The 69,584-nt window shown below is 45.1% G+C and overlaps 18 protein-coding genes across 18 annotated transcripts in view; 9 read left to right on the top strand and 9 right to left on the bottom strand.

The window, feature by feature from the left end:
- The window catches only part of PpBr36_02548 (uncharacterized protein), a gene marked incomplete at both ends in the record, with an annotated part of 2,535 nt that extends 652 nt beyond the window's left edge, over nt 1-1,883 (top strand). The window contains one exon of the mRNA XM_029889729.1: nt 1-1,883. This exon is cut by the window's left edge and continues 291 nt beyond it. Coding sequence (XP_029753615.1) covers nt 1-1,883 — 1,883 coding nt within the window.
- A 796-nt stretch (nt 1,884-2,679) lies between these two features.
- On the top strand, nt 2,680-6,414 carry PpBr36_02545 (uncharacterized protein; the record flags this gene model as incomplete). The annotated part of the gene is made up of 4 exons (XM_029889726.1): nt 2,680-2,830; nt 2,943-3,267; nt 3,583-4,468; nt 5,416-6,414. 4 exons carry the CDS (start codon nt 2,680-2,682, stop codon nt 6,412-6,414), a joined length of 2,361 nt encoding a protein of 786 aa, XP_029752776.1.
- PpBr36_02547 (uncharacterized protein) lies at nt 3,554-4,483 on the bottom strand (the record flags this gene model as incomplete). The annotated part of the gene is made up of 1 exon (XM_029889728.1): nt 3,554-4,483. One exon carries the CDS (start codon nt 4,481-4,483, stop codon nt 3,554-3,556), a length of 930 nt encoding a protein of 309 aa, XP_029753624.1.
- Nucleotides 5,401-6,387, bottom strand: PpBr36_02546 (uncharacterized protein; the record flags this gene model as incomplete). Its single annotated transcript, XM_029889727.1, has 1 exon — nt 5,401-6,387. One exon carries the CDS (start codon nt 6,385-6,387, stop codon nt 5,401-5,403), a length of 987 nt encoding a protein of 328 aa, XP_029753625.1.
- A 2,624-nt stretch (nt 6,415-9,038) lies between the features above and the next one.
- On the top strand, nt 9,039-9,474 carry PpBr36_02544 (uncharacterized protein; the record flags this gene model as incomplete). The annotated part of the gene is made up of 2 exons (XM_029889725.1): nt 9,039-9,237; nt 9,320-9,474. The coding sequence occupies 2 exons, from the start codon at nt 9,039-9,041 to the stop codon at nt 9,472-9,474; spliced, it is 354 nt and encodes a 117-aa protein (XP_029753623.1).
- Nucleotides 9,475-11,294: 1,820 nt separating this feature from the next.
- Nucleotides 11,295-13,270, top strand: PpBr36_02543 (uncharacterized protein; the record flags this gene model as incomplete). Its single annotated transcript, XM_029889724.1, has 2 exons — nt 11,295-11,967; nt 12,048-13,270. 2 exons carry the CDS (start codon nt 11,295-11,297, stop codon nt 13,268-13,270), a joined length of 1,896 nt encoding a protein of 631 aa, XP_029752774.1.
- A 2,005-nt stretch (nt 13,271-15,275) lies between these two features.
- PpBr36_02542 (uncharacterized protein) lies at nt 15,276-17,186 on the top strand (the record flags this gene model as incomplete). Its single annotated transcript, XM_029889723.1, has 3 exons — nt 15,276-15,440; nt 15,524-16,844; nt 16,927-17,186. The coding sequence occupies 3 exons, from the start codon at nt 15,276-15,278 to the stop codon at nt 17,184-17,186; spliced, it is 1,746 nt and encodes a 581-aa protein (XP_029753621.1).
- Nucleotides 17,187-19,034: 1,848 nt separating this feature from the next.
- Nucleotides 19,035-22,684, top strand: PpBr36_02541 (uncharacterized protein; the record flags this gene model as incomplete). Its single annotated transcript, XM_029889722.1, has 4 exons — nt 19,035-20,219; nt 21,326-22,339; nt 22,415-22,521; nt 22,585-22,684. 4 exons carry the CDS (start codon nt 19,035-19,037, stop codon nt 22,682-22,684), a joined length of 2,406 nt encoding a protein of 801 aa, XP_029753618.1.
- A 508-nt stretch (nt 22,685-23,192) lies between these two features.
- PpBr36_02540 (uncharacterized protein) lies at nt 23,193-24,463 on the bottom strand (the record flags this gene model as incomplete). The annotated part of the gene is made up of 2 exons (XM_029889721.1): nt 23,193-23,578; nt 23,710-24,463. The coding sequence occupies 2 exons, from the start codon at nt 24,461-24,463 to the stop codon at nt 23,193-23,195; spliced, it is 1,140 nt and encodes a 379-aa protein (XP_029753619.1).
- An 807-nt stretch (nt 24,464-25,270) lies between these two features.
- PpBr36_02539 (uncharacterized protein) lies at nt 25,271-27,168 on the bottom strand (the record flags this gene model as incomplete). Its single annotated transcript, XM_029889720.1, has 4 exons — nt 25,271-25,387; nt 25,494-25,814; nt 25,935-26,235; nt 26,354-27,168. 4 exons carry the CDS (start codon nt 27,166-27,168, stop codon nt 25,271-25,273), a joined length of 1,554 nt encoding a protein of 517 aa, XP_029753245.1.
- Nucleotides 27,169-27,851: 683 nt separating this feature from the next.
- Nucleotides 27,852-28,593, bottom strand: PpBr36_02538 (uncharacterized protein; the record flags this gene model as incomplete). The annotated part of the gene is made up of 3 exons (XM_029889719.1): nt 27,852-27,990; nt 28,092-28,364; nt 28,472-28,593. 3 exons carry the CDS (start codon nt 28,591-28,593, stop codon nt 27,852-27,854), a joined length of 534 nt encoding a protein of 177 aa, XP_029754291.1.
- An 816-nt stretch (nt 28,594-29,409) lies between these two features.
- On the top strand, nt 29,410-30,035 carry PpBr36_02537 (uncharacterized protein; the record flags this gene model as incomplete). Its single annotated transcript, XM_029889718.1, has 2 exons — nt 29,410-29,525; nt 29,597-30,035. The coding sequence occupies 2 exons, from the start codon at nt 29,410-29,412 to the stop codon at nt 30,033-30,035; spliced, it is 555 nt and encodes a 184-aa protein (XP_029753246.1).
- Nucleotides 30,036-30,545: 510 nt separating this feature from the next.
- On the bottom strand, nt 30,546-30,855 carry PpBr36_02536 (uncharacterized protein; the record flags this gene model as incomplete). Its single annotated transcript, XM_029889717.1, has 2 exons — nt 30,546-30,791; nt 30,820-30,855. 2 exons carry the CDS (start codon nt 30,853-30,855, stop codon nt 30,546-30,548), a joined length of 282 nt encoding a protein of 93 aa, XP_029754294.1.
- A 983-nt stretch (nt 30,856-31,838) lies between these two features.
- PpBr36_02535 (uncharacterized protein) lies at nt 31,839-32,312 on the top strand (the record flags this gene model as incomplete). Its single annotated transcript, XM_029889716.1, has 2 exons — nt 31,839-32,086; nt 32,198-32,312. 2 exons carry the CDS (start codon nt 31,839-31,841, stop codon nt 32,310-32,312), a joined length of 363 nt encoding a protein of 120 aa, XP_029754293.1.
- A 1,513-nt stretch (nt 32,313-33,825) lies between these two features.
- On the bottom strand, nt 33,826-34,425 carry PpBr36_02534 (uncharacterized protein; the record flags this gene model as incomplete). Its single annotated transcript, XM_029889715.1, has 3 exons — nt 33,826-34,059; nt 34,149-34,240; nt 34,308-34,425. The coding sequence occupies 3 exons, from the start codon at nt 34,423-34,425 to the stop codon at nt 33,826-33,828; spliced, it is 444 nt and encodes a 147-aa protein (XP_029754292.1).
- A 1,448-nt stretch (nt 34,426-35,873) lies between these two features.
- PpBr36_02533 (uncharacterized protein) lies at nt 35,874-37,931 on the top strand (the record flags this gene model as incomplete). The annotated part of the gene is made up of 1 exon (XM_029889714.1): nt 35,874-37,931. One exon carries the CDS (start codon nt 35,874-35,876, stop codon nt 37,929-37,931), a length of 2,058 nt encoding a protein of 685 aa, XP_029754298.1.
- A 396-nt stretch (nt 37,932-38,327) lies between these two features.
- PpBr36_02532 (uncharacterized protein) lies at nt 38,328-38,814 on the bottom strand (the record flags this gene model as incomplete). Its single annotated transcript, XM_029889713.1, has 4 exons — nt 38,680-38,814; nt 38,535-38,593; nt 38,434-38,467; nt 38,328-38,336 (listed from the first exon to the last, which is right to left on the bottom strand). The coding sequence occupies exons 1-4, from the start codon at nt 38,788-38,790 to the stop codon at nt 38,328-38,330; spliced, it is 213 nt and encodes a 70-aa protein (XP_029754297.1). The 5' UTR covers nt 38,791-38,814.
- A 1,474-nt stretch (nt 38,815-40,288) lies between these two features.
- PpBr36_02531 (uncharacterized protein) lies at nt 40,289-40,792 on the bottom strand (the record flags this gene model as incomplete). The annotated part of the gene is made up of 1 exon (XM_029889712.1): nt 40,289-40,792. The coding sequence occupies one exon, from the start codon at nt 40,790-40,792 to the stop codon at nt 40,289-40,291; it is 504 nt and encodes a 167-aa protein (XP_029754296.1).
- Nucleotides 40,793-69,584: the final 28,792 nt, after the last annotated feature.

The raw sequence follows: 69,584 nt of genomic DNA, 5'->3' as shown, positions 1-69,584 counted from the left end.
AGTATCTCTCGGGCGTTCTGGTGGAACAGACGGTCCAGGGAATACAATCGACTGGAGTCCAGGCCTGCACCAAGCACTTCATTGGCAACGAGCAAGAGACTCAACGGTACCCAAGCGACTCGAACGGCGTACGGATAGAAGCCGTTTCGTCCAACATGGACGACCGGACCATGCACGAGACTTACCTCTGGCCTTGGTACAACGCCATCAAGGCCGGCACCGCATCTGTCATGTGCTCCTACCAGCGGCTCAACGGGAGCTACGCCTGCCAGAACAGCAAGGTCCTCAACGGTCTGCTTAAAGGCGAGCTCGGTTTCCAGGGCTATGTGATGTCTGACTGGGGGGCAGTCCACGCCGGAGTCGCGTCGATCGAAGCCGGTCTTGACATGAACATGCCCGGTGGTCTTACCACCAATACGGTTGGGGACGCATCTTTCTTTGGCGGCAATATCACCTCCGCGCTCAAGAATAATACACTTGCTGTAGAGCGCGTCAACGACATGATCGAGAGGCTCATGGCGCCCTACTTCCACCTCAAACAGGATCAGGGCTTTCCCCCTGTGGACGAAACAGGCCCCAAGATTCCCGGCAGCTTTAGCACTGGAGCCTGGTTGCACAACTACACGCTCGGTCCGCTGGTTGATGTACGTGCCGACCACGGAGCCTTCATTCGCGAAGCTGGTGCGGCTGGCACCGTCCTCCTGAAGAACACCAAAAAGGTCCTCCCGCTCAAGAAGCCTAAAAACATCGCCGTCATTGGTAACGATGCTGCAGATTTCACCGTAGGAGGGTACACGGCAGGGCTCAACATGTCAGGTTTCAGCAACTACGACATTGGCACCCTGCCAATCGGCGGTGGCTCCGGAACCGGACGCTTCAGCTATGTCGTGTCGCCCTTGGAGGCGATCAAGGCGCGTGGGAGGGACTACGGTGCCCTGGTGCAGTATTTTACAGACAACAAATTCATCCTCGCCGGCGGGCTTAACAACTTGTATCCGCAGCCGGACGTGTGCCTCGTTTTTGTCAAATCTTGGGCCGAAGAAGGAAAGGACAGATTCTCTCTGCTGCCGGAATGGGACTCGACCAAGGTGGTCGAGATGACCGCCCGGAGGTGTAGCAACACGGTCGTCGTCGCCCACGGAGCCGCACCCAACGTCTTCCCCTGGCGCGACAACGAGAATGTCACCGCCATTCTTGCAGCGCACATGCCCGGCCAGGAGACGGGCAACGCCATCGCGGACGTGCTCTTCGGCGACGTCAACCCGAGCGGCAAGCTCCCCTACACGATCGCAGCGAGCGTCGACGACTACGACAAGAACCTCGTCAACAGCACCGAGCTGCTGCAGTCAAGGGACGCCAACATCTGGCAGGCCGACTTTGTCGAGGGCCAGCTGATCGACTACCACGCGTTCGACGCGCACAACAAGGCGCCCGCCTACGAGTTCGGCTTCGGGCTCAGCTACACGACCTTTTCCCTCTCGGACCTCAAGACCAACGCATCGGCGTCCAACGCCCCACGCACGCCCTCGACCGACGCCAAAGTTCCGCCCGGCGGCAACGTCGAGCTGTGGGACGTGCTGGCGACGCTGACGGCCACGGTCAAGAACACGGGCGACGTCGCGGGCGCCGCGGTGCCGCAGCTGTACATCTCCCTGCCGGCCGGCGAGGCGGGGAACGGAACGCCGGTGCGGGGTCTTCGCGGGTTCGACAAGATCAAGCTCGGCGCCGGCGAGGCCAAGGCCGTGACGTTCCACCTCACCAGGAGGGACTTGAGCTTCTGGGACACCAAGGCGCAGGCTTGGAAGCTGCCCACAGGGGCCATCGGTGTCGATGTTGGGTTTAGTTCCCGAGACTTGATACTGAAGGGAGAGATCAAGGTTTAATTTTGACAAGAAGAAGAAAAGAAACTGTTGATCTAATACCTAGACGGACACAATTGCATGCTCCGTCAAATAGTACAAGACCTTTTCTATTACCGTTGATTGCACGAGCTACGAACCTATTTCATGTTCTGCCTTGGATTGAGACGCAATCAACCAACTTCCTCGGATGTTCACTAGGTAGAGAAGGCAGAGGTAGGTATGTTATGGCTTTTGGCTGCTCGGATTGAATCAAGTCATGGACATAACGCGGGAACGGGGATTCGGGCTATAAGGACAATGAGTTTGATGTTGTGCCAACGGACTCGGGTGCTTCGGAATATCCGTTTGGCAAAATTTGCATGGATGCAACCACTGCAACCTGACTCCTGAGGTCGTTCAAAAAAAAAAAAAAATAAATAAACAGGGTAGTGCCAACAATTTTATGACAAGTGCTTGATTGCAAGTATCGAATTAGCAGTTTTGAAGGGCAGTGTTGCTGACGCAAACAATGGCAGAAATGCGCGATCTCAATAAACCATCGGGCTCAAGGAGAGTTTAGATGATCTGGGCGAATCTGATCAGTGTTGGAGCAGGAGCGGGGAAACGGGTGGCAATATTCTGCTCCATCCTCAACAGCCATTTCGTTGTATCCAGCCAGCCAACCAACCAACAACTGCACCATGCTGTTTAACATACCATAGCTCCCCCGCAATCGACACTCTGCAGGAACGGGAGCTCCCAAGAACCACAAGTTTCACTTATCTGACATGCACGCATTGAGATTTTGACATCTATGGTGCAAATCAGACACATCGCTATGGCAGCCGTACAAAAGCTCAACGTCCAGACTTTCCCCCGTCCGCCAGCGCTGCAAAAGATCTCTCGCCACGTCCAGATCAAATGGGACGGAGACCTCATCGCTGATACCAAGGACGCCTACTGGGTTTTAGAAACGCATCATCCACCGAGTAAGTGTCACCAGAAGAACCTTGTTCACTCCCCCCTGTAGGATTCAATCAAGTCCATCCAGCAGTATGTATGCTAACAATAGAAACAAAAAAAAACCCCCACCAAAATCAGCATACTACCTCCCTCCCTCTTCCGTCCTCGCCCCTTTGGCCAAGACCACCCGCCGCACCTATTGCGAGTGGAAAGGTCACGCCACGTACCATGTCATCACGCACCCGACGACGGGCAAGACCGTTGAGAACAAGGTCTGGTCGTACGAGCAGCCGACCGAGGGTTTCGTCGCCATCAAGGACTACTTGTCGTTCTACGCCAATGCTCCCTGGGAGTGCTACGTCGACGGCGAAAAGGTCAAGCCGCAGCCGGGCGACTTTTACGGCGGCTGGGTGACGAGCGACATTGGTGGCATCGTCAAGGGCCAGAACGGAAATGCGGATCCGTTTGTATAGTTTACTCGGGCCTCTGATATATTGTCACTCGACGTGATCTGAAAACAATAAGTTGGCGAACACGAAGAATTTGCAGAGAAGTTTTGCGAAATCGCTGGCTTTTTTTTTTTTTTTTTTTTTTTTTTTTAAAAAAAAAAAAATCTTCAAGATTTGAGACCCCCAATGCTAAAAACAGCAAAGTGCAAAACAAACATGTTCGCTGAACAAATACAAGCCAAGAAAACAGAAACGCTGTACTCCTCCCAAAGCCAAAATAAGAACCTTTAGCTAGGTAATTCATTTCATTGCGATGTCCGCAACCACAGCCCGGTGGTCGCTCATGAAGAGGTTGTCGACAAAGTTGGCGCGGACCTCGTACTTCTGCACCGTGTAAGGCGAGTCGGAGTTGGGACCGATCCACACAAAGTCGATCCTGCCGCGGCCCTTGCCCTGCTCGAACGCGGTGTAGGTGAGTTCCTCTCCGCTGCGCTGCGCCGCCGTCGCGACGTCGTGCACGTCCTTGAGGTAGTTCATGTCGGCCAGGGCCTTGGGGGCGTCGCCGCCGGCCACGGCGTTGAAGTCTCCGGTCAGCGACACGGGCAGCTTTCCGCCCTGGGCCTTGGACATTTCCTGCATCTGTGCGACGGCGACCTTGATGCCGGCGATGCGGGCCTCGGGCGACACGTTGTCGAGGTGCGTGTTGGCGTGCAGGAAGCGAGTCTTGGTCGCGATGTGCTCGAACACGGCCAGCGTCACGATGCGGCTGCTGCCGGCGCCCGACGCCTTGCTGGGCTTGTCGGGCGTCTCGGTGAGCCACTTGGTCGCGCTCGTCACCACCTTGAGGTCCTTTGTGTTGTAGATGATGGGACTGAACTCGCCCTTGGACTTGCCGTCCTCGCGCGCCACGCCAATGTGGTCCCATCCCGAGCCCAGGCCCTTCTTGATGTCGTTCAGCTGGTTGCTGAGCACCTCCTGCAGCCCAAACACGGAGGCCGAGCCGGCGGTGGCCGGCTTGGCCGCGATGTCGGTCATGGTCTTGATCAACACGGGGCCGCGCTCACTCCAGGCCTTCTCCTGCTTCTCACGCTTGCTGGCGTCGGCGTCGAACCGAATGTTGAAGGACGTGATGCGCAGGGTAAGGTTCTTGGCCTGACGGGGGATCAGCGCCCCGGCATCGACGACCGAGCCGGCGGCCACAAGCAGAGCGATGAGGTTTGTGGGAAGCATTTTGGCGGTTGTTGTTTGTGGATATATGAAAAAGATGAAAAAAGATGAAAAAAGATGAAAAAAAGATGAAAAAAAGATGAAAAAGACAAAAGAAAAAGAACAAGTAAGTACCGAGAGACTGAAATCAAGACAGACAAAGGAAACAAGGAAAAAAAAACAGGAGAAATGAAAAGAAAAGGAAAAAAGGAAAAAAAGAGGGCAAGTTACTGCAAACCTCGACTGGATGACAATGGGTGGTGAGGAACAGAAAAGACCAGGAGAAAGCATCAAAGGCGAATCTTGACCCCTTTATAGTAAGTCATCTACATCTTGCCACAGATGCCCTACAGGGCTACAAACCGGAATGTCTTGCAATGCTTGCTGAGTCGCTTGGCCTGTCGAAGATCAATGCGCAGCACCTAAGCTTAGACTTTCGGTTTGCCTCAATGGTGTTCTTTGACGCTTGCCAAGACGATTGCATACCACCTTGGCTATTTCGGGACGATCAGGCATGATGAACCTTTTACACCTTAATCTGGTAATCATGTGGAGAACCACCCAGGCTTCGTCGATCCACCACGACAGGTTTTTTTTCCCGGGGGTTTTCGTTTTTTTTTAGCAGCAGTCAAAGCAAGAAAGTTCAAAGAGTTCATGACAAGAACACGATATTGCGCAAGTTTATGGTTGGTTTTGTTCTCTCCCCAACGAAAAAATTTATTGGTTTGCATAGATGAGCCTAGCATCATAGATATATATATGTACAACAAAAGGATAAAGGGTTAAGTTACAGGTGGGCTGAGCCCTGGAGTGATTGGGGTGATTATACAGGATCAGCAACAAGGAATTTTAACTTCCAGGTTAGTTCCCGGTGAAGATCCCTTTCAACCCCTATTGAAAAACGAGTCATACGACTGACTACCTAAAATTCAAAAACAAGTTTACTCGAACTGCAGCTCCTCATCGACAAGCTGCTCAGCCGCACGCCTGGGCAGAGAGCGGCGGCGGCGGCCGTTGCACTCGGCAGAATCCTCCTGCGCATTGGACTTGACTTGCTTGATGCTCTTGGTGCCGCTAGTGTTCTTGTTGTTGTTGTTGTTGTTGTTGTTGCCGTTGGAGGCAGCGGCAGAGGCGCCACCGCCAGAGACAGTGGTGGTCTTGTCGCCACCGGCACCGTTGGCCGAGCCACGAATGGTACCGCCGGGGATGACGTCAGGGCCAGGGGAGACGTCGTAGCTGGTCGAGCTGCCCCAGACGCTGAAGTTGACGGCCTTGTCAGTGGACTTGTAGATGCCGGGGATCTTGGCGCTGGTGCCGGGCATGCTGGTGGCCGAGTTGCCAGTCACCTCGATCTGCATGCAGGCGACGTAGAACTCGGCCTGACCGTCGTGGGCGCCGTGCAGACCAATGTGCTCGCCGCGGAGGAGGTACTGGCCGTCGGGGATGGTGGCGGGGATGATGGCGTTGACGTTGTTCTCGCCCCAGCTGCACCAGGCGTCGGTGCGGAGGCTCTCGGCGCTTCCCTGCTTGCAGATCAGGCTCTGGTGGATCTTGTACCAGTCCTCTCCGTTGTCCGTCTTGGCGTTGGCGACCGGCGACACGTAAACCTGGGCCGGGCCGGGGTGCAGCATGCCGTTGGCCCCGAAGCCCTGCCTCATGGCAACCTTGTCGCCGGCCTTGACCTTGAGGACGTCCTTGGCACCAACGGCGCCCTTGTTGCAGGCAAAGTCGGCGACTGTCGGGGTGATGGATCCCTCGGGCGTCTTGTTGAACTTGATGGGCATGAAGCCGTTCTGGTGCTTGCGGATAGAAGCATTGTCTCCGCCGACCTGCTTGCCGTTAAGCTCGGTCTTGTCGAAGGCGTAATGGGCGCTGGTAAGCGAGGCCATGCCGAGCAGGACGGTGGTGATGGTTCCGGTGGTCTTCATCTTGGCGGTAGGTGGGAGAAGAAGTAAAAAAAGGTAAATGATATCTTGGAATGAATATCACGTGTCTTAATCAACAAGCACGAGTATGTTCTTTGGAGCTTTTGGAAAAAAAGGTGGGAAAAAAAGGATTTGGAAGCGAAAAGAATGGACGTCAAGTCTTGTGAACGGTGAGGCAAAATCGATGTCAGTCGAGACACGAATTTAAAGATAGTGATAGGATTCGAAGAGAACGAAGGAATGTAAAGTAAAAGCTGCGAAAGAGATACTCTGGTTGAGCTGATCTACAAAACAAACGAACCAGATCTACGAGAGAGCGAAGTCGATTTATATATCAAGATTCCAAGTTCAAGACGGCACCCCCGCCCGCAAGCGCGCGCTTGCACTCTGGGCAAGTCGGAGCGAGATCGTCATCGCCGTCGTCCCACATGATGGGCCTAACATCATCCTTGATGGGCAGAAAATGGGGTGGTATGTTAATGCGATGCAGCTTGTGAGATTTAGGGGTTAGGCGCTTTAACGCCAAGAAAGCTAGGAGAATTGTTCCTTCAATCAGAAAGTCGTGATAGAAACGTTTAGCATCGTCACCACCAGGTCAACGCCGGCGGTCACATGGATAACAAGCAAGAAATACCGGGGCGAAGAAAGGGGGTATGCAGGGGACGGTATTGACTACGCATTTTGGTGCTGCCGTTTTCCGATTTGGGAGGGTCATAGTGGCCAAAAGCAACCCAGGCCCAGAAAAAAAAAAAAGGAAAGAAAAGAAAGGAAAATTGCCCTTGGACAAGAATACCTTACAAAAACGGGGTCACAAAGGAGGCGACTACAAAGGGCGAATATCAGCGAAAAGCTTGTGAACCAAGGGGTAAATAATCTCACAAATAGCTTTCCTGAGTATTTTGGGGCAAGAAATAAGTTAAAATGTTATATACATGGTAATGAAGCTATTCGCGCCATTCCAATTCCTTGATAATCACAATATGCAGGCAATTTAGGTGGTTCCAACAATCCATGAAGCCATATCAAGTCCCTATTTTTGCGATCTCCGCTTTGCCTACCAACGATTAGGTCGTTGGCACTGGACAAAATGTATGGTAGCAGGGTTACTGAGGATCAAGTGGAGATTGCCGAGGTCGATCAAGGTAAAAAAAAAAAAAAAAAAAAAACATTGGGCGTTTCCTCTTAATGATTCTCCCCTAATTATCAGCTCGTGTATATCCACCCAATTCGAGAATGTTGTCTGGCTTCCCTGTAATTCGGTCGCCGCGCGCGCGAGGTGTTCGTTATCTGCCTTGTGAGGTTCTAACCCAAATAAGCAGAACGATACGAGAGTCAGTCGGCATCGATAGGCCGACCGTCTCGTGTTGAAGCGCTTGCGACAATCTTTCCTACGATGGCCTAATGGCCTATGGGACTGGGTAAAATGAGGGTAAAATGAGCCCCATCTATCTGGAGGCATGAAGCCGTCGTCAAGTTCGCTTCTTGGTTTCGGATTTGCAACATGAGACGGTTAGCATCCATGCAGGAACCGCTGTGCCTGAGTTAGCGCGACCCACGAGTGTGCTGCTGTGGATTTTCAGACCAAAAAGGGAAAGCGCCAGGGGACTAAGCGAATGGTTTACGGCAAGGGTTGTCGCAGGGCAGGGATTTGTCTGGGCCTGAATGTTGCTGACAAAGTGGGGAACCGAAACAAAGTAGGGGATGCGAAAAGACCGAACGAGTTCGCGATCTTGATACCTGTTTTGGCGGCATAACAACCGAATGGTCAATTAGGTTGCGGGCGGAAAATTTTTGAAAACCTAGGTATCTATCTCTATCTCATGATAATTACCGGCTTGAAAATCATTCGATATTTTCGAGGCTAAACTTGCTTGCCTGGGGAAAATAAAGTGGCAAACCGATTGTGCTTTTAATCATGGTCACTCGGCCTTGTTTTTGCGGTCTCTGTTGTTGCGATCCACTTTCTGATCTTTTGTCTGCTGTACATACAGTAATGTTCATAAAATAACAAGGCTCGCCTGTCTTGCGTGCGTGCTTCATGACTATCGAGTGTAGAGTACTCTGGAACTCTTCCACCCCGATGTTACAGCCCTGAACAGGAGTCACACAAGGATGGCATCTTCGGTTGAGATATCCGATCGACCAGTCGAGGGAACAGGCTCTCTCAACAGACCAATCCACACTGCACTTGAGCCGCAACCATGACAATCAACCAAGGGAAATGGCAAATCATCCTCCACATTCAGATTCACACCGTACCCTGCAATAGTGCAAATCATAACACTCCAGCCACCGTTGATTGTCTGGTTCGCGTATCACACATACCCAGGCTTGGTCTCGATGTGCCCAGGGGCAGGGCCGTCTCCATCATGACATGACCGTCGCCAGTGCTACCTCGGCCACTCCATGGTTATCCGCTTGGTCTTGGGAAATCTATATAAAGCCGTTGATCTTTACCACTCAAAATTAACCTTTCATCTCTTCTTTCTCATCAACCTACAGGATCAAGCCTAGTATTCCCACCTTCCTTCCTCGCAACCATCTGCAAATTTCAATTCTTTACCGCCGGTCGGTTTCCTATTTTTACCAACTAAACACTCTTTTATTCTCCACTTTTCGGTCTTTACCAAGAAACCCACCCATAATCCGACAAAATGCAGTTCTCTTTCGCCACCGTCATCTTCGGCCTTGCCGCCCTTGCCGCCGCCACCCCCGCCGCTCCCAGCAGCCAGCTCGCGGCCCGCCAGAACAGCGCCACTGGCACCTGCTGCATTCCCAACAGGAGTCTGAAGCAAGAAATCTGCACCACCGAGACCGGCGAGGCGGCCAAGTGCGTGCCCGGAGGCAACGCCTGTAAGTAGCTCCAAACCGGGTTTTAAAACTCCCCATGGTTCTGCGCCTACGTTACTGACATACAAATTTGCAATCGAAATAGGCGGCAGCGCCCTGAGCTGTGTTGGCAACAGCAGGCTCGCGTGTGACAACACCATTTCCGAGCGCTCTGGCAAGCTTTGCCGCACCAAGGTCAACGGTGGCTTCCTGGACGGTGCCAGGGTTGTCAAGAACCTTCGTGACAGCAAGGTCAACTAAACCATTTTTTTCCGGTCTGGCTGATTTCGACCTTCCTCGGTCTGTCCTGGGGACAACCGATTCGACATGGCACCGAGTTGTGGACGACATAAGTGTTCGTAGTTGGAATAGGGCGAGGAAGGAAGGATTACAAGTTTAATAATACTACCGCTTCGATTCTTCGCCTTTTTTTTCCGTCCATGTTCTTGTCATTTGAGTGATCCGATGTGCCCTCGGCTTCGTCATCGTCTTAATTTTCGTTTTATGATTGTCATGTTTCGACAGTGTGAACGCATGCCAGAACAGGGATTACGTTCTGCCCCTTTCCGCCCCTGTTTGACAATTTGCATGTATATTATAGCATGCGAGGCATTGCATAACCCGCCGTCTTGGCGTCACAGGAGCTTCCTTGGGGGTTTATGAATTTGCCCACGGGGCTTTTTCTCCTGAATGGGATAGATAATGAGCAAGTAGACGCCTAACGTGCATTTTTTTTCTTGTGTCATCGGGGCACCAATTCCACGGTATCAACCAAGTTTACCAGTCTACTAGAGAGGTACTATACATGCGTGCCTCGTGACAAAACCAGAAACACTACAGTAGCTGGAATTGAATCAGGCACTAAACTTGTACAACCTATGCGAACACTTGCTCCCTGGTCAAGACACTACCACAGGGAGCCCCGAACACGCTGCATCCTTACTAATTGGATTGTCAGATTTTGTTTGCAATATATATTATCAAATCCATCAATCCAAGGCTCTGGGCCACTTGGAGATCAATATAGTCGCTACCCATCCCGGAAACAGCATTAAGTTTGCTGTATCAGCATTATATTTGTGGCAGCATCTCATCTACAGTAGAGTCTAGAATATCGATATACTCACAATTCTTCTTCTTTTTTTTTTTTTTTTTTTTTAAGACTAGAATCATTTGTGAAAAAGGTGTCAGAATTGATAATGTCTCGTCAATCGAAATTTTTGCCTCTGACTGCAGCAAGTGCTTCCATACTTTCCTCCCACCCTCCTAAGAGGCAAGCTAAGGTAGCTTGTCAGTTTGTCAGTAGGCCAGCATCGCAACCCGCCTCCGCACGATTTGCTGCACCCCGCACCGTTTCAAGAACCCACCTCTCCCGCGTTGCCGTCGGGTTACCATTCCTGTAAATCCGAGAATGCGGTTGGTCTCTTGGCAGCAACACACTGGTAGAGCAATCGAGCATAGGGACCACATTGAGTATGTGAAGCAAGACTACTACCAGCCCGTAATATTAAGATTGTTTTGCCACCGAGCAATTGACTGATGTCTGCAGCGCTCAACCGTCTAGACAGCTGATTTATTTTATGGTGCGATCCTAACTAATCTTGCGGACTCGTCCGCTTTTCACTGGCCCCGAATGCAACCGACTATTTGCGTGGCAAAGTACGGAATAACTGGTGTTAGTCATTGACGGGAGCTTTCGTCTTTTGGCTGTGTTTTTTTATTATTATTGCAACAACAACCAACCAAACTTAAAATGCCAGGGAAGGCCGAGAGGAGATAAACCCCTCAAAATCCGCGTCGATGCATATCAGGATTTTCTATTTCCCCGCGCCTGTCCGATTCGTTGCTGCAATCCGAATTTCGGAGGGTTTGATGCCCTTTTGTGCAAAGTTTGGCGGGATTGGGGGGGACGGGTAGTCCGCCGCCACAACGGAAAAAGCAAAATATTTCGATCCCGCTACACTTAACCTTGACCGAGTTCTCTCCAATACCAACATCAGGCAGCAGGTTGCGGCTGTCATTCATCCCTTGCTGCACTCACAATCCCGCTCCAAGGGTATAAAAGTTCGTCGTCCCAAGTCATGTCCCCATCCGAAGTCGTAAAATTCCCCGCCGACGACCGCATCGAGCCAGGCTCGACCGACTACCCGGCGGCTCAGTTCCCCACCATCAAGAACACCTCGGTGGACGTCGACGCCGCAGCAGATGAAATCATCGGCGCCCTCAACAAGGCCCTCGACGCCGGAGACGCCAGCGCCGTGGCCGGCCTGTTTCTCCCAGATGGCGCCAGCCACGGCTACTGGCGCGACCACCTGTGTCTGACGTGGGTCATGCGCACCCTCAAGGGTCGCGGGCAGATCGGCAGCTTCCTGGCCAACGAGACACCCCACGATGGTGGCGACGTGAGGTTGCCCAGGAGGATTACGATCGACAGGAGCAGCGACTTTAGGTCGCCCACGCTGTCGGCCTTTGAGGCCTCGGGCAAGCACAGGTGCATAAGCTTCCACGTCGAGGTCCAGGCGCAGCACGGCAAGGGCCGCGGCGTGGCTCGCCTCGCGGAAGGTGAGGATGGCAAGATCTACATCGCGACGCTTTTCACCTCGCTGGTAGAGATCGAGGGTCATCCGGAGCCTGTCAGGGGCCAAAGGGTGAAGGGTGTCGAGCACAAGGGGACGCACGATGAGCCGAACTGGCGCGAGAGGCTGGAGGCCGCTGCGCGGTTTGAAGATCATGAGCCTACAGTCCTCGTTGTTGGTTAGTAAATTTGTAGTTTCGGAAGAGTAGTGTTCAGCATGGGCTGGAAGCAGAGTTGACGCATCTAACAAAGATAATAGGAGCCGGACAAGGTGGCCTCTCCGTCGCAGCCCGACTACAAATGCAAGGAATACCAACCCTCGTCATTGATCGCAACCCCCGCGTGGGTGATTCATGGCGGAACCGCTATCATCACCTAGTCTTACATGACCCGATCTGGTACGACCACATGCCGTACATACCATTTCCCGACCACTGGCCCGTCTTCACACCCAAAGACAAGATTGCGGACTTCTTCGAGTCCTACGTCAGCCTCCTCGAGCTCAAGGTATGGACAGGCACGAACCTGGCCGACTCGACCTGGGACGAGGAGAATAGGGTGTGGACGGTGAAGCTGGAGAGGGCGGGCGAGACCAGGACGGTCAGGCCGAGGCACATCATCCAGGCGACCGGCCACTCGGGCAAGAAGAACTTTCCGCAGATCAAGGGCATGGACGCCTTCAAGGGCGCGCGGCTCTGCCACTCGTCAGAGTTCCCCGGGGCGACGCCCAACTCGGCCGGGAAGCGCGCCGTCGTGGTCGGGTCCTGCAACTCTGGCCACGACATCGCGCAGGACTTTTACAGCAAGGGCTACGACGTGACCATGGTGCAGCGGTCGTCGACGTGCGTCGTCGGGTCCGACGCCATCGTCAACATCGGCCTGGCGGGTCTGTACGAGGAGGGCGGGCCGCCGACCGAGGACGCGGACCTGGTGCTGTACTCGTACCCCTTTGAGCAGTTCAAGACGGCGCAGCGGGCCGTCACGGCGCTGCAGAACGAGGCGGACCGCGAGATCCTCGAGGCGCTGGAGCGGGTCGGGTTCAAGGTCGACATGGGCCCCGAGGCGTGCGGCCTCTTCATCAAGTACTTCCAGCGCGGAGGGGGCTACTACTTGGACGTCGGGGCAAGCCGGCTCATCGCCGACGGCAAGATCAAGATCAAACAGGGCTGCGAGATCAGCGAGGTGCTGGCCGACGGGCTCCTGTTCGCCGACGGACAGAAGCTCGAGGCCGACGAGATCGTCTTTGCCACCGGGTACCTGAACATGAGGGGCGAGGCCAGGGCCATCTTTGGCGACACCCTGGCGGACCGCGTCGACGACGTCTGGGGGTTCGACGACAAGGGCGAGCACAGGACCATTTGGAGCAGGAGTGGGCATCCTGGCTTCTGGTTCATGGGCGGAAATCTAGCTCTCTGCCGGTACTTTTCGAGGCTTCTGGCCCTGCAGATCAAAGCTGCCGAGCTGGGATTGAACAAACTGTAGTTGGTATTAGCTTAAGTTTGCGTGTTCAGTGTTAAAAAGTACACAGCGAATAACACTAGCTTTACTGTAGTAAGAATCATCTAATCAATCTCCCTGCTCATTCAAGTTGGCCCCCAGTAGATGGAAGAAGCAAGCCTTTCAGTGACTGGCAGTCACAATGAAGCTCGGATCGCACATACAAAATAGAATAATAAACTGGCCAGCAGTTGTCTGGTCAAGGTTCCCATTACAATAATCTTTTCAAGACCAGTCCAGTGATGGAACAAATAATCCTGGACGCAGCAACCACGTTTGATAAAGCGCCGTTTTCATGCACTCAATCTTAACGTGATATACCCTTTGGTTTACCGTAAAATGCACTTGATAGGTCAGATATATCCTCGAGAAATTTACCGAAATCACGCCCTGTACACCTACTCTGGGCTTGGGGAGGATACTGGGTACGGTGAATTACTGGCATTTGTTCTGCTGTTGTCAATATTATGCACGAGGGGTGCTATGAGTCTTGTCTTTTCCAGAGAGAGATACAAAATGGGTTGTCACATCAGATGACAGACGTGGATGCAAGTCAGCAGAAATACCGTGGTGCTTGGCGGGAAGCATATTCTTTACGTACCAAAAACTAGCTTTCAAACTAGATTGGCGAGACTGTTGGTCAACTCACTAGCTACCTGGGGTTAAACCAACCAAGTCTTTTCTTGTGACAGAAACTCATTGAAGCTGCCCAAGCCGCGAATAGCCGGCAGCCAGCAGGGTCCATGGGATTCCAACCGACCTCGTGTCATGACAATATTAGTCCCATCCTAGTCAAATACCACCGATAATAGTATGTACTGTTAATAAGTGCGGAGTATATTTCGATCCAGCTTCATACTTTCCGGAAGCAACAATGTCATTGAAAGGGCGTGACAAGATGGAGGGCGTGCAGGCCTGTGGAGACCCGGCTCCATCACGTTTGATGATAATGATCACGAAGTGGAGAAATCGAACCAGTTCCAAAGGACTGATGAACTTTTCGATGTCAAAAAGAGATGGAAATGCCCTCGGAAAAAGTCAATGGTTACAGTCAATTATGCTCTAGTGCAAGCCAGGAAGCTCATAGATCAGTAAATTTGAATAAGTTCCCTTAATGAAAAGAGTAAAAAAAAAAAAAAAAAAAAAAAAAAAACTCATCGTCCACGTCTGAATGTCGAGATCAATCAATCAACGTTTGTGACTGAGCTTCGGACTCTGGTGGGGTGCGGGGATGCATTCCCACTTCTTGCCTGACTAGCTTAGTTAGTACCCTGCGCCCATCGAAGCAGCAGGAGCAGGGGTTGAGTGCCATCATGTGCCCACTGATTACCTCACAGTTGGTTCTTTAAATGGCAACTCCGATACTTATATTGTACCTGGCAACTCGACGGCAGTTGATCCGTTGATTGCCGGCAGCATTTCTCTTATATTTCAGTGGCTCCCAGACAAAGAATTGTCACTGCTGAGTTCTAGAGATAATTCTTTTTTTTTTTTTTTTTCTCTCACTACTTTTGTCTGGAAAACGCCCAGACCTCTCGACACCAATTACCGAGGTCGACCGGCACTCCGATACCGTCTCCAAGCCAAGCCACGTTAGCTTGGACTGGTTTTCGAACCCCAAAAAAAACAAAGGTGTTCCGGTCCTAACTCAAATATCCCACCACATCCAACTCAACCACCCAGAATACAGCTTGGAGCAGAGCTGTGTTGCAGGGAGACTCGCTCACCCTCCCCACTTCAACCTCGCGTTGGTTGTCTGCTCCAGTGACAGCCCGACACTGGAATCTTGTTTTCCCGGCAAGAGACGGAGCTCGGTAGTTCTTTTGCCGATCCACAGCCAACCCTCCCCTCACTTCTCCAAACTTTCGTCTCGGGGCAAGACCCCTCAAAACCCGAGCATATATTTCGGTTGTACAGTTCTACAGAGGCCTTCAGATTTCGAGATCGCCAACGCGTCCGCTGCTTGTTGCAGCTCTTCAAATTGCCCAACATGTATACGACATCATTTGCCTTTTTTGAGGCGCTATGGGAAGCCGGTGTCACGCATTGCTTCGTCAATCTCGGTTCTGACCATCCTAGCATTATTGAGGCTATGGTCAAGGGCACACGCGAAAAGAAGGGCCAATTTCCGAGAATTATAACATGTCCCAATGAGGTAAGTTCACCCTGCAATCACCGATGTCTTCTTTCCCCCGAGAAGCGGAGGACTGACGGACCTGACCTCGTAAAATCATGTAGATGGTCGCCATGTCCATGGCGGATGGCTACGCCCGCCTGACGAACCAACCCCAGTGCGTCATTGTCCACGTCGACGTCGGCACCCAAGGCCTTGGGGCGGCGGTGCACAACGCATCAACGGGACGGGCGCCCGTGCTTGTCTTCGCGGGGCTTTCACCCTTTACGATCGAGGGTGAGATGCGTGGGTCCCGTACCGAGTTCATCCACTGGGTCCAGGACGTGCCGGACCAGAAGCAGATTGTGAGCCAGTACTGCCGCTACAGTGCGGAGCTCAAGACGGGAAAGAACGTGAAACAGATGGTGGCCAGGGCCCTGCAGTTTGCAATCAGCCAGCCTCAGGGCCCCGTGTACCTGTACGGTGCGAGGGAGGTCATGGAGGAGGAAATCAAGCCGTACGAACTGGACAGGAAGCTTGCCGAGCCGGTCGAGCTGGGCGCATTGTCGGCCAAGGCGGTGCAAAACATATCCGAGGCGCTCGGTGGTGCAAAGCAGCCCATCCTCATCGTGGGCTACGCTGCCCGTAACCAGGAGGTCCCTGCTGCCCTCGTCGAGCTCGCCGATACCGTGCCCGCTCTCCAGATCCTCGACGCGGCGGGAAGCGAGATGAGCTTCCCTGCAAACCACCCCGCCTGGCTGGGCCTGCGGTACGGCGCCGCGCCCGAAATCGAGACGGCCGACGTCATCATCCTCCTAGATGTTGACGTCCCCTGGATCCCGACGCAGTGCAAGCCGCACGCCAACGCTCGCGTTTTCCACATCGACTCGGACCCGCTCAAGCAGATGATGCCGGTATTCTACGTCTCTGCCGAGGCGCGATACAGGGCCTGCAGTCTGACGGCCGTGCAGCAGCTCGCCGCGCACCTGAAGGCGAACAAGGCGCTGATCACGAGTAAGACGGAGGCCGCCGCCCGGGAGAGCAGCCACAGCAAGCTGCTGGCCACCATCGAAGCGCGCTGCAAACCGCACGACGACGGGACGTTTGGGGCGGGCTACGTATGCCGCAAGGTGAGGGCTTCGGTGCCCGAGGACACCATTTTCGCTATCGAGGCCGTGACAAACACGCTGTGGACGCACGATGCCCTGCAGCCCATCCTTCCCGGCACGTGGTACAACTGCGGAGGCGGTGGGCTTGGATGGTCGGGTGGCGCCGCTTTGGGCTTAAAGCTCGCCACCGACACCATTCACGGCGGCAAAGGCAAGGGCAAGTTTGTGTGCCAGGTTGTCGCCGACGGAACTTTCCTTTTCAGCGTCCCGTCCAGCGTGCACTGGATCGGAAAGCGATATGGCATCCCGGTGTTGACCATCATCCTGAACAATGCTGGTGAGTAGACTCTGACTTACTTTGAATCTTCAATCACATCTATGCCGATGCGATCGTTACTAACGCGCGTCCGCACTCTCAGGCTGGCATGCACCCAAGAGATCCCTCCTCCTGGTGCACCCGGATGGCGAAGGATCGACGGCGACGCACGAGGAGCTCAACATTTCTTTCGACCCCGTACCAGACTACTCTGGAATTGCCAAGGCCGCAGCGGACGGCGATTTGTTTGCGGCGAGGGTGGACAAAGCGGTTGACTTTGAGGCCAAGCTGGCCGAGGCGATCAAGGTGGTCAATGGTGGCATGTCGGCCGTGTTGGACTGCAAGGTTGTCCCTGGAAGCTAAACATATTAACAGCTTTATCAATAGGCAGTCTTTTTTTTCTTCTTCTTGTTTTTGGTTAGACTGTTCCAGACTTGTGCCTGCTCGTCTGATAATGTATGCATGGCTGCCGGGCAGCAAATTGCAGTCCGTACCGAGGATGGTACGAACAGATTGGATGAAATAGGAGCTCCTCGAGTCGACTTTGTTTTTGATGCAAAACAGTTCCACAAACGTGATGGGTGCACGAGGAAACTAGGTATAAGAGCTCGTTGTGTGGTCTTTTCGGGGATGGTGTGAATAAAGCTTCCAGACTCAAAACGGAAGAATTGGCCAGACTCGGTCCGAAACAACCCTGAGTGCTGAAAAGAAATCAATTTACCGGCAATTGGAATTTTTACCCCGCTGCGCATTCCCTTGACTACCGCCAGTCCGTCGGTAGGACACGTAGTCGCGAAGAGAAAGACCAGATGAACACAATTCTGACATAGAGGCGCCTTTTATTATCCAGTTCAGACCTAGTCTAGTAATACAAGGTTGGGACCAAGCATAAGCTCTTGAATAGTGTCGTTTAAATCAGTCTAGCATTGCAAACTCATCTCAGCAGCACATAGTACTTTTGTGGAGATGCATTCAACGACCCACGACTCTCTTGTTTTCGATGGATAAAGACAAATTGGGGATCTACTCATCATCGTAACGTATGGATACGTGCACACGTCTTGTCTTCTTCTTCTTTACTGGCAACACCATCGCCACCCCAACCTATTCCCAAAGAATATCAACGCTCGAACTTATCGGGTTAAGCGATCATAATCACTCTGAATCAGCTTGGCAATGCACCTTGACCATCTTCACCAAGGCGAAAAAAAAAAAAAAAAAATCGCCACCCTTGGATAGCGAGACAAGCGAGGCCTTTGCCGAAAGACGGCTTGGACGGTTCGCTTGCCTGCGCCGCCCTGTCGTGAACTGCGGAAAAGCCCCGGCTCCGCGGGCCCTGCATTTGCTGTAGATAAATTGGCTTCTGTTGCAATTTTTGCTAGATGCAAATCAAGCAAGCGTCCGATCATAACCAAAAGTGTGATTACAAATTTAGAGTGGCAGCTTCCGTCAGTTCTTTTATACGTCCCATCTGATCTGGCCTGACCTTTCATTGTCATTGACTCCAGAAGAGGAAAGCCCCAGGGCCAACAAAGCCCGCTCTCAGCTGTCGGGATCTTTACCCGACAATAGCGCCAATCCCGGGGCCCTTGTCGATGCCCCGCACCCAGTGTCTGTCTGTCTTGCGCACAGGCATTTTGGATCTGCCAACACAGAATTGAAGGTTTCCCTCACGCAACACGGGACCAAGAATTCTTGTGGTTTGAAAACCCTTTTCGACACTAAAGAAGAAGAAAAGTACACCAAAACAAACAAACAAACTCACATGCAACAGGCCACATCAGTCACAAAAAGCAAACCAGAGCACACCCACCTAGCGTGTCCCCGTCGGTTTGGATCGTTCAAACTCCCAAACCTCGTCCTTTCGGACATTATTCGGCAGTGCTTGAAGCAAGCAAAAAAAAAAAAAAAAAAAAAAAAAAAAAAAAAAAGTCGAGACGACCACGAGACCATGAGTGTGGGGGCCGCCAAATTAGACAGCCTCTCGGAGCCACCTGGGCCCTGAACCGTACGACTGAGCCGGCATTTACACCGACGAGACAGACGCCCCCGTTTGCACCAATCCGTGCCGCATCAGACCAAAGCCGACGAATTGACCTAAGGTTGACTTTAATCGTTTCGTGCCAGCCAATCTACCGAGTACGATACAATTCACTGCCGTCGCACTCGAGAAGCGAGCGGCACGAACGCTAGCGTCAAACTCCAGGGGTTATGTCTCCCCGCCCAGAAGCCGACGGCGGGACAGCGGCCGCCTCAGCATCGCCGCAACCACAATCCTCGACGCCGCCGGGATCCAAATCGCCCTCACCGCCCGACCAACCGCCTCCACCACCGGACCCGGCAACTGACGCTCACTTTTGCGCCGACGAGCACACACAAACCACGTCGCCGCCCCTGTCATCCCCGCGTACCGAACAGCAATTGCTAGACGAGCTCGACGATGACATTTTCAGCATACCGCCTGCCGCAGCCATGCGTCTACTCGGCTCCGGCATCGAGGCGCTTGTCCAATCAACCGGTGACATACCACCCAGTCCCGCCCCCGAAAGACCCGAGGCCCCCCGGATGCGTGGAATGGAGGCGGAGAAGCAGGACATTGTGCGCTCGCACTCGGCCAGGACGCTGGTGCGGTTGCGGCTCGAGGCGGAAGCCAAGGCTCAGCGGGCTGCCGAGGCGAGGGAAAACAGTCGGGCTGCGGCGCAGCAGGAAGGGAGATGTATCGACGGCGTCATGCTGCGGGACGCGCCACCAGGGACCAGCAGCGGCGGCGAAGGCGGCGCACACCCACCCCCGTCGACGCCCGAGCCATATACAGTGGTGGGCGACAACGCGCAGCCGGTGAACGTACAGCACAGCGTAATCACGCGCAAGTTCTACTCCAAAAAGCCGCCGCCCATCGGCATCGCCGACTACCTGGCGCGGCTGCACCGCTTCTGCCCTGCGTCGACGGGCGTGTACCTAGCGACGTCGCTGTACCTGCACCGGCTGGCGGTGGACGAGCGTGCCATCGCCGTGACGCGGCGGAACGCACACCGGCTGCTCCTGGCCGGCCTGCGGGTGGCCAACAAGGCTCTCGAGGACCGGTGCTACTCGCACAGACGATTTGCGCAGGTTGGCGGCGTCACGGCGTCGGAGCTTGCCCGGCTCGAGATTAGCTTCTGCTTCCTCGCCAGCTTCGAGCTGGTCGTCAATCAGGACGAGATGAGGAGTCATTGGAACGTCATGCGGAAGCCGCCGGACCCGCGTATGAGTCCTAGCGGCAGCGGGTTTTTGCTGGGAGGTGGGTACATTGAGGATGGGTCCCAGACGGCTGCAGCGGAGGTGGACGACGGCGGCGGCGGTGGCTTGGAGATGAACCTTTCTAGGAGGCCAAAGGCGGCCTCAGGCGATAGTGAGGTGTGACCCAGTGGCATGGTTTGAGTCCGAGCAGTGCTGAGATTGTCTATGGCCGGCTGGGCACGTGAAAGCTCATTATGAAAATCCGGTGGGTTTTGTTATCCAATTGATGGCATTTATTGAAAATAGCAGCATAGCGGGTCTTCTTGGTCAGGTTTTGCGTTTCAGGGGTCTTCCTTTAAGTCACAAGCATTTCATTCTTTGCCCGTTGGAGACAGACCAAGGGCAGCAATATCGACTACAATTGGAATTATCGCATGTTCCGTAAACTGCCCTTATTTAAGCAGAGTACTGTTTATATAGACGTATGATGCCAGTATTTCAAGAAGTGTTTTTGCGTTCCATGCACCGGTCAGAAAGCGGATGTTCTCTTCAGAACTGTCCCATTATCAGCGTCCATGGTAGAGGAAGGCTGTCGGCAAGCATCGGCAAGCTACCCCGCCGCTCTGACTTCATATCGCTCCACAACCAGGGTTCTAATGCAGCGGGGCAAATTTGCGGGCACAAAGCTACGACTGACTGGTGACAAAGCAGCCCGGCAGCCTACAGTGACCGAGATAAGGCACCTCATACAGCGAGACTCCGGCCCCCAATTGATTTTGGTGCCGCCGCACCAGCGCATAGCTCAGATGCATATACTGCGCTCCATCTCAAGCGTTTATCCACGACGAACTCTGTCCCACACACGACCACAACTACGACTCCTGACAAACTTTAGGCCGTTTGCGTGCTGGACAAACGCCACATATCCAACCGCGTCACTGCGATCGCCCCAAAGTTTCTCCCGACCACACAAAGCCTCGGCTTCACTAGAGCCCCTCCGTACCTCCTGTCGCTACGGCACTCGTGCGCTAACGATGGCGACCAAAAACTACGATGATGTTCTCAAGGGCAAGTATCCCGCCAAGGAACACGCCAGGCGCGTCGTCGAGCTCATCCGGTCTAGCCAGCCCGACGCCAGCGGGGTTCTTTACCTGGAGGGACAGAAGACCAAAATGATTGAGGATAATGACAGCGAGGAGCACTTCCGGTACGACCACAAAAACGCAACTTGAGGCCTTGCCGCCCTTTATGACCAAAACTGAGCAGTCAATGGCAACAGACAGCGCCGCTACTTCTACTACCTGACCGGCTGCGAACTCCCAGACTGCTACTTCACCTACGACATTGCCACCTCCCGCTCAACTCTCTACATCCCGCCTGTTGACCCCGAATCCGTCATCTGGTCGGGCTTGCCTATGTCCGCCTCGGAGGCGCTGCAAAAGTACGACGTCGACGAGGTTCGCTACACCCACGAGGTCAACGCCGCCCTAACCAGCCTTGCCGAAGCGGCCTCCTCGTCCACCGTCTATGCGATCCCGAATCAGGTCTCGGACAGCATAACCTTCCTCGGCTTTGGAGCAAAGAACTTTGACGTCCTCAAGCCGGCCATCGAGCGCGCGCGCGTAGTCAAGACTGACTATGAGGTCGCCCTCATCGCCAAGGCCAACGAAATCTCGAGCGCCGCCCACCTCGCAGTCCTGAAACGCGTCCGGCACGTCAGCAACGAGCGCGAGCTGTACGCCACCTTCCTGGCCGAGTGCATCAGCCGCGGCGCGCCTCACATGGCCTACCACTCGATCGTGGCCGCGGGCCGCGCCGCCGCGACGCTGCACTACGTCAAGAACGACGAGCCGACCGCGGGCAAGCTCAACCTGCTGCTGGACGCCGCGTGCGAGCTCAACTGCTACGCATCCGACATCACCCGCACGTTCCCCATCTCGGGCAGCTTCACGCCCGAGTCGCGCGCCATATACGACACGGTCCTGCGCATGCAGCTCGAGACTCTGGCCATGCTCAAGGAGGGCGTGCGGTGGGACGACGTGCACGTGCACGCGCACCGCGTCGCCATCGAGGGGCTGCTGGCGGCCGGCATCTTCAAGAAGGGGTTTAGCGTCGACGAGATACTCGAGAGCAGGACCAGCGTCGCTTTCTTCCCTCACGGGCTGGGGCACTACCTCGGCATGGACACGCACGACACGGGTGGCAATGCCAACTACCAGGACAAGGACTCCATGTTTAGGTATCTGAGGGTCAGGGGAACGCTGCCGGCTGGTAGCGTGATCACTGTCGAGCCAGGCGTAAGTTTTCCGCTCGAGTGACAATTTTTGGGCGTCGCCTCTTTGCTGACTTGTTTTCTGTTGTCTCTTGGTCAGATCTACTTTTGCAACTTTATCATCGAGCCTTATCTCAAAGACGAGAAGCACTCCAAGTATATCGACGCCGCGGTGTTGGACAAGTACTGGGATGTTGGTGGTGTTAGGTATGTGACAAGGCCCAACTCTAGGTTTTGACACTTGATGTGTGCTGACTTCTTGCTGTGCAGGATCGAGGACAACGTAGTGATCACCAAAGATGGATATGACAACCTGACGACGGCCGTAAAGGACGCGCAGGAGATGGAGAAGATCATCTCCTCAAGCTAGGTGTGATAGTATTTATTGACGGAATATGATGCATGACGCTACCCACTATCGCGCTTCACTTTGCTTACGACTTATGCTTGATTTTCTGCTATACTTTTGGCAATTATCGAACATTGATCATATCCTGGCTGTACAAGGACGCAGAACTTGCATCGTAATGGTTGTGACTAAAACAATGTGTTCGGATGCATACGCCCAGCTCAAGTCTGTGTAGAGCAACACGCAACGTCTGAGGTTGGCCGCTTCGAGTCTGAGGTTAGGCAGTTTACCCGACGCTGTTGATGGATTTCGAGCTAAGCGTCATATGCTGAAGGTGACACGGCCATCGATACTCAAATACGAAACTGTCGGCAATTCTGGAAAAAAGATGGATGCTTTGCAACACGCATTGTAGTTTGTGGATGGAGAAGAAGCATCAAATATTGTCCCTCGGCGCATTATATTATATGTAGGGCATTAAACCCAGCAAGCCACGATGAAGCTTCTCAGGATGACTGAGTCTGAACATTTACGGGAATTCACCAGTTCCCAGGAAAATCTTCAGCTTCTCATCAAGCCACTCCACGTCGACCTTGCTTTGTCCCGGTCCTCCAGCCCTATGCGTAGAAGAAAATGTTAACACGTTCCATTCTCGAAATGCACTCGTGAAAAGGGATACTTGCCAATGGCCCCATATCGATGGGAAAGCGATGCACTTCCCGACGCCCTCTTTCATGCATTGCACCTCATGCTCGCTGTCCTCCGGTGGGAAGTACAGATCAGTCTTTCCAGGCAACACCAAAGTCTTGGCCTTGATGCCCTTCATGGCCGATTCGAAACTCCCGCCGTAGGGCTCTTGATTGGAGACGTCTCCAGCCTGCCATGTGTGGAGCATCACGAGCATGTTCTCCGGATCTGGGGGTCAAATAGTATGTCAGCCGAGTACTGCAACTTTCGTGTGCAGATCTTTGAATATTGCACTTGAGGGGAGGAGACAAGAAAAGAGTGTCATGGCTGAAAAAAAAAAAAAAAAAAAAAAAAAGAACCTTTTGAGCAGGCCCACGCCTCCCAGAACCCGACCATGAAATCCTCCAAGCTCCCGTATCCCATACCCTCGTATAGCCTCTCGCGGTAAAAGGCCTGGCTGAAACCCCAGCCGGCGTAGACCCTCCCGAGCGCCTTGAGACCCGTGACCCTTTCCTGGGCCGTCCAAGTCCGATACCCGCCGGCGGAGCCGTTCTCGCCGGCGCAGCTGCCGGCGGACGAGGCGCCCTTGGCGGCCAGCAGGGCGCTCTTGACGCCCTCGAGGAAGACCTGGTTGTGCAGGCTCGTCCTGGCGCTGCCGCAGAAGGGCACGGCGAGATCCATAAAGTCCGGGTACTGCGTCAGCCACTGGTAGGTCTGGGCGGCGCCCATGCTCCAGCCCAGGACGGCGCGCGCGCGCGAGATGCCGAGGTGCTCGGTCGCCAGGCGGTGCTGCGCCGTGACGTTGTCGCGGAACGTGACGTCGGGGAAGGGCCTGGTCCCCGCGAGGTGCGGCATGTTGCTCGGGCTGGAGGACTGGCCGCCGCCGAACAGCGCCGGGATCACAATGTAGTACCGGGCCGGGTCCAGGGCCCTCCCCGGTCCCACGAGCCAGTGGTTGTCCGAGATGCTCCCCGAGTACCACGTCGGGTAGATGATTGCCGGGCTGCTGGGCTCGCCAAAGGTCTCGTAGGCGATGAAGGCGCCCGGGAGGATCTCGCCCGAGGTCAGCTGGAAGTCGCCGAGGGCGTGGGTTTTGACTCCCGAGCCGCTCATTTTTTTTTTTTTTTTCTTTTTCTGTTGGTTTTATCGAATGGTTCTGGGGATGCGATGTTCAATCCCAGATTTGGAAGTGAGAGAGGGGAGATAGTAGGGGAGATGGGTGGGTGCTACCAGCACTTGGCGCCTGGTCTAGTCTAGATAGTGCTTATCGAGGTTCGTTGGGGCAGCGAGTGCGAGTCGAGTCGTCTCCGCACATCAAGGCCATTATCGCGGGGAATGAGGGGGAATGGACTTATATGTCCAGGTATATGTACTTTGGCTAATGGTCTGATCAACAAGCTAACTTCCCGACAACAAACGGAGGGGTATTGTTCATCCGATACTTTCTGATAGAGGTTGGTAAATTGGAAATGATGAACGCATGGCAGATGTTTATTCCCGAGTTACCAGGTCATTTTTGGCGTATGACAGGGGTTAATGCAGAGCAAGGACTGCTCATGGCCTGATTACCAGCTCAACAGGACCGTTTGCGGCTGAAATCTAATCATGGTTTAGAACCGTATTGAGTCGTTGTTGATCGTTGAGTCGGTCAGAGGCATTGTTTGGAACAAGTTGACGGTCGTTCGGTATTGACTAGAGTTGTTGACTATATCTCCGAAAAACTGATAGGAAATAAGAATAAGCAGCAAATGAACCAGACCAGATACCCATCGTGAAGGCAACTCTCCGTAATCCTTGCGGTAATCCTGCTCCTGTCCAAGAGTCATCAAGTGATTATTTGTCACCAACAAGATCCATAGTCCATTAATCTATGGAGACGCATCTACCGTAATTTCCTGCCGACTTTGATTAACAATTGACCTAAAGCACCCGCCTGGTAACCTTCATAAACATATCCTTGTGAAATACGACATTGAAATTCTCCTCTTTGACTGGGTTTTTAGTGTCGACGACCTGAAAGTCGAAGCGTCGGAGCAACTAAGTTTCCCACGATAAATGGTCAGCAAGCAAGAAAACCAACATTTCGAATGCATATTTCACCCGCTTTCTCATGCCAATGAAGCGAATCGGTTTCTTGACTCACCTCAAAGTAAACCTTGTTGAGCTCCATAAAAGCCACGTTCTTGCCGGCACACATCCACCGCCCGTACCCAAAGACGAGCTCCGTGTTTGCGGCCATGCGCATCCGCGTCTGCTCGTCACACTCGGTCCACCTCTCGGGCCGGAACAAGTCGACGTCGTGGCCGTAGACGTCCTGCCGCATCTGGATGCTTTTGGCGCTGACGCCGATGCGCACACCGGCGGGGATGAAGACGCCGTCCATCTCGTCACCTCCCGGAGGCACCTCCTTCATCAGGACGCCGGTGAAAGGGGGGTTGAGGCGCAGACCTTCGTAGATGACGGCCTGACAGAGAGAATGACATGAAATATGTGAGTATTCAAGCGTTGAATGGAGAGGGAGGGACAAACAAAGAAAAAAGAAAGAGGAAAAAAAAAAAACAAGCGGTTGAGAGAGTCGATTTACCTGAAGGTAGGGCAGCTTTTTGGCCGTTTCGTGGTGGATGACGCCCTCGCCTACCATTCCAGACCGCACCGCCTCGTCGATCTCTTTCTGAAGCTTCAGGTAGACCTTGGGTGTCGAGCAGAGACGCAGCAGGGTGCCACGTAGCGCCGTCGCCGTCGTGTCGGAACCGGCCACGATCTGAAGCATGACCTCCTGCTCGCACTGGTACTGCGAAAGGCCGTTGCGCACAAATGATCCCAGCATGTCGGGTCGGTCTTTGGCTTCGGGTCCGAAGCGTGTGGCCACGACTTCTCTTAGAGTTCTAGATGACGGAAAAGAAAAAAAAAAGAAAATTGTCAAAAAAAGACGAAGTCAGCTTCGCTGGAGCTTTATTAGCTGGATGATAAACAAAAAAAAAAAAAAAAATGGACAAGACAAACCCCATGATCTTTCCAACTCCCGTCTTGTCTGTAGGTGTCGGACCAAACAGCTTGAGAAACCACGAGCTGAAGAATACACTTCCCGCCAGCGGCCACTCGGACGAGACGATGATCAGGGGGACCACGTCCCTGATGGCCTTCATGTAGCCGTGCACGTCCATGTCGCGCTCCAAGAAGCCAAAGGCGTTGCTGTAGGCCAGCTTGGTGATGGCATCGAGGGTAAAGTACTGCATGGTGGTGGCCATGTCGACGGGCCTAAAGGACGAGCCGTCACCGAGGCCGCCGCCGTGATCGCTGCTCAGGTACTTGCGCTCGAGCAATCCGATGAGCGCCCGCACCTGGCCGTCGATGTCGCTCTCGAGGTTCTCGTTGTCGCGGCCGGCGTAGCCCCTGCCGGCCTTGGCCTTGAGGGCGTCGTGGTGGGCCGTGTCGAGCGTGCTCAGCAGCGAGTCGCCGTACGGGTCCAGCTTGGTGGTGCGGTACCAGCTGCTGCGGAGGTAGGTGGAGCGCGCCGACGACATGCGCCGCACCACCTCGGGCGAGTCGGTCATCAGGTCGTTGGGCCCGATGCGGACGAACGAGTGCTCCGGCACGCGGTACTTCTTCATGGTCTCGTAGTAGATGGCTCCCTGACGGCCCCTGACGCCATTGTAGGCTAGCCACAGGTACGAAAAGGAACCAAGGAGCGGGCCGGGGAAGCCGCGGAGGCGGCGGTATTCGATTGTGTAACTCGCTGCCAGGTAAACAGCGGCCAAGGCGAGGATGCTGGGGAGCCAGTGCTTGGCCAGCACGTCGGCGGCTTCTTGCAGCAGCATTTTGGGTTTTGGGTTCTTGAACGATTTGTCACCAAACTTAAAAAGGGTGGGAATCGCCAGATCTTGAAAGACTTTCGGTCTGATTTCAGGCTCGTTTTGCGCTGTTATGGCGCACAGAGCCCGGTATATATAGCCCACCATGCCTCTTAATGGAATGTCACATCCTCCTAAACTTCTTATAGTAAGAATGGCGACCCGAGGAGGGATTCTAAACCCGAAAAGGGATTATTCCGTCGCGTATCCTGACTTCTCCACTCTCGTCAAGGGGTCTGCATGTCGCTGAGTGAAAATCAAAAAGAATAAGGTGTGCTGGAGAGCAGATGTGATTGGTTTGGTTGAGATGTGCATATGCAGAGAATGGCTTGAGAGGCGGGGGGGCTAGTATGCAAGCCATGGAACTAGCAAGCACATATTGAGAACACCACCCTTCCGGTGATCAACAAGAGTCCAGAACTGTCAGCATGGAAGGGATGCAAACCCCGCTTGCTGAGTTCAGCTTGATTGCAACGTGACACTTCTAGCAACAACTCTAGTGTCTCTCCTGAGCGCTGTTTATCCCGCGACGTGATGGTGATGATCGATGAGGATGTCATTTGTTCACATAGATTTGCTTCTGAAAGTTCGTAAGTCTAAATAAAAAAAGAGAAGGAAGAAAAAAAAATACATTTGAAGAAGATTGAATCTTATGCCTTTGAGCAAGGCTCGTCTGTCGGAGATTGGACGGTGTTGACAGCCAGATTATAGACCTTCAGTCCTCCCGTGTGCGGTACCCAGTTCGGCTTTCCAGACGCATCCTTGGCGACGGTAAATGCCGCGTTTCCACTGATAAAATTAACCATGTTAGCCCCGCTCAAAGTCCGCACCCCACCCCACGTCATCTTATATCCCGAGAAAGAAGAAGCTAAGGAAAAGATAGATCTTACTGCGCCTGCGAGCAGTTGCCCGGGGTATAGATAGTCTGGATGATAATCTTGGCGCTGACAGTCTGCGTCTTGGTGTCATCAGCCACCAGCGTCGATCCCTGGATCAGATGCCACCACGCCTTGTTGCCATTGGGCGGCAGGAGGTTCTGTTTGACGGCGACAATCTTTTCCGGCGTGTCGAACACTGAGCCGGCCACGATAAGCTGACCACCCGGCGCGAAGAAGTCGCTAAATGTAGTGGTGGCGGCCTTGTCCTCCGAGATGCGGTACCACCTTGATTGTGTGATTGGGGCCGGGTCAGCAACTATATTCTCCGGGCACATTCATGCGGGAACCACAGTACTTTTATTTTTTTCGGGCAGGGGAGATTTGATACCTACTCTTCAACAAACTTGGCAAAGGCGGGATCAACGTTATCCCCGGCTTTGTAAGGGTCCATTGTTACTGGTGAAGCAACAGCAATGGTAGCTGCGAGGCCGAAAGTGACTGAAGAGAAGCGCATGATGACGATGAAATAGAAGTAAATGCTGTGGGGTCAAAAGAGTGACTTGGGTCTAAACCTAAAAAAATGATAAAATGCAAAATAGAGGGTTGCGGTTTAAACGAATGTGTGAAATGCGTGCTAAGTTGGATCCAAATGGCGATGACGATAACACAGGATGTCTTTTTCTCCTTTCCTCGAAAATAGTGGATGGAAGCAATGATTTTATATATAAAGCTTCACCTGGAAATAGCGGAGGGTATCCTATCCAAAAATGGTGCCATTGACGCAGGTCGCACAGCTCATCTAACTCAAATCTCGCCAAGCCGCTCACAATCCATATTTAGTCCCACCCCTTTTTGTGTGAACCTTTGCAGCTGTCAACGGCTACTCCGCATAGAAAGCTTCGTTTCTTCCTTCAGGTACCCGGAGGGGCGCAGAGGGGCGCAGTCTCAGGGGGTAAAGGCAAGGTCATGACTAGCAGAAAAAATGTTTGGGTTTTCCGTTTACCGAAAGAAGAGATCTACATGACCAAGGTTTCGCTCCCCTAGGTTGCTGAATCAACAAGGCATACATTTCGGCAATCTGTATAAAGGGGCAAGACGGGCCCGGCCGAGGAAAGCGGAGCGCATTTTTTTTTTCAAAGTAGCTTGACGACAAATCATTATAATCATTTGATTCCCCAGACTTTCTTTGAAAACCGGGTTTTTTTGTCCACTTCATTCTCTCACTAGACTAATTCCCCTTGCGCTATACTATCCACAGTTTAGCTTGTCAAGCGCCACTCTCTTTTTTCTTTGCCCTCCGATACGATACAACTTGATTCCAGTCGCGATAATGAAGTTTCAAATTCTCTACACTACGGTCGCTGCTGGTGCTGTAGCTGCTCTTGATATGAGCAACTATGCACCCAAGCCGGGCGTACCGGTTGAGTTCAAGCCCTTTTACGAAGCGTAAGCAAAGACAAGATAAGAACCAAGCAATTATTATTCTCTTTCTGTTCCGTACTGACAATAAAGAACAGACTCGTGGGACAAGCCGACGACATGTCCGCAACCACCTCCTTTACCGATTTCTTCACCAGCACAGGCCGACAGACAACATTGACACTCGACTGCGTCGGCCCCGCAGCTATCCTCAAGTGCAAACAGGGGTTCCTGCCACCAGACGGCAGCAAGACGCTGAGCCACTTCCCAAACACCGCCTTCGTGGTGAGCAACAACGACACGGCTACGGTCTTTGAGGTTCAGGGACGGATCGAGCACAACTACGTCAAGGGCAACTGCTCGCAGAACTACTACAAGACCCAGTACACCGTGCTCAAGAAGGACCAGAGGGTCGAGGCCATGGCGAACTTGACTCCCAAGCCAGAGCACCAGGTCACGTGGTACCACGACTACTTTATCGACCCCCCGTTTGTGCCAAACAGCGTGCCTTGTGACAGCCTGAAAGGCAAACAATGACGCGGGAGCATATATTTATGAAGAGGCAAGCCGAGGCTATCTGCTGTGGCGTTTGTCATTCTTTTTAGACATGTTTAGATTATTTTTTTATGACCCTGCCCCTCGCCCAGATAAAGGGAGCAGAAGAACGTACGCGATAATTGATCTCACCTTGGACTCAGATTCCCATCAGACCCGAAGAAGCGGGACTGGTTGCTATGCCCTGCAATACACATCCCACCTTTCGACCATGTCCACGTATTTGCACTTCCAAGCATGAGAAAACTTGGAGGCTTCTGCACAACCGCAAATCCAACTCATTACCAATACCCTATCGCATTTGGCTTATTTCCACTGTAGAGCTGCGACGAAACATTCTTACCACACTCAAAACTGTCATAGCCTCGCCAAATTATTATAATCATTACTACCATTAGTATCGTGGGTCGGCCTACACATGCCAACAAAGCTCCGCTAAGAATTGGCCCGGATAAATCACAACTTCTGTACCAAACATCGAGTCGCCCGTCACTACTGGCCTCTGTCCAGCGGCTGTTCCATTTCGAGAATCTGCCGAATGACAACGAGCATGGGCTGGCAGGCGGTCGCGGATTGCCAGATATCGCTTTGATCAATCATGGTGCTTTCCACCGTCCCAGCCGCCGAGAGACCTACCTCCTCTGAGGAAACCGACAAGGCGCCACCGAACTTGCCAGTTCTGGCGCCGGCGTCTTGATCCATCGTAAGTGCCCGAGGCTCTGGATCCTTGGAGCGCCACTAGCACTAGAGAGACGCTGGAACTGACGTCAGCCTTTGCATCGCATAGCCAAGGTTTGCTCATTTTGTACCGCGATAATTCAGCCCTCATACAGACACAGATCTCTGCTATCAATACTAGCAGTAGATTGTATCGTTTACTCCGTCTGCCCCCGATCAACATTCAGATCAATTTGAACATAGCACTCTGCCCCCACAGCCTCAAGCTGTGGCCTTGTCCCGTTTGACGGATACACAACTACGCTCATGCAGTTGAATGAATTTGACAGTAGTCCTAGGGACCGCACAGTGGACGCGCTGGAATGCAAGGTTTTTGAATTCAGGAGCTGAATCTCGTGTCAACGGTTGTACAAACAAAGCAATTACCATTATCGTAACAAATTTTGTTTGCTTGGTGCTTCTGCTCCAAATCGACACTGACTACTGTAGTCTTGAATCAAGTTGAATGAAAGCCAGTCCATCGACCATCGGCGCAGTGCATGCAGGAACGTTGGTCCTCCAGATCTGGATTTAGAGGAAACTTTGCCCCTGGCTTCACGACTATAAACGGCAGGCAGCACCTTAGAAAGACACGAAACTATCGCCCCTAGCCGGCAGCCCCCTTGCATAGCCGCTAAAGCCTGACGCGATGGCGTCTTTGCGAGTCTAGACGCCCTCTTAGCGCCATCGAGCGCCCACCTTACGAGGCTAACGGCGTCTTCGTTGCCAACGGATTACGCGGGCCCCCTTATTTATGGCTTGGTCGAGGCGCACAGCGGAATCCGTGTGTTGACACTGTTGAGGGTATTTAAGAGGCGGGTATTTTCTTGACGTAAGTGTTTCAAGGAATCCCCGATGGCATCTATTGTTTCCTTCGTTTTCAGCAGACATAAAACTGATTCCCACCCTATTGTCTCTCATTTCCGTCGTTGCTGGACCTGAGCACACAGTTCTTTTTTTTTTTTTTTTTTTGAAAGAAAAAAAAACAGCGACAGTAATTTATTTGAAAAGTTTGAATCGAACAATCAGCGACGACACAGATACTAAGATCAACGCCCTCACAGCACAATGAATCTCATCAGCATCCTGAGCAAAATCACCCTGGCCTCTCTGGTCGGCGTGACCCTCGCCTCCCCCGCCGCGACAGTGCCAACACCAGACTCCCCAATATCCACCCCACCTGCAGAGGAAAAAGCAATCCCGAAAGTTCCGGACAACATCGTCCCGACCGACGACGGCACATGCGGCCTCTTCAAGAACGGCACGACGTGCAAAGACACTGATCACGGCCCCTGCTGCTCACATGGCGGATTTTGGTATGTGCACGCAATCTAGTTCATCTTGCGTCTCGCTCGCCCCTTTCCGCGTCCTCATGTATGGAAGTCTTTTGTGCAATCTCGAATTCTGACGCTTTTCTATCTCGTCAGTGGAAATGGGCCTAGTTTCTGCCTCGAGGGATGTCAGCCCCAGTTCGGCAGCTGTGGCAAGGCCGCCATGGGAAGCGCTGCACCAGCTGCGCAGCTTGCTGTCCTCCCTGTCTAGGAGTGGCAGTGTTTTTCTTGCGACGGGAGCGCGTTTCTAGAGGTGGCAAGAAAGAGACTTTTAAACAAAGAAATTGGGTGAGAGGATCGTTTTGCGCAGGTGTTGGCGTCGGCTTTTGGTTCTTAGACTTTCTTTTTTTTTTTTCTTCTATTACATATCCGATAACACATCTTGGCTTCTTGTACGGAGCTTTTGAAAGGGAGGGAACATTCAAGGCCATTTGCATCAAAACCTGTTTACCAGACATACTGATAAGCTATGGATTGCATATCCACACCAAGAGGCTTGTAACTTTGATTTTGCCGAAGACACTGATCAAGCTGCTGGGCATGCGTAGACGTTTGAAAAATCTCACATGTACCACGAAGATCAAAAACTTAAAATCATCGTGGTCCCCAAAAAAACGCATGCCTGCTGTTTGGAATTTCCAGAATTCGCCGGTTGGTTCGTCTACAGACATCTTTGCGCAACTGGAAAGTTATTAAGCTCCAATATTTAATGTTTGCGCACCGACGTCTAATATGAGGTGGATTTCGGGCAACCCCTTTATTATTGCTATTAGCAGCTGTTCAGCGTTGTTGTTGCAACCCGTTTCTCGTACAGGCAGTAACAATACACCGTTTTTATTTTGAAACAGATTTTCAAACAAATGAGTCGATATAACGCTGTCCCTCCAAATTAAAATCTCGCACAGAACGCGGTAATAAGTCGCACGAATTTTTCGTTCCATTAAAACCAATTGTTAAGTAAATTGAAAATCACGCCCAAATCCTATAGAAATATTAACTTGTCTGTACTACGGGCTAGCCCCCGAAGGCTGGAGTGTCACGTGTGCGCCCGACGATTCAATGCATACGGCAATAGATCAAAAGATCCAGCAGTACCTGCACTTGGCAGATACTTTGTCGGTCCCAACTATACAAGGCGTGTCACCTTTGATCGTGACATTTTTGAAAACAATTCCAAATACAATTACAAAAAGAAGACCGAGGTTAAAATAACAATAGTCATTGTATTTAAGTATTCAATTAAGTTGGGATTTAAACGATATACGTGCGGTCCGAATACCTAACTTTTCAAATACCCATGGAATTCAACTGGCCCTATTTTTCGTCCGGAAAAATTGCAATTACTTTTTCTTATGAAAAAAGTAAATAAAATCTAACCAATTAGAAATAGTAATTCCTACTTTTTGGTTATTTTACACTTAGTTCCTTTGCGTAGACGAGGTCTATGAAGAATTGGAGAGATACTAAAACATGTTTTGGTATTTTCAAAAAGCTTTCAAAATGTGGCATTTGTATATTAAGAGTCTCTGAACCCTCTAATGCTCATAGCCCCGCAGTTCGGAGCTTTTTTCTTCTTGTTTTCTTTCTGTGTGCACCTTTGCCTATGGAATTATTGCTAGGGTGGACAAGCATTGACATGAGCTTATTTTGACTACTTCGTAACAATCGTTGGACTCGTGACAGGAGTGGCACATTTCAAATTTTTCAATAGTTAGCCACAAATTCTAACAGTGTGGCCTCGCCACCACGGCCTCAATCTCCACCAGGAAATTTCCCGGCAGCTTTCCGGCTTCGATGGTGGTCCGGGCCGGCTTGGGGTTGGGCAGCAACTCGCTGTACACGGCGTTCATGGCCGCGTAGTCGTCCATGTTTGCCAGGAAGACGGTCGTCTTGAGGGCGTACTCCCACGACGTGCCTGCCTCCTTGAGGACGGCGGCGATGTTGTTGATGACAGTGGCCTTTTGTGCGGGTGAAAAAAAAATGTGACTGGTTAGCAGTGGTTCTTGACGCAGCAGACGATGGGGGTGGGCGAGGACTGCAGTCTTACAGTCTGTGCACTGATGCCCTCCGGAATCGTGCCGTTGATGGACGGGACGGTGCCGCTCGTGTAGACGAGGTCCTTGGTCATGACGCCGCCAGCTGGGTTGCGTTTTAGCGGTTTTGCCCTCTCGGAAAATAATTCAGGAGTCTGCCAGGTGCGACCTACACAATATCGGGCCCTGGCTACCCAGGTGCGTGATGACTGGTCTAGCCGGGGCAGCCAGAACTGATACGCTCGCGGCGAACAGCAGAGCTGCCGTCTTGATCATGGCGGTTCCGAGCATTGTGACTAACCAAAAGGGAGGAGGAGGAGGCCGGGACTGGCAATTGGACAGCCTGCGAAGTAATAGCTGGCCCGAGGGAATGGTGTTGGTTGGTTGGACACGTCAAGACATGCATTTAGTCTATATACCTAGGTAAGCTTACAGGCTTTACGTCAGACCGTCATGCAAAATCGGAACAAAGCTCATAACAGATCAGCTCGCCAGCCTCTTTTTCTCCGCAGTCGGACGGACCAGTCATGTTTGTTGACCGGGCAAGGAATTTTCGAGTCAATTGCCTTCCTTTTTGGGTAATCGTGGGGTCTTGGCCTGCATATGTGGTTCGTTACACTTGCGGGCGCCCTTTTGGTCAACTTGGCTTACATGGGAGACTTTCCAGCTTCACCGCGACTTCTCCATAAAATCAGCCCGACCCGTACGTCTGGGTTCAACTTGATTATTTTCCCGATACCGGTCCCACGGCCCGGCTCCTGACAGTTCTTATCGGGGGCGATAATGGTGAAGGAATATAGAAACCATGTCTTTCTCGCCTGGATTCGCAGCGGGGTAGGAATATTGCCTATCATGAGCTGCCTTGGCTGTCTGGGGCTGCCCTGTTTTTGCATTGGAGCCTTTGGGGTGTTGAGGCTCCAGCTGAAGGTTCCGAATACCGATGGAACGGTTCAACACACCGAGACCGCGTGACGCGCCGTCGAGCCAGGTAAAACTATGAAAGGCACATAGGGGTTCTCTGAAGCCGTTTACCAACCCCAGAGATGCATTTTTGTCTCACTTAGACCGTTGCATTTTCCAAGCCGCCGCTGGCTCATCTTACCAATCGGGTGGAAGGCATTGGTAGCGGCCTATCGCCCCCACACTGCCAAGCCAACTATCTACAGGAAAAAGCTGGGGCGCATCTGCCTGTATCTCTTCGGACCTGCGTAATCTTTTCATAACTGTTCTTATCTTTATACCTGGTTGGACTACAAGATGCCCGCAAAAATGAAAAGGAAAAAAAAAAGAAGAAGACGAGCCCCGCTCCGATCGTATCGGGTTCTTGTTTCCCCCGATGATAAGCTATTAACCGCATACGTTCGGCTCATTTCGACCGGCGGTGCACCCCGACGTCCCTTTTAACGGCTTTTAGGGCTAGCGAAGTGGCCCCATGAGGCAAGTCTCATTGAGTGGCGATTTCGGACGGACCAACAAATCTTTTCTCGTATCAGAAATGAGCGAGATACACCACCATGAGGGTTGGAGGGCAGCCGAGGCTCACTCTCAGAGTCCACCGATTGCTATCAGAGGTGATGGGTCGACGCTCATGGGTGCGAACGTGGTTGGACCACAGCATCGTGCCGACGGCACCGACTTGGTCTGCGGTTAAATAGAGGTGTTTGTTGCCTTCGCAGGATTGACGACAGAGAGGCAGTCCATCACCACCATCGACTCTCTTGGCTTCTCTGTCCCTCAAGATGCTGGCTTCAACGGACTTCTGGGTGCGGTTCTCGCTCCTCGTCTTTGGCACCGGCGTCCTTTCCTCCCCGACCCCCGGCACCGAAGACTCCATCTCCTTCAGGGGTCTTGACAAAATCTCTGCTGCCACGGTTCACAACATCCACCTCGCCTACCGTGACGACTTCCCTCACGGCAATCATGTCCGCGTGGCGTATGGCGACTGCAACGAAAAGAGGGATGAGCAATCCCACGAGGTTGCCTCCCTCCTGACCACGCGTGCTGCTGCCTCGCCCGACCGCATCGTCTGGTCTGTCCCCAGGGAGGCCAGGCCGGGCGGCTGCCTGTACGCGCGTGATCTCGAGGGTAACCTGCTCGGAAGGTCCGCTCCGATCGACTTCTCGGGACCTCTCAGTCTGCGCAAGAGACAGGCGCTGAGCGAGATTGGCGACTCCAACGGCATGTGGTTCGACGGCGTCAGGTACCTCGAGTCCAAGAACGTGTCGGCCGTGACGACGGCCGAGGCAAAGGCCAAGAAGATCGCCATCGTCGGCGCCGGCATGTCTGGGCTCCTGACCAGTCTGCTCCTGGACTCGGTCGGGGTGACCAACTGGCACATTGTCGAGTCGAGCCAGCGGCTGGGAGGCCGGATCCGCACCAAGTACCTCAACGGCACGGCGCCCGAGGACTACCAGTACCAGGAGATGGGCCCCATGCGGTTCCCCGTCAGCGTGCGCTACGCCGACATCAACCAGACGCTCGACATCCAGGACCACAAGATGGTGTTCCAGCTGGCCGACGTCCTCAACGCCAAGAACGGCAACGACTCGGACCTGGCCGTCAAGTTCATCAACTGGGTGCAGACGAACCCCAACGCCCCCGCCAGCTCGAGCGGCTACCGCCTGCCCAGCGGCCGCATCCCCTCGAGCAAGGAGCTCGCGGCGGTCGACAAGTCCCTCCTCCCCGCGGCGGCCAACGCGTCCGACGTCGAGGGCGCCGAGATGGGCAAGAAGTTCCTGGAGCGGCTCATCGACATGACGCCCGAGCGGGCGCGCAACATCTCGGCCAACGTCTTCCAGGCGCACCGCGACGCCATCGACCGCGGGCTCTTCCACTGGTCCGAGACGGCCTACCTCCGCTACCACCTCGAGCTCGACGACGACACGGTCGACTTCCTCTCGGGCTCGGGCAGCTCGCCCTTGTGGGGCCAGTGGTACGAGTACTTCCGCGCCACGAGCTGGCGCACCATCGACAAGGGCCTCGAGTCGCTCCCGCGCGCCTTTGCGCCGCTCGTCGAGGGCCGCGTCACGCTGGGCCGCAAGATCACGGGCCTCGAGTACGACGCGGCGTCGGCCAAGGTGGCGCTGACGTGGCGCGACAGGGCCTCGGACAAGACGGCCAAGCGCGACGAGTACGACTACGCCGTGGTGTCGGTGCCCTTCTCCAAGGTGCGGCTGTGGCGCCTGCCCGCCTTCTCGAGCCTGCTGTCGCGCGCCATCAACACGCTCAACTACGCCCAGTCGTGCAAGGTCGCGCTGCACTACCGGACCCGCTTCTGGGAGCAGCAGGCCGAGAACCCCATCTTTGGCGGCTGCGGCTCCGTCGACGTGCCGGGCATCGGCTCCGTCTGCTACCCGTCGTACGAGATGAACTCGAGCCGCCCGGGCGTCATCCTGGCCTCGTACTCGTCCGGCGCCATGGCCCGGTCGCTGGCCGCCCTGAGCGACGAAGACCACGTGGCCATGGTCCAGCGCGCCATGGTCGAGGCCCACGGCGAGGTCGCCGACGAGCAGTGGACCGGCAACTACGACAGGCAGTGCTGGGAGGTCGATGAGCACCAGGCCGGCGCCTGGGCGTCCCCGACCATTGGCCAGCAGGAGCTGTTCATCCCCGCCTACCACAGGACCGAGATGAACACCATCTTCGTGGGAGAGCACACGTCCATCACTCACGCGTGGATCTTCTCGGCCCTCGAGTCCGCCGTCAGGGGTACCACGCAGTTGCTTCTCGATATGGGCTTGGTCGACGAGGCAAAGGAGGTTGTCGACACTTGGATGGCGCGCTGGATCACGGTCTAGAGTGAGAGAGAGAGAGAGAGGAGGGAGAACAGATAATGATTTAGAAACGAGACATGAATAATGAGCAGGTCAAAAAGCAGCTAATCTTGCTGCCAAGCCGACATAGCTTAGTCGCCTTAATATAAATAAATGGATATCAACCTTTGCGCCTTTGGTAGATAGGTCGCCTGACGTGACGGGAGATGTTGTGGATCGCTGCACATATGCAGTATCACATCTCTAAATCCCATATCTATCGCCTAACCCAGACAGCTTCATGCTGCCATCATTTGTTGTTCGAATACCGGGGAGTCCGGGACCAACGACAGAAAAGTTTTCCGCAAACGCCAGACGCCAAAACAAGCCTCATGCCATCGTGTATAGTTCGTAAACGTCCCTATTGCTTCTAAAGCTGCTTCATGGTGCCTACTCGAATGGAAGGAAATGTCAGCACCCAAGCATTGAGACTTCCATCAGATCTTTTGAAAAGAAGCATCGAATCCAAGGCGCAGCAGGTACTCACATCAGCCTCGACACCCAACGCGACATAGATTGTTCTTCGGCGCCAGCCGCGACTGTCAGAGACCATCAAATAATTAATTTGGTGAAGAGGATTCAGCTTACGGGAACCACCACCAGGCATCACCCCCCTCATCGGTCCAGTTCCTGAGCGAGAGAGGTTCCTGACAAGATTGACGCAGCGGAAGCGTTAGTTACGACCAAAAAAAATGAGTGGACCGTGAGATAAGAAAGAAGTCTGGGCACTCACATCTTTGTCCATGTGACGACTCGACATCGTTGCCACCGTAGTGGCCACAACAATGGCGGCCATTCCGAACATGGTTACAGAGCCTACTGCGCTCCAGAAAGTTGTCGACATCGTGGCTAGTACAGAGTGCTGCTGGCCTGGTGCTTAAAAAGGCAGAGGGGAGATGCTGATGATAGATTGATTGTCTGGAAATCAAAAAAGTGAAGATTGGTGAATGACAAGACGCAAAAATTCTGGAGAAAAGTCTGGCCAGAAAAGGCAAACAAATAGCCATGCCCTCCGTCATGACTGATCTGGCCAGCGCACATCCGGTAACGCACTGTTTTTATTGTTGATTGGCCAGCTGGAAACGTATGTTTGTTTGCTTTTTTTCTTTGCCCGCAATCTCATTGGCCAACCACAATTTAGAAAAGGGGAGCTTTCCAACTGCTTGCGGGCGTTTCTGGCCTTGCTCTCTTCCCTTGTGATGTTCTACCAAATAACCCTATGGTGGGGGCAAGGCTTGTGCTACAAGCTCGGTTTCTACATACAGTAGACTTCCCAGTATAATACCTACCCCTAGCGTACGGCTTCAGCATGAGCTGATCTAGTCGAGTGGCACACGTCGGGTCAGATGTATATTGCCTCATCTCTGAGCATCTCAGAAAGCTGTAGACTTGAACGCATGACGGTCCCATCCAGAGGTGCCACACTGCATACGTGTAGACACCTACCTAGGTATATAACCGTTCAGCGAAGTCGTCCCGCAAAGCTCAGTGATTGAGGTCTTTCTGCACCACATGCCATCGCAGCCAGCCCGGAAACCAGTAGTCCCTTGGCAATAAACAGAGAGAAAAAAAAAAAAAAAACACCCGTTTTTGCTTGTCTGAACGGGCCAATCAGAAAACTGCGCACCTCGAGAGTGACATTTTTGGGCTCCACTCTTGTATCGACCTGGAGATCAATAGCTCAACCTCTGCATCAAGTCACAATGCGCTCACACCTTCCAATCAGGGTTCTCTGAAAAGTGTCTTCCTCGTCCCCGGCGGCCTGGCTAACCTGGCTTCTTACTGCCTTTGTTGTCCGTTCATTTATCTCCTCGCGAAGGTATGCTTATGTTTCTTGGACTCACGAGCGCCATAACGCTTTTCTCTACATGGGCTTGGCCAAACGTTGAGGTTCACGCTCCCTGATTGTTTTAGTGGTCACATCGATTGAGCCCTTGTCTCTCATTTCATCTAGTTTAGCGCGTAGATAGACCCATGCTTCTATTGCTTGCATGAAATATTTAGGCCGTTGCAAGCCTCGGGTAATCCCTGGGTAGTGTCTGGAGCAGTGGAAAGGGCGGAAAAGTCACTGATTCTGCTGGGTATGACGGCGCCATACGGTTGCACTTGTTTGGCATAGTAACGTGTAGATCATTGGGAATCCCATATATCTCCATTTAGGCTCATATTTAGATAAGGAAATCATAATCCGATGTGCCCTTTTTCCCCTTGTTGGCTGTCATAAGGAAACATAGAGACAAAGCTTGAGACGTAGAAAAAGAACAGAAAAAGAAAAGACCAAAACAAGCTACCTGCCCAGCAAAAATGACTCCCTCACTCCACGTGTGGCTCCGGCAAGCGCATCAATCCGCCACGAGATCAAGCGCCCTGATCCCGGCGCTGACCTCCGTCGAAAGGAGCCTCCCGCAGCCTCTGCTGCCTCCAGCCCTCGACCGCACGGCGCAGAAAGACCTTGTCCTCGTGACCGCGGCGGCGTCAAGCCAGCGCCGGTGCCTCTTCTCCTCGACGCGGCGCTGGCGCTCCTCGGCCGTGTCCTCCCACCGCACTCCAAAGTCCTTCTTGGCCATTCGGATGGCCTCGTCCGACTTGATGCCCTGCTCCCGGGGCTTGGGGGTTGCTGCCGGCGACGAAGCCGGACGGCGGCGGGTCTTGGGTCGCCGCGTGGGCGAGCTGCTGAGTGTTGGCGGTGGCGCCTCCGTGCCGGCCTTGGGGGCTGCCAGCGGCAAGGGGAGAGGACCGATCCTGGGCCCCCGTGTGGGGGAGCTGTTGGGGGTCGGTGCCGCCGCCGTCCTGCTGGGCTTGGTGGGCGAAGTGGCGGGCGAGTTGGTGGGAGTAGGTGTAGACATTGTGCCGGCTATGCTGGGGCCAGAATTGCTGATACTTATTTGCAAAGTTGAGCTTGGAAAAACACATACCTGTTTCTTGTTTCTCGAATATTATTGTATCTCTCGTAGAAGGAAAGATGTCACCGGAGTGAGGCGGAATGTTGAGACAAGTGGAGATTATAGCAGGTAAGTAGCGTTACTATGACCATGGAAATATGAATCAGAGAACCCGAGACTGATGAAACTGGGACTATGGGCCTCTCTATATGGGAATGAATGCCATCCAGTTTCTGAGGGTGATTTTGATAACTTGCAGCAGTGCAGATTGCTTAGAGTTTGGAAGAGCTACGAGCTGGCTTTGCATGTAATATGCGCAGCTGCCACGCATTTACCGATTGCCACTGCTGCGCGTTTGTCAAAATTTGATTTTGACAAACGCGCTGCGAGCCTGGTATGACTTTCAAAATGTTCTGATCGGAACATATGCCCTTAATTACATGACGTACAAAACAAGTTGGACGAGTGTAGCCTCACGCCACAGGTGACTATTGCTACGATTGGCCTAGGTAGGAGAAAATAAATTGTTATCTGCGCCGAATCTGGACCACTACATCCCCGGCATCTACAACGTGATTCGCCCCGCTTTTGTTCAGGCTGTTCAGGCAAAATTCACCCGCGCTCAGGCTATGTTCACCCTAGCTCAGTGGTGGCTCGCCTTATTCAATTACTGCTCAATCGCTATTTAATCGCTGTTTAGGCTGCTTAGGCATTATTTGATGTATTTAGTCGCTCTTAAATTGCTATTCAGGCTGTTTAGGCGTTATTTAATGTATTGATTTACTGTTTAATTATTGTTTAAACTGTTTAGGTTACGTTTACCTATATTCGATTGTAATTTAATTAATATTCCTTTTTCGGTAATTTGATGACTTTGTTAACAAAATGGGTTGCTAACAGGGGTTAAAGCATTAGCCTAGGTGCGCCCTAATAGTAGTTGCGCTATAAAAGCCTGTAATTACAGGGCTTAAATGCAGTAAATCGGTTCACTAATTTTGGGATTAATAACTTGTTAATCATATGCGTTATTTAGCATGTAATGGGTCCACTTTTATTTGTATTTAAGCTATAATAGAAAGTGCCGAAATGGGGCTGTCGGGGTTGTCGGATTTTCCGTTATATTTTGGATTGCAGGAGTTGCGATTAAACGGTTAACGAATGGGGTTAATTACCCTGTACCGCGTTTAACACCCATCCTAAACCTGGGAGTTAATTACTTTATAACGGGTTAAAACTTTTACCAAATTAACAAATTAATGCGAACCTAAAAATGGTTTATATAAAAATGGGGGTGTTTTTTCCAAAACCTATATAAAATAATTTTTTGGAAAATTATGTGCGGCGCCCGAACGTTTTTAGGGGTACGGACCTAGTTTTAGAGTTTATCCCTAAAACCCAAAATTCCACAATTAATCCATTCCGTTCGTTTCGCTCCATTTCGTGGTTTAATTGCGGTTTTGCAATGTATTTGTGGGTCTATCCAAAAAACGTTTTGGTTTAGGTTTAAGGATAATTTGTCGATTTTCGCCGTTTATAGCGGTATTTTTGGCTTTCTTGCGACCGACACTCCCTTATTATTCCGTAACCACGCAAAATATCGAAAAAAGAAAATGTTAATTATATGCGTTATTTAGCATGTAATGGGTCCAATTTTATTTGTATATAAGCCACAATAAATAGTGCCGAAATGGGGTTGTTAAGGTTGTCGGATTTTCTGCTATATTTTATGTATTGCAGGAGTTGCGATTTAAAGTCAGCGAATGGCGTTTTACCCTATACCGGGTTTAATACCCACCCTGCATTCACGAGTTAGCTACCCTGTATCGGGTTGAAGTTTTCACCAAATTAACAAATTAGTGCGAACCCAAAAATGGTTTATATAAAAATAAGGGTATTTTTTAACAACGCATACAAAATAATTTTTCGGAAAATCGTGTGCGGCACCGGAACCCTTTGCGGGGTGCGGACCCGCATTTCGATATCGGAAAATATATAAGGGAAATAAAGCAAAATTTCCCCCACCAATAAATAAATCTATTAATCCCAAAAAATTAGTGAATAGTGTATATAAACCCTATAATTACAGGTTTTTACAACGCAATTAGCACTACGCCGCATTTAGGTTAATACCTAACCCCTTGTTAATAACCTATATTATTAATAAACTATAAGCCCGGAAAGGTTTTAGTTTATATATTAAATTGTATTTTGCATCGCTGGAAAGCCTGAAATTGAAGCTTTATTTTGGTTATTATCGCATTTTTACAGTACGTATATTAACGAAAATATTGCTGTTTTTGTGCGAAATTGTTGGTTTTAGGCGCTAATTCAGCATTTACCCCCCCTGTATTTACAATGGGGATCGCTAAAAATTAGCGTTCGATTTAGGCCTTTTTAGGTATTGCAGCGATCGCTTGCATTGCAAATCCAAAATTTTTGGTGTGGTTTTTATGGATCGTGCACGCCATTGTAATTGGCTCAAATTATTAATAGGGTTTACGTTAGCGAATGAGGGCCAAAGACCCCTGTATTCGTCCGCTAATAACCCATTAAATCCTAATGCGTTGAATAGGGTTTACAATAGCCCACAAACACATTAACGGAATTACGTTAGTGGTTAATTTACCCTGCACGATACCCCGCAGTTTACCCTGCACCCATTCAACGAATTGAATTCGTTACGTGCATTTGGATTGGTACAAATGCCAGGGCACCCATTAATTGCGGTTTTTAGGGATTCCAAGCCTGTATTTTAGTGGATTTTAACCATTGAAAATAGTAATAAACCCTATAACTGTTAATTACAGGCTTATACCCGTTAAAAGGCAAACGGTGTAGCAGATCCTAAATTAAATAAGGTATTTACCCTTAAACAATTAGGTTAATTAATTATAGTTATAAATTAGCGAATTGCACTTATAATTCAAATTACCCTATAATGGGAAAAAGCCTTATATCGGGCCTTCCAGGCCCAATTCCAACAAATAAGGGGCCTTAACCCAGCCCAAACGAAGTTTTAGCCGTTAAATTACAGGCCCAAAACCTGCAATTAAAAGCGTTAATTACGCAAATGGATTAATTTTAAAGGACAATGTAATAATTAATTGCCCTATTAACCCTGAAAAGCGGTAATTCCACTAATTTTAATGGTGATTCGGAAAATAAACCCGCTACCGCAACCCCTGATCCACCAGGTAACCTAATTTTAGGTGACGGGATAGGTAAAAAACTATCGAAACAGGTATTTTCCTTCCCCGAAAATTGTAAATTAGTAAAGGTTAACAATTACGATTTATGGAAACAGGCGTTAATAGTTCAATTTAGGGTTGTAAAAGCAGCGGAGTTTATTTCCAACCCTGAAATTGGTTATACCTTACCGGAATACGAGCAATTAATCCTATTATTGTTTATAAAAAACAGTTTAACCAAAAAACTTTTCAAATTTATTATATGGCATTCCAGCCCCGTAACGGCTTATAAAACCCTGGAAAATAATTATTCCGTTACACCCGAAATTCATCGAAATTTATTATATCGGGAATTCCACGCCTTAAATTTTTCGAAATTTAAAAAATTAATACCTAAATTTAACAACCGTTTTTATTTACTGGTAGTTAAATTAGCGAATACTAACGAGCAAATTAACCCCGTAAACGTACAAAATTAGTATTTACGGGCTTTGGAGGGGATATTCCCTATTTGGACCGAACGCCAACCCAATACCCAACGGGCCCTGCAGGTAATAGGCCAAGAATCGGAAAAATTAAATTTGCAATACTTTATGGCAGACCTTATATCCGAAAATTCGATTTCAGGTTTTATTAAGGCTAAAGTTGCTAATCATAGGTTTAAAGGTAAAAAAAGGGTAAAAAAACGCTAAACAGGCGCTAAAAAGGAAAATAATGGGTGGGAAACCACCTTTAAATTACGAAAAAAAGGTAATAAAAATTTTAATTCGGATTCTATTTCTGCAAAAAATATTAAATCCTCCAATTCCAACGAATTAACCGCTGGAACGTCCATAATTTTTATAGATTTTAAATCATTTACGGGTTCGATTCCAGGTAACGTTAACGAAGGCGTAACGTATAACGCTCTAGAACAGGAGGTTAATTCCGCTATTAGCGGAATTATAAAATTACGTTCGGATTCGGATTCGGAAACCGATACCTTTAAAACGCTAAGACCACAGGTTTTAACAGCCAATTTCAAAGTTAAAACAAAACCTGGACGCGGCGTAAAAGGGACCCCTAAACTATGGAAGCTAAATTACCTTATCCTGTACGATACAAATAGCACGCACCATATTTTTGCAAATAAGTAATTTTTTACCGATTACACCCCCGGTGTTAAAGTCAAAATCGGTACAGGAGGTGGCCCTGTTAAACTTATAAATACCGGAACTGTAAAAATATAGGTCCGTTACGGTTAAAAAGCTAACGAATTTAAAAAAGTTACGTTAAATAACGTTTTATATATCCCTTCGTTTGGAATAAATATCGTTAATAATTTTATACATTATAATATAAAAGGCGTATTATTAAAAAATACCCTGTACGATAAGGATTGCAAAGCGTGGGGACGTTTAAATACCGTTAAATATTCGTTTTATTTAAAAGTTAAAAGGTGCGATATTTTTGTTTAAAATAACGTTATTTCGAATTACGCCTGTATCATGGGTAAATATAGTACCGCTTTTAGCATGCTTTTACAGGGGGTTACAAAGGGTTACGCAGCCCCGTTGGAAGTAAAATTAAATAATATAAACCCCGAAAATTACGAGGATTATAAAATTTATACCGATTCGGAACCGGAAAAAAATACGGTAACGGAAAAGCGAAATCCCGAACAAAATACGGAAATAGCCGTAAATTCACCTGTAACGCAGAAATTTAGCGGTAAAAGCCCTGAAAATCCACGTGAAATTGGGCCCCGTAGGCCCGGTATACCGTTAGGTGACCCTTTTATATAACCTAATATAAAAGGGACTATTTCTGAAAAAAAAGGGGTTTCCCACACAACAATTCCGTTGTTAAAACCTCTTTTATTATCGGATTTAAAACAGGCCCTTGTAAATTACTTTTTCTTAAAATTAAAACGAATTACGGACGGCTGGTTAACCTTTAAAGGAGACGGAATTACAGGTAATTGTGACGAAATCCAGGCCCAAAAAACCCTGTTATAACACAGGCGTTTGGGGCATATAGGGTTATTATTGCTAAAAAAAACCGTTAAAATTACAAAAGGTTTACCTAATTTTGACAAAATTAGGGTAATTACCTATATTATTTACGTTAAAGCTATTTTTGTTAGGCGTACAAATAAAATCGCGCTCCCTACACCCCCTAAGATTTTCGATTTTATAAAAGGTAATATAATAACCTTTGAACCTAATTTTTATAATAAAAACCCGTATTTTTGTTATTAATAGACCGAAAATCACGTTTTCGGTGGTTTATCCCACTAAAAAGTAAAACCGGACCTACGGTTTTAATGGTTATTAAAGGTTTTTTTAAAGTTTTAAAAGCTACGTACGGGCGCTACCCCCTAAACTTTTACTTTAATAGGGGGTACGAGGTTAATATAAACCTTTAAAATTGGTTTACAAATAAAGGTTTTAATTTTACCATTTCGAATCCTTATAACCACGGCCAAGACGGATTAACGGAACGGTCTGTTAGGGCTATTTTGGATAAGTTTTGGTTTACCATTATAGCGGCGGGTTTACCATTATATTTATAATATTATTTATTACCTGCCGTGGTTAATTTAATTAGCCGTACAACCGTAATTAATAGGGATTTAACACCTTACGAGGAATTTTATTCCGAATCCCAACCTGGATTACCGTACAAACCCCATTTAGGGTTACTTCGGGTTATTGGTACTGTATACCAGGTTATTATACCGCTGGAAAAACGCCAAAAATTTAATAAATTGGTTCCCCGCACCGAAACGGTAAAACTTTTAACCCATTTATCAAATTTTACAGCGTTGGTTTACGCACCCGTTAAACGGGCCGTATAAAAAATCTTTACCGTAAAGATTATAAAAAGTATAACCGCTAAAAATTTGGCTATTCCAGGGGAAACGTTACGAATTTTAAGAGGGGAAAACATAGATTTAAAGTGGGATTTTAATTTTAAATTTGAAAACGAAATTAACAGCGTTCCAACGGATAATTATCCCCTAAAAATAACTAAAAATACAGGGCATTTACCATTTGTTACAAGGTATTTACCACCGGCTACAAGGTAATTACCACCCGTTATAGGGCATTTGAACCCTGAAAATATAATGCCCGCCAGGCTTGTACAACCTACCGTTCGCCCCTTAAAACCTATAACGGTAGCGGGTTTTAATCCAATACCTAAAATAACGAAAATTCCGGTATTTTCAACACCTAAAATACAAAATATGGAATTAAATTCGCAATTCGAAAAGCCAAATCTAATAAATATAAATTACGCGCATTATTTGTATTTTTAAACCAAAAAGAAAATAAAGAAAAAACCCACTAAAAACGGTAAACCGGATAATTACCAACAGGCTTTAAATAGCCTTAATAATACTAAATGGTTAGCTGCTTTAGCGTTTAAACTCGACCAAATCGTTACTGCAAAAACTTTCCGTTTTATTTTAAAAATTAAAATGCCTACAGGCCGTAAACTCGTTTTTACCCGGCCGGTATTTAAATTAAAAAAAGATACAAATAATAAACCTATAAAATATAAAACTAGGTCTGTGATTAGGGGTTTTTTACAAGTCGAAAGCCTAAATTATATCGACACTTTTATTAACATTAATATACCACCTATTTGGCGTATATTATTAGTTAGAACTAATGCACAAAATTGGGAAATAAAATAGATCGATTTTATCGGTGCGTTTTTAAATAATAAATTTACCGACGTAAATATATATTTGCAAATTTTAAACGGTTTTAACGAATAGGCCAAAATTTGTAACCTTACCACCGCTAAACCTTTAATGGATATAGGTTATTATCCGAAAAAATTGCAAGTAATAAGATTGGAAAAGGCGCTATACGGTTTAAAATAGGGCCCAAAAAATGGTAAAACAAGCTAAAAACTCAATTTTTTAAAAAAGTTTTCACACCGCTAATTTCTAATCCCGCTGTTTTTTATAACATTAAATCCAAACATTTTATCGTTACTTTTATAAACGATTGCCTGCTAACAAGTCCTAAATTGCAATATATTTAGGATTTAAAAGCCCGTTTTAATAAGGTATACGCGTTGGAAAACAGGGGCCTTAGAACCTATTTTTTAAACGTTCAAATTATAAACGATAAACTGAAACGCCTATTTTGGCTCCATTAAAATTAATATATAAAAAAAGCATGAGCAACGTTCGGATTAGCTAATTGCAAATTTATATTTATTCCTTTATAACCGGGTGTACTAAAATGTAGCGGGGGTAAGCCCGTAAATGCGCTAAAAATTAAATTATTCCAGCGCATTATCAGTACCTTTATGTATTTAATATTATTAACGCGCCCGGATATCGGTTTTACGGTTTATTGGTTTTTACGTTTTTTAATAAAAACTATTATAATCCATTTAACGGCATTTAAAACCCTATTACGTTATTTAAAGGGTATTAAATCTTTGCTTATTTGTTACGGAAATAAAGTATTTAAAACCGAATTACCACCCAATTTATTAATAGGGGGTTTTCAAGGTTTAAAATTACTGGGTTTTAGTAATAGCAATTTTGCCGGGGCTAGGGAAAATTTAAAATCCATTTACGGATATTTGTATACCCTATTTGGCGGCCTTCTAACGTGGAAATGCAAAACAATTAGTATTATAGTTTTAAACATTCCAAAAACCGAAACCGATGCTTTAACGGAAGCCCTGCGTAAAACATAATAGCTTAAAAACTTATTTATAAAAACTGGACTATTTATAAAAGGCTTTATTGCAATATTTGGAACTAATACAAATTTTATAATTAACGAATATAATTTTACGCACCATTAACGTATTCAATATACGTTATTGAAATTTCATTACGTACGGGAATTAATTATAAAAGCATTAATAACTTTAAAATACCTAAGATCCTAACAAATGCCCGTTAATGGCCTAATAAAACCCCTAACGCTTCCAATTTACAAATTTTTTTAAAATTTATAAGGTTTAAACCCCTAAAAGCTTAATTTCTATTTACTAAATTTTAAGGTATTATTTAATCAATTCGTTAGTTAATTACCCATTACATTTCCTTTATTTACAAATATTAGATTTTTGTTAGCCTAATACCGGCCGTATTACCCGAACTTACCATATACAGGTTAATTAATAAGCAATTTATACCGATTTTATACCAAAAGTTGAATTAAAATTAAAAAAGCTCGTGTTTTGGGCGATATACGCATTAGAAATACCCTATATATTATGTTTAGTTTGGATGATTACCAACGAATAACCAAATTAGCTACCTGGTTTAACAGTTAATTCCGTGGGTTAATATTATGCAAATCGGGGGTTCGAATCCGGGGGTTGTTATAATTTTGGGGGTTTTTTCCAATTCGGGGGTTCGTCCATTTCGGGGGTTACAGGTCGGTATAAAGGGCTTAATTGACCAAGGGGTTTATATCGGGAGTTCGAATCGGGTTGGGACATAAGGGGGATCTCTTTTTAGGGTTTTTTTTTTTTTTGTACTTTTTCTTTTCCGACTTTATGTAGATAGTAGCAAAAAAAAGGGGGTGTTGATTATATGCGTTACATAGCATATAATGGGTCCACTTTTATTTGTATATAAACCACAATAAGTAGTGCCGAAATGGGGTTATTGGGGCTGTCGGATTTTCTGCTATATTTTATATGTTGCAGGAATCGCGATCCAAAGTCAGCGAATGGGGTTTCACCCTGTACCGGGTTTAATACCCACCCTGCATTTACGAGTTAATTACCCTGTATCGGGCTGAAATATTCACCAAATTAGCAGATTAATGCGAACCCAGACATAGTTTGTTTGGGAATAAAAGTGTTTTTTCAACAACGTATACAAAATAATTTTTAGGAAAATCGTGTGCGGTACCGGAGCCCTTTGCGGGGTGCGGACCCCCACTTCGATGTCGGAGAATATGTAAGGGAGATAAAGCAAAATCTCCCCCACCAATGAATTAAATCTATTAATCCCAAAAAATTAATGAATTTAGTGCATACAAAGCCTGTAATTACAGGCTTTTACAACGTAACTAGCACCACGCCGCACCTAGGCTAATGCCTAACCCCCTGTTAGCAACCCATATTGTTAACAGAAAACATCGTTAAAAATAGGAATTGGTAAACCTTTTTTATAAATCCAAAATTTTTTGCACCCGGTACGCCAATCAAAAGTTGGATATAACCCGCCTTTTATCCGTTTATGGCGGTATCCCCATTACTAACCTAAAAACACCATTAATACCCATTTCGCATTTTAATAATAACGATTACAGTCCGTTAAAATTTATATGTAAAAATCGCAAAAGCGAAAGGAATTTTTATATATAAATTTTAATCCAAATATCGTAAAATTATTTATTGCACAATCCGTATAAAGTAAGTTCAATTTAATATATTACACGTCCACCCATAAATACCATCGATACCCATTTCGCATTTTACTAATAACGATTATAATCCGTTAAAATTTATATGTAAAAATCGCAAAAGCGAAAGGAATTCTTATATATAAATTTTAATACAAATAACGCAAAACGATTAATTTTATAATCCGTACAAAACATATATCTTATAATACGTTATATATACACCCATTAAAAAAAACTATCATTTCCGCAAACCTTTGTATATTCGTATTAAATTATATATATATAATATCCGGAAATACGCTTATATATATTTCGTTTTCCCACCAAATCGACGCAATGTTTCGCGGTCCCAATCCCGCATACGCGGCGGTAAATCCCCCCTCCGACGCACACGTTTTCCCGGAATTATACGCCAAAACCAAAACTTATAATAATTTAAACCTATAATATAAATTCGTTTTTTTAACTGTTATATAGTTTTTAGACTTCCACAAACCCCCCAATATTCCTGCACGGATCCCATATTATAATTAAATGCAATATATACACCGGGTTTTGTACAATATAAAAAATGTTATTTTGCTGGTAAAAACCGGGTACGGGAAAAATATAATATTGCAAATTACCTCGGTTATTCGCAATAATACCATCATTCTCCAAATAATCCCATTAGATAAATCAGGGTAAAAACAATTACGCAATATAGAACGTTATTCCGCCACAAACCCCAAATTAATCGACCAATCCATTTTAAACGTAAATATAAATATGCGGTTTTTATTATTAAAACTAATTTTATTTAATATAACCTTTTTTAAAACCCGTAAACCGTTTGTAAATATACGCACATTTTTTCACACCCGGAATAAACCACCAATTACCGATTCCTTAAATTCTTTTGAAACCCTATATTCCACCAACGTATCGTTTTATTTATTATTAATAAATTTTATATAATTCAATAGTGGAAAATTTTGAAAAAATTGTTTTTTATGCTACGTTTGGTCCGGGCATTTATACCAATAACCGTATTTATACTCGGGTGCACAGCAACTTTTACAATAAAAATTAAAACCTACGTTTTCGACCAATTATATTATAAAAGGATAATGCGTTTCGTTAAAAAGCCTTTCGACCGACCCGGAATTACGCTTATAATATAGTGTTTGGAACGCAAAACCCTAATTAACGATTATCGGCGTTTCCTATTTTTAATAAGGAATATTATACCATTATCCGCCACCCGTATTTTTAAAACTATTACATATATAAACGCTAGGAACCGTATTACCCAAATACGCTAATTCTAATAAAAGATTTCGTATTCAAGAAATTTATTAAACGAAACGCAACCGATATAATTATCCGGTAGAATATATTTACATTTAAAATCGACAAAATGAAAATTTACGTTAAGTTTTCCAAACCGGATTTTAAAATTCGCATTATATTTTCCATTTTGTTTTTGGGTATAGGTATAAATATACCTAATATGGAACGTATAATGCAATACAGCGCGTGAATATTAAACGATTCCGCAAACCTATAGCAAAAATGCGGACGAACCGCACGCGGGCTTAACCGTAAAAAAACCGTATATTTTTTGCGCCTTATTAGTATTTCGGTACGCAAAAATCCATCGTTAAATATAAACCAACTAAACCAAAATTATTAACCAAATTAACCAAATAACCCGTAATTTACAAAAAAACGCTAAACATTTACAAATTACTTATTTAAGTTTTTTCACGTATTTATAAGCGCGGTTATTCCCTATTAACCTTCCACATATCGTTAAATTTAATTTAAACGACAATAACCGGGTAAAAGCGTTGGAATTACTATAAACCGATTTTTTGGGTATATTCGAACCACGCGTTCCGCCCTATTGGACGTGTTAATTATATGCGATATTTAGCATGTAATGGGTCCACTTTTATCTATATATAAGCCACAATAGATAGTGCCGAAGTGGGGCCGTTGGGGCTGTCGGATTTTCTATTATATTCTATACGTTGCAGGAGTTGCGATTTAAAGTTAGCGAATGGGGTTTTACCCTGTACCGGGTTTAATACCCACCCTGCATTTACGAGGTAGCTACCCTGTACCGGGCTGAAATTTTTACCAAATTAGCAAATTAGTGCGAACCCAGAAATGGTTTGTATAAAAATGAGGGTGTTTTTTCAACAACGTATACAAAATAATTTTTCGGAAAATCGTATGCGGTACCGGAACCCTTTGCGGGGTGCGGACCCCCACTTCCATATCGGAAAATATATAAGGGAAACAAAGCAAAATTTCCCCCATTAATAAATCAAATTTATTAATCCCAAATTGAGTGATCAATTTAATGCATTTAAATCCTGTAATTACAGGTTTTTAGAACGCAATTAGCACCACGCCGCACCTAAACTAATGCTTAAACCCCTGTTAGCAACCCATATTATTAACAAATTATAAGCTCGGAAAGGTTTTAGCTTGTGCTTTAAAGTGCATTTTATATCGTTGGAAAGCCTGAAATTTAGGTTTTATTTTGGTTATTGTCGCATCCTTACAGCATGTATATTGACGAAAATATTGCTGTTTTTGTGCAAAATTGTTGGTTTTAAGCGCTAATTCAGCACTTAACCCCCTATAGTCACAGTAGGGATCGCTAAAAATTAGCGTTTCGACTCAGGCTTTTTCAGGTATTGCAGCGATCGCTTGTATTGCAAATCCAAAATTTTTGGTGTGGTTTTTGTGGATCGTGCACGCCACTGTAATTGGCTCAAATTTTAATAGGGCTCACGCTAGCGAATCAGGGCCAAAAACCCCTGTATTCGTTCGCTAATAGCCCATTAAACTTTTTAATGCTTTTAAGAGGGTTTACAATAGCCCACAAACCCATTAAATCCTAGTGCGTTTAATAGGGTTTACAATAGCCCACAAACCCATTAGCGGAATTACGTTAGTGGTTAGCTTACCCTGCACGATACCCCGCAGTTTACCCTGCACCCATTTAACGAATTAAATTCGTTACGTGCACCTGGATTGGTATAAATACCAAGGCACCTATTAATAACGGATTTCAGGGATTCTAACCCTGTATTTTAGTGGATTATAACCATTGAAAATAGCAATAAACCCTGTAATTGGCAATTACAGGCTTATACCCGTTAAAAGGTAAACGGTATAGCAAATCCTAGATTTAATAGGGTATTTATATACCTTGAAGCGATTAGGATAATTAATTATAGCTATAAATTAGCGAATTGCAATTATAATTTAAGTTACCCTATAATGGAAAATACCCCTATATCGGGCCTTCCAGGCCCAATTCCAACAAATAGGGGGCCTAAACCCAGCCCAAACGAAGTTTTAACCGCTAAATTACAGGCCCAAAACCTGCAATTAAAAGCGTTAATTACGCAAATAAATCAATTTTAAAGGACAATTTAAAAATTAACTGCCCTATTAAACCTGAAAAACGGTGATTCCATTAGTTGAAATGGCAATTTGGATGCTTAACCAGCTACGGCTACCGCACCCCCTGATCCACCTAATAACCTAATTTTAGGTCACGGGATAAATAAGAAATTATCGAAATGGGGATTTTCCTTCCCCGAAAATTGTAAATTAATAGGAGATAACAATTACGATTTGTGGAAATAAGCGTTAGTAGTATAACTTAAAACTATAAAAACAACGGAATCTATTTCCAACCCTAAATTTGGGTATATTCTACCGGAATACGAGCAATTAATCCTATTATTGCTTATAAAAAACAATTTAACCAAAGAATTTTTAAAATTTATTATATAATATTTAAGCCCCGCAACGGTTTATAAAGCTTTGGACAATAGTTATTCCGTTGCACCCGAAATTAGTCGAAATTCACTATATCGGAAATTCCACGCTTTGAATTTTTCGAAATTTAAAGGATTAATACTTCAATTTAACAACCGTTTTAACTCACTGGTAGTAAAATTAGCGAATATTAACGTCCAAGTTAACCCCGTAAACGTACGGAATTAACAACTATGGGCCCTGGAGGGGATATTCCCTATTTAGACCGAACGCCAACGCAATACCCAACGGGCCCTGCAGGTAATAGGCCAAAATTCGGAAAAGTTAAATTTGCAATACCTTATGGCGGACTTTATAACCGAAAATTCGATTTTAAACTTTATACCGGCTGAAGCTGCTAATTATAGATTCAAAGGCAAAACAACGGGTAAAAAACGCTAAAAAGGGCGCTAAAACGGAAAATAATGGGCAGGAAACCACTTCTAAATTACGATTAAAAGTAACAACTCTAATTCGAATTCTGCTTTTGCAAAAAATATTAAATCCTCCAATTCCAGCGAATTAACCGCTGGAACGTCCATAGTTTTTATAAATTTCGAATTATTTACGGGTTCGATTCCAGGTAACGTTAACGAAAACGTAACGTATAACGCCCTGGAACAGGAGGTTAATTCCGCTAGAAGCGGAATTATAAAATTACGTCCGGATTCGGATTCGGAAACCGATACCGGTAAAACGCTCAAACCACAAATTTTAACAGTTAATTTTAAAATTAAAACGAAACCTGGACGCGGCGTAAAAAAAACCCCTATATTATGGAAATTAGGTTACCTTATCTTGTACAATATAAATAGTACGCACCATATTTTTGCAAATAAACAATTTTTTACCGATTATACCCCCGGTTTAACAATCGAAATCGGTACAGGAAATGGCCCTATTAAACCTGTAAACACCGGAACTGTAAAAATACAAATCTGTTACGGCCAAAAGGCTGACGAATTTATAAAAGTTACGTTAAATAACGTTTTATATATCCCCTCGTTTGGAATAAATATCGTTGATGGCTTGAAACATTATAATATAAGGGGCGTATTATTAAAAAATATTGTATACGATAAAGATCGTAAGGCGTGGGGACGTTTAAATACCGTTAAACATTCGTTTTATTTAAAGGTTGAAAAGTGCGATATCCTTATTCGAAATAATATTATTTTGAATTACGCCTATATAATAGGTAAATAAAGCGCCGTTTTTAGCATGGATTTACAGGGGGTTATAAAGGGTTACGCAGCCCCGTTGGAAATAAAATTAAATAATATAAACCCTGAAAAGGATTATAGAATTTACACCGATTCGGAACCGGAAAAAAATACGGTAACGAAAAAGCTAAATCCCGAACAAAATACGGAAATAGCCGTAAATTCACCTATAACGCAGAAATTTAGGCGTAAAAACCCTCAAACTCCACGTAAAATTAGGCCCCGTAGGCCCGGCACACCGTTAGGTATCCCTTTTATACAATTTAATATAAAAGGGACTATTTCCAAAAAAGGGAGTTTCCCACACAAAAAGTCCGTTGCTAAAACCTCCTTTATTACCGGTTTAAAGCAGGCCCCTGTAAATTACCTCCTTTAAAAGCTAAAACAAATTACGGACGGTTAGTTAACCCCTAAAGGAAACGGAATTACAAGTCATTATAACGAAATCCAGGCCCAAAAAACCCTGTTATAACACAGGCGTTTGGGGCATATAGGGTTATTATTGCTACAAAAAACCGCTAAAATTACAAAAAGTTTACCTAATTTTAACAAAATTAGAGCAATTATTTGTATTGCTTGTGTTAAAACCATTTTTGTTAGGCGTACAAATAAAATCGCATTCCTTACACACCCTAGTATTTTCGATTTTATAAAAAGGGATACAATAACCTTTAAGCCTAATCCTCAGAATTAAGAACCCGTATTTTTGTTATTAATGGACCGAAAATCACGTTTTCGGTGGTCGATCCCATTAAAAAATAAAACCGGACCTAAGGCTTAAGTGGTTATTAAAAGCTTTTTTAGGGTTTTTAAAACTATGTACGGGCGTTACCCCCTAAATTTTCACTTTAATGGGGGGCACGAGGTTAATACAAACTTTTAAAATTGGTTCACAAATATAAGTGTTAATTTTAGCATTTCGAATCCTTATAACCACGGCCAAAACGGATTAACGGAACGGTCCATTAAGGTTAGTTCGGATAAATTTCAGCTCATTATTATAGCGGCGGGACTACCATTATATTTATAATATTATTTACTACCTGCTATAGTATATTTAATTAACCGTCTAGCGGTAATTAATAGGGATTTAACACCCTATGAGGAATTTTATTCCGAATTCCAACCTGGATTACCCTATAAGCCCAATTTAGGGCATTTTCGGGTTATTGGTAATATATACCAGGTTATTATACCGCTGGAAAAACGCCAAAAATTTAATAAATTGGTTCCCCGCACCGAAACGGTAAAGTTTTCAACCCATTTATCAAATTCTATAACGTTGGTTTACGTATCCGTTAAACGGGCCGTATATAAAACTTTCACCGTAAGGATTATAAAGGGTATAACCGTTGAAAATTTGGCTATTCCAGGGGAAACGCTACAAATTTTAAAAGGGGAAAATACAAATTTAAAAGGGGATTTTAATTCTGAATTAAAAACCAAATTAATAGCGTTCCAGCGGATAATTATCCCCTAAACAACCCTGAGAATATAGGGTATTTACAGCCTATTACAGGGTATTTGCTACCTGCTACAGGGCAATTACCACCCGTTACAGGGTATTTAAACCCTGAAAATACAATTCCCGCCAAACCTGTACAATTTGCTGTTCGCCCCCCAAAGCTTATAACGGTAGCGGTATTTAATCCAATACCTAAAACAACGGAAATTCCGGTATTTTCAGCACCTAAAATACAAAATACGAAGTTAAATTCGCAGTTCGAAAACCCAAATTCAATTAAAATAAATTACGTGCATTATTTTTATTTTTAAACCAGAAAAGAAAATAAAAAAAACCCACTAAAAGCGGTAAACCAAACAATTATTAACAGGCCCTATATAGCCCTAAAAATACTCAATAATAAGCTCTTTTAACGTTTAAATTCGACCAAATCGTTATTGCAAAAACCTTCCGTTTTATCTTTAAGATTGAAATGCCTGCAGGCCGTGGACTTGTTTTTACCCGGCCGGTATTCAAATTAAAACAAAATGAAAATAATTAACCTATAAAATACAAAACTAGGTTTGTTATCAGGGGTTTTTTACAGGTCGAAAGCCTGAATTATATCGAAACTTTTGCTAACACTAATATACCATTTACCTGGCATATATCATTAGTTATAATTAATGCACAAAATTGGGAAATAAAACAAATCGATTTTATCGGTGCGTCTTTAAATAGTGATGTTACCAACGTCAATATATATTTGCAAACTCTAAACGGTTTTAACGAATGGGCCAAAATTTGTAACCTTATTACCGTTAAAATTTTAATGGAAATGGGTTATAATCCGAAAGAATTGCAGGTTATACAGTTGGAAAAGGCGTTATACGGTTTGAAACAGGGTTTAAAAAAATGGCAAAACAAATTTCAAACCCTATTTTTTAAAAAAGGTTTTAAACCGTTAATTTTTAATCCCGTTGTGTTTTGTCACGTTAAATCGAAATATTTCATTGTTATTTTTGTAAACGATTACCTGCTGATAGGTCCTAAATTGTAATATATTGAGGATTTAAAAACCCGTTCAATAAAATATACGCGCTGGAAAACAGGGGTTTTGCAACCTATTCTTTAGGCGCTTATATTATAAAAAATAAACCTAAGCGCCTTTTTTAGCTCCATTAAAATTAATATGTAAAGGAAATATTAGCAACGTTCAAATCAATTAATTGCAAATTTATATTTGTACCTTTATAACCGGGTATGCTAAAATATAGCGGTGGTAAGCCCGTAAATGCGTTAGAAATCAAATTATTATAGCGTATTATCGGTACTTTTATATATTTAATACTATTAACGCGCCCGGATATCAGTTTTGCGGTTTAGTGGTTTTTACGTTTTTTAATAAAAACTATTACAATCCATTTAACGGTAATTAAAAGTTTATTACGTTATTTAGCGGGTATTAAATCCTTATTTATTTGTTACGGAAATAAAAAATTTAAAACCATATTACCGCCCAATTAATTAATAGGGGGTTTTCAATGTTTAAAATTACTGGGTTCTAGTAATCGCGATTTTGCCGGGGTTAGGGAAAATTTAAAATCCATTTACGGATATTTGTATACCCTATTTGGGGTCCTTATAACGTGGAAATGTAAAAAGGCTAATATTATAGTTTTAAGCATTCCAAAAACCGAAACCGATACTTTAGCGGAAGCTTTACGTAAAATACAGTGGTTAAAAAACTTATTTATAAAAAATGAATTACCTATAAAAGGCCCTATTGCAATATTTGGAAAAAATACAAATTTTATAATTAACGCATATAATTTTACGCACCACCAACGTATTAAATATACGTTATTAATATTTTACTACGTACGGGAATTAATTATAAAAGGATTAATAACCCTAAAATACCTGGAGTCCAAACAAATACCCGCTAATAGTTTAACAAAACCTTTTACGTTTTCAATTAATAAGGTTTTTTTTCAAATTTATAAAGTTTAAACCCCTAAAAGCTTAATTTTTATTTACTAAATTTTAAGGTATTATTTAATTAATTCGTTAGTTAATTACCCATTACATTTCCTTTATTTACAAATATTAGATTTTTGTTAGCCTAATACCGGCCGTATTACCCGAACTTACCATATACAGGTTAATTAATAAGCAATTTATACCGATTTTATACCAAAAGTTGAATTAAAATTAAAAAAGCTCGTGTTTTAGGCGATTTACGCATTCGAAATACCCTATATAATATACTTAATTTGGACTATTACCAACGAACAGCCCAACTAGTTACCTGGTTTAATAATTAAATTCCGTGGGTTAATATTATGCAAATCCGGGGTTCGAATCCGGGGGTTATTACAATTTTGGGGGTTTTTTCCAATTCGGGGGTTCGTCCATTTCGGGAGTTACAGGTCGGTATAAAAGGTTTAATGACTCAGGGGGTTTATATCCGGAGTACGAATCGGATTGGGACATAAAAGGGATTTCTTTTTAAGGTTTTATTTTTATGTACTTTTCTTTTCCGACTTTTTGTAAATAGTAGTAAAAGAAAGGGGGTGTTAGTTATATGCGTTATTTAATATATAATAGGTCCATTTTTATTTGTATATAAACCATAATAAATAGTGCCGATTTGGGGTTATTGGGGCTGTCGGATTTTTTATTATATTTTATGTGTATTGCAGGAGTTGCGATTTAAAATCAGCAAATGAGGTTTCACCCTGTACCGGGTTTGATACCCACCCTGCATTTACGAATTAATTACCCTGTACCGGGTTAAAACTTTCACCAAATCAGCAAATCTATACGAACCCAGAAATGGTTTATATGGAAATAAAGGTGTTTTTTCAACAACGCATACAAAATAATTTTTCGGAAAATCGTATGCGGCACCGGAACCCTTTGCGGGTTACGGACCCCGACTTCGATGTCGGAGAATATGTAAGGGAAATAAAGCAAAATCTCCCCCACCAATGAATTAAATCTATTAATCCCAAATTTAATGAACAATTTAGTGCATTTAAGCCCTGTAATTATAGGTTTTTACAACGCAACTAGCACCACGCCGCACCTAGGCTAATGCCTAAACCCCTGTTAGCAACCTATGTGGTTAACAAAAACGTTTATAAGTTTATAAACCAAAAGCTAAAAGGCGATTAAAATTAAATCCTAATTAAATTAAATAGTGTATTTTGGATTATAAAAAGGTCGACCGACGAAAAAGGCGACGCCGAATTAGATTAACCAGGGGCGGAGGATTATTAAACAGCGTAAAATATATGATTATTAAATATTAAAATCCCCAATTTACGGCCTAAATAAAACGACCAAATGCTGGATAATAATAATGATTACGTAAATTAAAAGCTTGGATCATATATAAGTTGGTACGGCGTAACGGCGCCCCGATTAAAAATAAAAAGGTTTGATATTGCGAATTGTAACAATTATTACGGTTAAACTCAGGAAATTCTGGCGTTTCCACTTTAGCCTTATTTTATCAGTAAAAAAACCCCATACGTAAACCCAATTATAAATACCGCCTTTTTTTCTTTATTAGTTTTTTTCTTTTTTTTCACAATAAAAACCTTTTTCCCGGCCGCCAAATTCTTTTTGTAACGATTATTAAAAAATTGTAACGATTAAACCAACGTTTAATTTTTAACCAATACACGTAACAATTATTATAATCGCAAAATTGCGTTAACAAATATGATGAATACATTTGTTAAAAAGCTTAATTAAAGTATTTTTAAATGGACAAAGCTATTTATACCTTACCCACCCAAACAGGCATTAACCCAATCGTAACGAGGGTAAATTATAATTAACGCCACTACATCGCAAAAGTACCCCGCACCCGGTTAAGTCCGGGGTAAATGAACTAACTTTATTGTAATAATAGTTACAATAATTGCTTTAATTCGCCAAAAACCGTATTAACTGTTACAATTACGGCCCTTTATCATTATAGTTCCCAAAAAACGCCAAAAAGGTAAAACCTCCGCCCAAACCACCACCAAACTTACGTTGGAATATATACCCAACAATATTAAATTACCTGCTAATTTAATAATTATACCACAAAAAGAAGTGTTACGACCAGACAAGATGGGTCGGTACCAATGAGGCCAGGCGGGGTCACACCCCTCCTAACGACATTCGACCAGAGAAAACACCGACCGACAGGAAACAGAATTCTATAAAAAATCACGTAACCCCACGTAACCGCCAAAAAAACGATATAATTAATATATCACATATTAATTATAGCAAATAAATAATATGCGGGTTATAGGATATATTACACATATTATACCCAGGACAACGGATTATTCAAAAACATGCTTACTACCATATAAATAAAATTTAGTTTAAAATTGTTTAGCAGCAATTAATTTACTATTTACCCAGGAATTAATTATGATTTCACCCCAGTTATTATTAAACCCCAATTACCCAATCCAGACGCTTAATTGCTTTAACCCACTATATTTTACCCCAAAAACAGGTTACCCGATATTTTAATCGTAATATTTTAATTGCTCCTATTCAGTATTTTATTTTAAAATATACCAAATAGTATCGCCGAAACCATATTTTCCAACAAACCCACCCCTTAAACCCCTTTTACCATTAACGCTCCGGTTAATATTAACGCTTTGCGTCAAATGGTCGCGACGCTTTAAACAAAAAATGGACAATCCCAAAAACGAATAACCGAATAAATTAATCGAACTAATAGTAATTATATTAAATATTTTTTACTATTACCTTATAATAACACCCTAGGTATTTTGCAGGAATTCCTTACGGAAACCCGGGGTAATTTTCACTTTAACGAAAACAATTTCGATAATAACGTAAAAAAGGTTATTTACGCAATTTCGCTATTAAAAAGCGACGCGTTTATTTGGTTCGAACCAATCCTACGAAATTATTTGGACCACGATAAGGAAAAAAACCGTAAAATTAAAACTAACCGCATTTTCGACGATTATAAGAATTTCGAAAAATGTTTTAGGGGAGTATTCGGTAATTTAAATAAGGAACGTACGGTTAAAGGTAAATTGGTACGTTTTATTTAAACCAAATCGGTATCCAAATATACCAGTAAATTTCGATAAACTACCGTTTAATTATTATGGGGCCCCGAAACCTTAATGGCACGTTTTTATGCGGAGTTTAAAAAAAAATTAAAAACGAATTTATTAAAAAAAAGCGATCCGACATTTGTACCGAATATGTAAGACTAGCAATTAAAATCGATAACCAATTTTACGAACGAAAACTGGAACGAGGCGAAAAACATAACGTATAGGGACCAATTTTGCGATAAATTGATACGGGACGCAAATATTAATACCTTAAACCGCCTCGCCAATATAATATTTCCTACGGAATATATAGCGGATTTATAGATTTTAACGCGATTTAATACAAAAAGTTTTGTAAGGATCCCAAAAATAGCAAATGCTTTAAATGCGATAAATTAGGATATATAACCAAATTTTATCCCTAAAACACGCCGGATTTATACCCCGATTCCAACGAATTACGAGGATTAAATACCATTGCCCACCAATAAATATAACCGGATTAATATTATTTAATAAATTGGACCGTATATTACGACGATAATTGCATAATTTATAATAGCGTAAAAATAGACGCAGGATAATATTTATAAAAATTTAAAAATATTCGGACCTTAGCAGTAGGAAACCGCGTACCTCTTGAAACCAGACCACCGGTACAATTACGCAAACAAAACGCCAAATTACCCGAACCTACGGAATCAAATATTTTAGAAAGATTAAAACCAAAACTATTCGGATAAACCCACCGCATCCGGATAATCCAGCAAACCCCAACGGACGAATTTAATAACGAATTAAAAGACGAATTTAACGAAAAAGAAATTATATTTTCAAACCCATACAGTGCAGCAAGGGAAAATAACCCCTATATATATAAGAAGAAATTTATCGATTTATACCGAGACGACCAATCAGTGCAATTTCCCGGAATACCATTTCGAATACAAATACAGAACCCCAACGTTAAGGATAACGAAATACCTACAAACGCACGAAAAACGCGTGCACCAACAGGGCACCGATTTAATAAGATTAAAATTAAAAACAGCCATACGCCCCGAAATAAAAAGAATAAGGACCCACGACGGGAATCCAGCAAACCAAAGAGCTAAAACAGCCAAACGGTATAAGGCACCAAACGGTAGCAATAAAAACGGAATAAAAAACCCTAAACGCCACGCAAACCACGAAAATAGCACACGAACATATATTCCTAAATATGCGATTTAATGGAAAATTTATATAAGCGCTCCTTAACAGCGGAGCACAAAGCAATTACATCTTTCCAAAAATCGTAAAAAACCCACGAATACCTTACAAATAAAAAAAAAACCATTTCGACTGCAAACCATAAAAGGAAAAGCAGTTTTATACGGGAACGGCACCATCGAAACAGAAACCGTACACTTTTGGATGGAAAATTATAAACGAAAAAAACAAATCACTTTGGATATTACGGAAATAGGGAATAAAAACATAATTTTAGGAATTCCCCGGTTTTAAAGGAATAACCCCCGGATAAATTGGATTATAGGCCAAATTTAATAGGAAAAGCACCTAATTATTAAATAACCTCCAATACAGCAGGGTTTATACAGGAAATATAAAGCACGGAAGGATTAAATGAAACAAATGGCGTATTTATAGGAAAGACGACTAACCCCGGAACCAATATCGGAAAAAAAGCGACTATTTGCAGGCCAAAACCGATCCAACTATATAATATAAATTACGAAAGAATAAACCAAAAACGGCAAAATGTTAAAAAAAATACTAAAATTATATACGATTATTTAACCAAAAATTCGAAACAGGATTACCCGAACACAATCCGTTCGACCACGAAATACCATTGAAAAAAGGAACCCAACCAAAATTCCATAAAATATACGGTTTAAATCCGACATAAATGGAAGTTTTGAACGAATATTTCGCAAAAAACTTAAAAAAAAACTATATTAAACCATCGACATTACCAGCAGGATACCCAAGTCTTTTCGTATTAAAAAAGAACGGAAAATTACGATTATACGTGGATTATAAACAATTAAACGACATTATAATAAAAAATTGCTACCCGTTACCATTAATAGGAGAATTTCGAAATATGTTTTACCAAATATAATGGTTTACGATATGAAATTTTAAAAAAGCATATAATTTAATTAATATAAAGGAAAACGAGGAATGGAAAATAGCATTTCGCATTAAACGAAAATATTACGAATACCTGGTAATGTTTTTCGGTTTTATCAACGCCCCCGCAACCTTTTAAATTATAATCAACCACGTTTTTAGGGAATGTTTAAACATTTTTGTCGTTATTTACCTAAACAGTATCTTTATTTTTTCCAAAACGTTGGAAAAATATATAAAATACGTTTATACAATTTTACAAAAGCTATAAAACTTTAAACTTTTAATTAAACCCAAAAAATGCATTTTTTACAGTAAATAAATCAATTTCCTAGGATATATTATCGCGCTCGGAGAAATTAGGATGGAAAAATCAAAAATCCAAACAATAAAGGAATGGCCCTAACCATAAAACGTAAAAAACGTTCGGGTATTCCTTGGATTTGTAAATTTTTATAAAAGATTTATTAGAAATTACGGCGCGATCGCCACCTTATTAATTAATATAATTAAAAAGGATTGAAAGTTGCAATGAACGGAACGAATACAGCAAATTTTCGAACAATTACAAAATGTAATGGCATAAAAACCGATCCTTAAAATACCAGACCCAACGAAATTTTTCGAAATCGAAACCGACGTATCCGACTATGCAATCGGAGGATAATTTAACCAACGAAACGAAAAAAACGCCTACATTTTTGCGCCTTTTTTTTACAAAAATTACATAAACCAAAACTTAATTACCAAATCCACGATAAAAAATTTATAACTATTATCCGAATATTCGAAAAATGGAAACCACAGCTATCCGGAATTAAATACAAAATATTAATTTATACGGACCATAAAAACTTAACCTATTTTACCACCAGCAAAATGTTAAACAAACGATAAATTAAATGGGGAAAATTCCTATTAAAATTCCATTTTAAATTATTTACCGAAAAGGAATAAAAAATGGCAGGGCCGACGCTTTTAGCAAAAAACAAATTATAAAAACATAATATCCGAGGAAATACGGAAAACTTTTACGGTAAACGATAACGGAAACCTTTTATTAATTTACCGAAATTTTATAATAATTAATACTGTAATTATATTAAAAAAATACGGAAAATCCACGAAAGCAAAGTTTACGGATACCAAGGAATTTTCAGAACATGGAAACGGCTAAAATAGCACCACAATTTTAAAAAAATACGATAAAAAATACGAAAAATTATTAAAAATTGCGAATTTTGCGCAAAAAGCAAATCCGCCAAATATAAACCTTACGGGCGCCTACAGCTTTTACCAGCCCTTAATAAGGCCTGGTAAACCATTATAATGGATTTTATCGTTAAACTACCACCTTCCGAAAAACTACTCATTAAAATTAAATACGATAATATATGAATTATAGTGGACAAATTTACTAAATACGCCTATTTCCTACCTTATAAAAAAAGTAATAACGCCGAAAAAATTGTTTAGACATTTTTACGAATAATTGTCAGCAACCACGGATTTCCAAAAAACATTATTACGGACAAAAATAAATTTTTTACATTAAAATTCTGGAAATTTTCGGTGGATTAGCTAAAAACCGACCATAAGTTATTTACAGCATTCCACCCACAAATAAACGGATAAATAAAATAAAGAAACCAAACATTAAAACAATACTTAGAATATTATACAAACCATAAATAAAATAATTGGGTACGGTTATTACCTATAACACAATTCGCATATAATAGTTTAAAAAATAAAAATATTAAAATAACCCCGTTTTATACCAATTACGGATTTAACCCTACGGTATATGGAAAACCAAAAACCACGATTACGGCCCCACGAACCGATAAATAAGCAAACGAATTACGAAAATTCCACCAAAAATTCCAACAAAAATTGGAATTTATACGAAAAAAAATGACCAAATACGTTAACCAATATTAAATAAAAGGACCATCCTTGCAAAAGGGAAATAGGGTTTATTTTAATTCGACGTAATATTAAAATATAACGACCAAATAGCAAATTTAATTTCAAAAAACTTGGACTTTTTAAAATCGATGAAAAAATTAGCGAAACCAATTATAAATTATTATTACCAAAAACTATAAAAATCCACCGAACGTTCCACGTATTACTATTAAAACTAACACCACCCGGCACCAATATATAAAAAACCATCGAAATCGACGCAAAAGAAACGTACTACGTCGAACGAATATTGGACCACAAACGCAACCACGGTAAAATAAAATATTTTATTAAATGGGAAAATTATAAATACGAAAAAAACATTTGGGAACCTTTTAACCACCTCCAAAACTACCAGGAATTATTCCGCCAATATTATTAAAAACTGGATTTGCGAGCAAATTAGCCAAAAAAAAGGGCGACCTAAAAAAGCATTATTTATTATTCCCAAAAACTATGGATTAACCAGGAAGCGAAACTATACCACCAACCGAATTTACAAAAAAACGATTAATATATATTATAAACTAAAATATACGAGTAAAACAATTTACCGACCGAATATTGCGCAAAAACATTTACTTTATCCAATAAAAAAAAATTTGAAAGATTTATTGGGAAAAACGAATCCCAGGCAAAATTGGAATCCGGAAAAAACGATTTTAAAAAAATTTTAGGAAAAATTTCGGCCGATCGCCGCCGTTCCTCCTATTTTACCTTTTTACGTTCGATTCGATTTAATTCCTCTAAATTGTTAAAATTACGACGAACCGCTTTTATTATTTTTTTAAACCACATTTTTTTTTATTTACGTACTTGAAAAACTTTTTACTCCGCGGTTTCCAATTCAAATTCAAATTTTAAATATTGGACCGCGATTTTATATAGCTGTTTTCGGGAAATACCCATAATATTACATTCCGAACGACCCAGGCGAATATATTCGATATAACGAAAAAAATCCCGAAACGATATAACGTATTTCGTAATCCCCTGCGATTCGTAAATAAAATAAAAAAGCATTTCGACCGCCGAAAAAAAAGTATAAAAAATAAATCGTTGCGACGAACGGTGGACGTGCGATTACGAATCTTAATTACGCGATTGGTTATAACGTAAAAAAATTAATAAGGAAAAAATATGGAAATAAAAATAAAAGTTAGGGGAATACAAACTATTTAAAGGCCAAAAAGATTTGGTTCAAAAAAGGAAACCTAATATTACGACCAAATAAAATGGGTCGGTACCAATAAGGCCAAACGGGGTTACACCCCTTTTAACGACATTCGACCAAAAAAAACACCGACCGATAGGAAATAAAATTATATAAAAAATTACGTAACCCCACGTAACCGCCAAAAAAACGATATAATTAATATATTATATATTAATTATAGCAGACAAATAATAAGCGGGCTATAGGACATATTATACATATTATATCCAGATTAACGGACTACTTAAGGTTACGTTTATTATTATGTAAATAGAATTTAATTTAGGATTGCTTAGCAGCAATTAATTTACTATGTACCCAAGAATCGATTATAATTTCACCCCAGTTATTATGGAACCCCAGTTACCTAATCCAAACGCTCAATTGCTTTAACCCACTGTACTCTACCCTAAGCACAGGTTACCCGAGACCTTGATTGTAACAAGGAGCCCGGACAAAAAAAACAAACCAATATTTTAAAAATTTGGAAAATTACGACGCGGATATTATAACTTTTTCAAAATCAAATTTTGCACGGTTTAACCGTTTTATATTACAAAATTATTCGGATATAACCGGAATCCCCCTAAATTTTCCCCCCATTTTTAATAATAATAATAATAATTAAAATAAGACTGATATAAATTCCGGCGATAATAAATTTACACCCGCCCCCGTCGATAAAAATGGAAATAATACCGATATAAACGCCGGCGATAACGAATTTACCCCCGCCCCCGTCGATTATAATAACGACGATATTTATATGGGCAAAAACGATAATTAATTTGCCCCCGCGTCCGCCAATAAAAGCGATAATAATATTAATATGGACGATAATTATAACGAACCTGCCCCGGATTTGGATAATTGCCATTTGCAAATTCCCCTGGTATTTTTTAAACTATTTACCAGCGCATTATCCACGCTATTAAAAAACCCCAAAAACCGGCTTTGTACACTATAACCGGAAATTATTATTAACCCGGCACCTGCGCCATTAAATAGGCCGCCCGTAACCCGTATATATAAAACCACCACCGCTCGGCCAATTAAAATTAATTTTATTTCGGTATCGCGGACGTAATTTGAATTTGATTCGACGCCAAATAATGAATTAATAAATTTCGCATAACCCGAATATTATTTCCCATTATATAAAAACACGGATTTCCTGGATTATTTACCCGTTCCATTATAAAAGGATCTTTTATTTGGTAAAAATTAATGCGTATCGGCGATAATTATTATAATTTGGCGCAGGGTAAGGAATACAAATATTATTAAAATGGTTCGTATTATACCTTATTTGGGTTACATTAACTGTTTTAAAATTAATAATAATACCAACCCGCCCGCCCGGTTCGGTCGCGGAAATAATATTTTCCGTAATACGAACGAAACCCCAATTGCCCAAACCCTTAAACGCTTTTACTCCGTTGCTGGCGTCGCCGTAGCAAAAGCACGCGTTAATAACCAGATTTTGGTATACCATTTTAACAGTAATTCGTCGAATATAAGCGAGGTAATGGTCGTATTTGGCTACGAAACGATAAATACTTTGGTATAATATATTAATATAATAGGTTAATACTTCTTTTTATTGGATTGCGACAATTGTTACAATTTTTGCATTGACATGTCCTATTATTTATTATATTGTAACAGCTGTTACAATTTTTGGCGGTAATACCAAATAATTATTGCTATAATATAACAATTGCTACAATTTGGCGTTAACCCTTTTATATATTTTATAATAACGGGTACAATTTTAGTTATTGGTGAATTTATTTTTAATCGCCGACGTATTCGAGTTTTTAACTTATTGTAAGGCAGGTAACCCCGGCAAAGAAATTAAAAGTAATAAAATACCCGTTCGGCAAAAGGTTTTGGCCTTTATACCGGATATATTTAACGATAAGGGTACTAAACTGTCACGATTAAGGTATAGGGTAACCTGTTCTTAGGGTAAAGTACAGTGGGTTAAAGCAACTGAGCGTTTTAATTTGGTAATTGGGTTTTTAATAATTGGAGTGAAATTATAGTCGTTTTTAAATAAGTTTTAAGGTTAATTAAAATATAAAATTAATTGCTGCTCAGCAATCCTAAAATCGAATTTATTTACGTGGTAGTAAATGTGTCTTTATATAGTCCGTTATCCTAAATATAATATGTGTAATATATCCTATAGCCAATATATTATTTGTTTTGCTATAATTGATATGTAATATATCAATTCTATCGTTTTTT

Source organism: Pyricularia pennisetigena, chromosome 3, assembly GCF_004337985.1.
Source record: "Pyricularia pennisetigena strain Br36 chromosome 3, whole genome shotgun sequence".
Lineage (NCBI taxonomy): Eukaryota > Fungi > Ascomycota > Sordariomycetes > Magnaporthales > Pyriculariaceae > Pyricularia > Pyricularia pennisetigena.
Note: the sequence above shows the minus strand (reverse complement) of the source record. Positions and strands in the feature narration are given on the sequence as shown.